Below are 71264 nucleotides of genomic sequence, written 5' to 3'. Positions count from 1 at the left end.
TCTCCAGACTGAACAGCCCCAACTCTTTCAATCTGTCCTCACAGGAGAGGTGCTCCAGCCCTCTGATCATCCTCATGGCCCATCTCTGGACATGTTCCAGCACCTCCAGATCCCTCTTGGAATAGGGGTTCCAGAATTGGAGGCAGTACTCCAGGTGGGGTCTCACCAGAGCTGAGTAGAGGGGGAGAATCACCTCCCTTGCCCTGCTGGCCACACTTCTCTTGCTGCAGCCCAGGCTCTGGTTGGCTTTCTGGGCTGCAAGTGCACACTGGGAGCTCCTGTTGAGCTTCTTGTCCACCAGCACCCCCAAGCCTCTCTCCTCTGGGCTGCTTTCCAGCCAGTCATTGCCCAGCCTGGATTTGTGCCTGGGGTTGCCTCGACCCAGCTGCAGGACCCTGCCCTTGGTCTTGTTGAACCTCATGAGGTTGGCTTGTGCCCACCTCTCCAGCCTGTCCAGGTCCCTCTGGATGGCCTCCCTTCCCTCCAGCCTGTCTGCTGCACCACACAGCTTGGTGTCATCAGCAAACTTGCTGAGGGTGCACTCAATGCCACTGTCCATGGCACCCACAAAGATGTTGAACAAGGCTGGTCCCAGGACTGATCCCTGAGGGACTCTGCTTGTCCCTGGCCTCCACTGGGACATGGACCATTGACAGCCACTCTGTGGGTGCAGCCATCAAGCCAGTTCATTATCCATCTAGTGGTCCACCCATCAAACCCATGTGTCACCAGCTTGGAGAGCAGGATGTGGTGTGGGACAGTGTTGAAGGCTTTGCTCAGGTCCAGGTAAATGACATCAGTTGCTGCCCCTCATCTATTAATGTCGTCACCTATTCATAGAAGGCCACCAGGTTTGTCAGGCAGGATTTGCCCCTGGTGAAGCCATGCTGACTGTTCCCAATCACCTCTTCACTATTATTCTGAGTCAGTAGTGCCTCCAGGAGGATTATGCTCCATGATCTTTCCGGGCACAGAGGTGAGACTGAGTGGCCTGTAGTTCCCTGGTTCCTCCTTCTTACCCTTTCTGAAAAGGGGGGTAATGTTTCCCCTTTTCCAGTCTGTGGGGACTGCCCCAGACTGCCAGGACCTTTGGAATATAATAGAGAGGGGTTTAGCAACCTCATCTGCCAGTTCTCTCAGTACCCTCGGGTCCCATGGACTTGAACACTTTCAGGTTCTTAAGGTGATCACCAACCTGATCTTCACTTACCATGGCCAGTTCTTCCTCCCTGTCCCTGCCATTGTCTTCCATAACCTCAGAAGTGTGGCTAGAGGCCCTTGCAGTGAAGACTGAGGTAAAGAAGTTATTGAGTACCTCAGCCTTTTCCACATCACTTGTGACCATTTCCCCAGTTTCCTTTCTGAGGGGGCCCACACCTACCCTAGTCATCTTCTTCCCATTCATATACCTGTAGAAGTTCTTAGTGTTCCCTTTAACCTCCCTGTCTGGATTCAATTCAAACTCTGCTTTGGCTTTCCTAACCAGGTCTCTTGCTGCTCGGGCAGCTTCCTTATATCCCCCCTGTTCTAGCTGTCCTTCCCTCCACTGCCTGTAGAGTTTCTTTTTAAGTAATAGTGTGTCCAGCAGCTCCTTGCTCATCCAGGCAGGCCTCCTAGCATTCTTTCCTGCTTTTCTCTGTGTTGGTATACATAGCTCCTGGACACAGAGGAGTCTTTGAATACTGACCAGCTGTCCTGGGTCCCTCTTCCCTCCAGGGCTTCATCCCACGACACTCTGGCTATCAGATCCCTGAAGTGATCAAAGTCTGCACACCTAAAGTCTAGGGTTGTAAGCTTAGAATACTTCCTCCTGATTGCCCTGAGGATCTTAAATTCAACTGCTTCATGGTCACTGCAGCCAAGGCTGTCTCTGAGCCTTACATTGGTTACCAGCCCTTCCCTGTTGGTGAGAACAAGGTCCAGCACAGCACCTTTTCTTGTTGGTTCCTCTACCATTTGGAGGAGGAAGTTGTCTTCTATGCAGTCCAGGAACATCCTGGATTGCTGGTGCCTTTCTGTGTTGTCCCTCCAGCAGATCTCAGAGTGGTTGAAATGACCCATGAGGACCAGGGCTTGTGACCTGGAAGCTGCTTCTATTTGCCTGTGGAGGGCCTCATCTGCTTGGTTCTGCTGGTCAGGTGGCCTGTAGGAGACCCCCACAGTAATATCTGCTTCCCCTGTCTTGCCTTTCATTTTAACCCATACACTCTCAACCAGCTCATCATCCCTCCCCAGGTGGAGCTCCACTGCTTCCAGCTGGTTATTGACATAGAGGGCAACAGCTCCTCCTCTCCTTCCCTGCCTATCCTTCCTAAAGAGCTTATACCCATCTATCCCCACATTCCAGTCATGGGAATCATCTCACCAAGTTTCAGTAATAGCCACTATGTCATGGCATCCCAGCAGCACAGTGGCCCTTAATTCATCCTGTTTGTTGCCCAAGCTGCATGCATTTGCACAGAGGCACTTCAGCTGGGCTGGCCCTGTTGTCTTCTTGTGCCAGTTCCCCTTGGTTTCCACAGAATGTCCTGGTGCATCATTCGTGGCTTGCCTCAGGGCGGCAAGTTGAGAGCCCTAACTAGCTCTCCATCCCTCTGCCTCTGCTGAGCTGCCCCTCTGTTTGTCACAGGCCAGCAGAAGACTTAATCCCTTCCCCCTTCACTTAATGGTCTCGCTGAGAACTGCAGCAGCCTGGCAGGGACAGGACAGGAAGACAGGGCTTTGTGGTGGGAAGTTCCCAACATCTATAGCTCCCCAGAACACTGTCTGCCTTCACCCTGGGGTGCCTAATGTCACCACCATCAGACACCTGTGGCTAAGCTCAGCTTTCAGCAAACTTACTGTAAGACACTTCATTAATATGTAAGGTGGCTTTTTATGAACACTTTACTGTCCTTTGGGGTCAGCAGAAAATCTTCCCCATCAAGGCAGATTGCTGTTGCTCTCTGTGGCATTGCCAAGCCCATACTGGCAGATTGCACCCAGGGCTGAGCCATCAATCCTCTGCTGAGGGCTGCTTCCTTCTCATCTCTTTGTTTACCAAATGTGGTGGAGCAAAATCCCACTAGAGAAAAGCACATCCCATTAGTGTCTGCAGGACATTCAAACTGTCCATTATGAAATTAAAACAGGAAAGAAAGAGACTGGAGTAGGAAAAACTCCTCTGCCTTATCACTTAATAGAGCCCATACATCTCCTGAGAACTTGCAAGAGTTCTTGGCTACCTTGTGATGTGCCACCTGATGAAATCCAAATCCATATGTTCATCTCTAGCTAGTTTTCCAGTTGATTTTCTCCTCATTTCCATGCCCTACAGAAAAGAGAATGGATGAGATTTGTTTGTTTGTCTATTTGTTGTGGGGTTTTGGGGTGTGTGTGCCTTTTTCTTCCAGGGAAACTATGATCAACAAGGCACTTCTACATGCCCTGCTTTGGGGTGGGACTGGTCTCCCCCAGCCTGCCTCCAAAACAGTCACAGTGAAAGCAGCAGCCTGTGATGTGGTGTGCTGCTCTGTGTGCTGTGCCAAGGCTTTAAATCATGAGCCATACTTACCAGGCACACTGGATAAGTTGTGCACAGCTGTTTTCCTGCATGCTTTTAGCTGGTGACGTGATTAATGCATAATAACGAAGGTGAGAAGCTGCACCCTGCTCTGAGAAATAGGGAGATACTTCTCTGTAGACAACAGGTTGGGATGAATCATCAGTACTGAGTGTGGTGGTTTTGGCCTTAACTGGGACTTAAGAGCTCAGATGGGGGCAAGGCTGAGAATCCCTCCCCTGCTCCCCCTCCTCTTTCCCAATAGAGAGGAAAAAGAAAGGAAAGAAGAAAATCCACCAAGAAATAATGTAGAGTTGGCTTAGAAGTAGAGAGGTAAAGAATTTTCTTTAAACAATATCTATATATGTAACAATAACAGGTAGGGTTCACAAGGGTAAGGAACAAGGATGGATGGGAGAAAAAAATAAGAATACAAAACCAGTGTCTTGAAGAGGTGTGAAGGCAGCAGAGAGAAGGATCAGGCCTGACCATGTGGCAGAGAGGCAGAGAGCCAGCAGCAGTCCTTGTCCAAGCAAAGGCTGGGGCCAAGAGACCTAATGGCTGCAATATCCTCTTTTTTATAGCCTTGCTGGGCAGGGAGGGGGAGTGGAACAGACTAATTTAGTTTCCCAGGGGTAAAAACCCTTGCAGGGAGGGCAATGCGCTCACAAGCCCTCTCCCCGTGCTTCCAGCATGGGCATTAACCCAAAACACTGAGCCTTGCCTGTTTCGCTAGCACCAACCCAGGACTGACTCAGGACCTTGTCTGTTGCGTGAGAGTGGAGGCTACAGGGACACAGGAGAGAAGCCCTGAGGAGGCAGGTTAGCTGGGCACCACACAGAGTGTCAGCTTGGCTAAGAAACTAAAGGAAAGGAGTCGAGTGCTGTGCACAGACCTAAGAAAGAATTGACTGGAGGTGTCTCTGGGGACCAGGGAGGGGAAGAACCAAAAGCAGCTAAAGCCCAGAAGGGTTTTTTAAACTTTGGTATTCTACTAGGGCATGCACCAAATCCTCTGGTGTCTGAATGCAGAGGAGACTGCAGAAAGGCAAAGGAGAACTGGAATATGCAACGCTAGCTACTGCTATTTATTTGGTGACGTGCCGCTCCTAGTTTCATCCATATCACATGTGCAGCATTTAATTTTGCACTGGTGAACAAAATATGGACTCTTATTTCACAAGCAGCTCTGGGTTTCTACTGATGGCCCTTTCAAGTTCATTGCAGCCATGACAAAAGGGGGCAAACCCTTTTGTGTGCAGCTTGACAGGGGAGAAGGTAGTGAGTTGTGGCAGGGACACAGCACACCACCATATCACAGCAACAAAACAGAATGAGTAATCTTTGGGCTTGCCTTCAGGCAGCTGTCTGGCTGATCTCACAGATCCCACTGCAACAAAATGTCGAGGTTTTAATACCATTGACAATTTCTTTATCTACAGAGGTAATAATGAAATTTTCTTTGCTAGTTAGTAAGAGGTGATTTTATCAGGGAGGGAAAAAAGGGCTCATTCTCACTTGAAGAGACAATATTGATTTACTTCCCCCCCCCCCCCCCCCCCCCGAATGTAAGAGCATCAAATAGAAGTGAGATGGATTTAGTTTCAACTACCACCTAAACAGATTTCATGATAGGGAACCATCCAAACACCTCAGGTGGATCCTGCCTTTTCAGCTCCTCCTGCTGCCATAAGCTAGCACAGCCCTATTCAGCTTGTGGCCTGCACAAATGCCTTCTAAGAAAGAGGAGAAGGAGCAGGGAAGTCATTCTGCCCCTGTACTCAGCACTGGTTAGGCCACACCTTGAGGACTGTGTCCAGTTCTGGGCTCCTCAGTTTAGCAAAGATGTTGAGTTGCTGGAAGGTGTCCAGAGAAGGGCAACAAAGCTGGGGAGGGGTCTGGAGCACAGCCCTGTGAGGAGAGGCTGAGGGAGCTGGGGTTGCTTAGCCTGGAGAAGAGGAGGCTCAGGGGAGACCTTATTGCTCTCTCCAACTCCCTGAAGGGAGGTTGTAGCCAGGTGGGGGTTGGTCTCTTCTCCCAGGCAACCAGCACCAGAACAAGAGGACACAGTCTCAAGCTGCACCAGGGGCGGTTTAGGCTGGATGTTAGGAAGAAGTTCTTCATAGAAAAGAGTGATTGGCCATTGGAATGTGCTGCCCAGGGAGGTGGTGGAGTCACCATCACTGGAGGTGTTTAAGAAGAGACTGGATGGGGTGCTTGGTGCCATGGTTTAGTTGATTAGATGGTGCTGGATGATAGGTTGGACTTGATGATCTCAAAGGTCTCTTCCAACCTGGTTAATTCTATTCTATTCTATTCTATTCTATTCTATTCTATTCTATTCTATTCTATTCTATTCTATTAAGTCTGTTGGAAGTTGGCATATTCTGTCATGTTTCTGAAGGGCTAAGGGGGAGGACTAAGCTGCCAAGTGGAGGATGATGCCTGTGCTTTAGACCTGCTTGGAAAAGATCATATTGAAGTCTGTAGATATGGTGATGCAGATTGTCCTTCCCTGTAAAAATGTAAATGCTGCTCCGTACCCATACAGATTTACAGGACAAGATACATACATACAATACTTTGAGCTCCAGAGAGAGACCTTGTTCTTTGAAAAGTACAGTTGTCATGAAACAGACTTTTTCCTGATACACCAGGACAAAGTTCAAGTGAGTATTGCAAGAGAGTGAAGCTGAAATGTTTGCCATTTGAATCTAGCCTTGCCAACCGTGGTATGGCTGAGGAAGGTGTGGAAGAACCAGTCCATATGGCTGGGTGGCTGGGTGGTTATCAAGAAGGTGCTTGATTATGCTGCTGCTCCAGCACTGCTCAGTTCAGATAACAGGATGTTTTGTCACTTTGGCCCCCAGGAGCAAGTAAGATGTACCTTGACACTGCACTGCTCAGGTCATCACTGAGAACATGGGGCATTTTCAAAGCAATGTAGCTGAACACAGCTATGCTATGAAGCAGATGTAGCACTGCACTGATGTATGTGATCTATTGCCATATATCCTCTTTCTTCTGGATCAGTAACATCTTGGGAAGGAAGAGGGGTTCACAGAAAAGGTGTTACCTAGGAGTCTGAGGAGTGCAAAGCAACAGGAGTTTGATGAGCAAATGACCTTGCACCCTCTTCAGATCTAGTAACACCAGCAGGAAATGTCCTCAGGTTCACTATAGCTGTCCCACTGTACCACCTCTCAGTTTGCAAGAGAGGTAGTTTCACACTGGCAAAGTTCCATCAGATGGTGATAATGTCCCTGCCCAGGGTTAGATTTCTTAGCTGGCAGGCTTAGCACTGCATGGGAAGTTCAATGAGGATTCACACATGTCCCATGTGGTGGTTTGGCCCTGGCCTAGGGGCCAAATGCCCACCAAAGTTGCTCTATCACTCCCCTTCTTAAATGGACAGGGGAGAGGGGAGAAATACAACAAAAGCCAGTAATAAGATGGAAGCAATTTAATAAGAAAAATAAACAAAACTGCATGGAAGCAAAAGCAGAAAGAGAGAGATGTTAGTCTCTACTTCCCATCAGCAGGACGATGGGTGGTCTCAGGCAGCAGGGCTCTCTAAAATTGGTGGATAGATGCCATGGACAAATCCCCCCACTCCCTTCTTTCACTTCATTATTATATCTGAGCTGATGTCATATGGCATGGAATACCCTTTGGCCAGTCTGGGTCAGCTGGCTCAGCCAGGTTCCCTCCCAAGATCTTTGCATCCTCTTGGGGTAGGGAAATGTTGGAAAGACACATTCTGGATACTTATTCAACAGCAGCCAAAACGCTGCTGTGTTATCATCTACTGCTGCAAAACACAGCACCAGAAAGATGTTTTGAGGAGAATTAGCTCCAGCTCAGCCAAACCAAATACATACCATGTGCTGCTTTTCCTCTGTAACCACACAGGTCTGCAGATCTGGCTAAGGACTGCTATTTCCATTCAGATTCCATGTTTCCTGTGAAGCATCCCTGCCAGAGCCATTCTGTAAGGGCTTCTCTGGTCCTATTCATTTCTCTCTCATTTTTCATCACTGTGAGCTGAACATTGACACTATTTTGGTGAGAAGAGGAGGTGCATCACTAGTCCTCTGTGACTCCTCAAGTGCCATCTTTGGTGCATGGTAATAGTTTGGCTGCTTTGCTTTCTGCAGAATGGAGAGACTACTTTTAATGTGGTTTGCTTCCAAAAGCGGAAGAAAGAAAAAGAAAGAGAGAAAGAGAGAAAGAAAGAGAGAAAGAGAGAAAGAAAGGAAGAAAGAAAGGAAGAAAGAAAGAAAGGAAGAAAGGAAGAAAGAAAGAAAGGAAGAAAGAAGGGAGGGAAGGAAGGAAGGAAGGAAGGAAGGAAGGAAGGAAGGAAGGAAGGAAGGAAGGAAGGAAGGAAGGAAGGAAGGAAGGAAGGAAGGAAGGAAGGAAGGAAGGAAGGAAGGAAGGAAGGAAGGAAGGAAGGAAGGAAGGAAGGAAGGTTAGTTTTCTATGCATGAGCTAGCACTGTTTTCTACAGCATCTTTTGAGATGCCAGGAAATCTGTGAGAAGAAAAACATTCCTTTTAGCTTGTGTATTAAATATGCTCAGAAAATTAAACATTTAGGAAGTCAAAAAGTAGGGTTTCTACATTTTACATTGAAATATGAGTGCAACAGCTTACTCCACAGTAAAATGTGGGCAATGGAACAGATTAAAAGAATCATCTTTCAGAGATACCTTGCAATGATGACGTGATTCTCTGCAAGGAAAAATGGTTTTAGTGTTCCTTTTAAAAAGATCAAACACAAAGTAGTGCATTCTGTATCATTTTCTCTTTAATGTGATTGAACAGGGGAGATGTTTTTAGTTAAGAAAAACATATCCATCTTAAGAGTCTTGGTTAAAGGGGCTCTTAAATAGTTTACTTGCCTGGCTATATTCCATCCTAAAGCCCTGCAGATGAAGATATCTTTCATGTTGAATTTAAATCCTTATTATCCCTTTGAACTCTGCCAGTCCACTTATTTGAAATATTATTCTTCCCTTCCAGCCTGTGGAGTCAACTCACCGAGAGATTTTTGGTAACGTCACTCTCTGGGGAGCACCACTGGCTTGTTTGAACCTTGCAGAAGCAGCTAGGGGTAGGATTTCAAAGATCATTTCAGTGCCAGCCGTACAGCAGGAACCTGTGGCATCCATGTGGATGCTTCATATAGAATCATAGAATTGTTAGGGTTGGAAGGGACCTCAAGGGGGCAGGGACACCTCACACTACAGCAGGTTGCTCACAGCCACATCCAGACCAGCTTCCACCACCTCCCTGGGCAACCTGTGCCAGTGTCTCACCACCCTCATGGGGAAGAACTTCTTCCTAACATCCAATCTGAATCTACCCATTTCTTGGTTTTTTCCATTCCCCCCAGCCCTATCATTCCCTGACACCCTACAAAGTCCCTCCCCAGCTTTCTTGTAGGCCCCCTTCAGATACTGGAAGGCCACAATAAGGTCTCCTTGGAGCCTCCTCTTCTCCAGACCGAACAGCCCTACTCCCTCAGTTTGTTCTCACTCATGGCAGGCTGTCAAATGGGACAGGTGCTTTGGGAAAAAATCCTGTGTGATGGTGTCATTAGAAGCTGAGTCACCATGTGAGGGCAGGGAGCCCAGTGGTGGGGCTGGGGTGACTGCTGGCAACCTTAGCTTCAACATGAACTGATCTTCAGAAAAGAGCTTGTCTGAAGCAGAAGTTCCTTGTGTTTTGAGAATTTCCTGTGAAGTGGGAATGAAAAGCAAAAATTTCCCATGGAAAAAAAAACAAACAAGTAAACAAAGTATCCAAACCTGGTTGTCTGTTGCTGATAAATTCTTTAGATAACAACAAACAAGCAAAAAAAAAAAAGAATATAATATCAACAGTATGATGTCATGAGCTTAAAAAATAAATGGTGTAACCAAACAAGAACTCTGGCTCCCTAAAGAAAATAAGAAAACCACAACCTTTTTCTTGCATTTCACTTAGGAAACATCACCAGTGTTGATACTTTGCTGCAAATGAGACTTCCAATGAGCTTTGGGGTATGTTGGGGGCTTTTTTGCTTAGTGTTGTTTTAGCAAATGGGAATGCTTCTGAAAATACTTCAAATATCATAGTATCACAGTATCAGTCAGGGTTGGAAGGGACCACAAGGATCATCCTGTTTCAACCCCCCTGCCATGGGCAGGGACACCCCACACTAGAACAGGTGAGCCAGAGCCTCATCCAGCCTGGGCTTAAACACCTCCAGGGATGGGGCCTCAACTACCTCCCTGGACAACCCCTTCCAGGGCTTCACCACTCTCATGGGGAAGAACTTCCTCCTCACATCCAGATGCTAAGACATTTCATGAGAAAAAGCATTGTTTACTATGGACAGAGAAAGCTGTCCTGCTTCACAAGCACCAGTGTTGCACAACATTAACTCTGTCCTTGAGGGGCCAGCTACGTGGAGCTGGGACTACAGCAGCCTCCAGCCCCTGCCTGACAGTTACCTTTTCATCTGGAGCCTGCACAATTAAAGCATGGCACTTCCTCAGACAGCTGCACAGCACTATCCACCTGGGAAGTCTCTGGTCAGCATTTGGCCAGGGTACAGAGGGCTAAGGGAGTGAGCAAACTAATCTCTCTTGGAGGTGTCCAGAAGAAAAGCCATATGGCAGATTTAAGTGTCTACATCAGGCAGCAAATGCCAGCTTAGCTGCTTTATCTATGTTTGGGTTCAGGGTTCGTTCACACCTAGTTGTACATAGAAAAAGGACCTTGCCTCAGCATGGCTTCACCTTGGTAATGCTGCTGGGTGCCAGCACAGTGACATTGCAGCTACCTGTGAAAAGCAGTGAGAAAGGGCGAGGCTTGACAGGATGCTTGGTTCCGTGGTTTAGTTGATTAGGTGGTGTTGGATGATAGATTGGACACGATGATCTTGAAGGTCTCTTCCAACCTGGTTTATTCTATTCTATTCTATTCTATTCTATTCTATTCTATTCTATAGCCTCAGCTTAGTGGTTTTTTGCTCTCTGCTGCTACATTTTACAGGTGTTGACATATGTTAATATTTTACAATGGCAGGGAGAGGGCTCTGTGCATATGTGGGAGAACCAGCTGTCAGAACAGGGGAGTTAAGATTTCTCTCCAAGTATCAGACTGATGCCTGGAAATCTTCCCCATCTTGCTTTCCCAGCATTGATGAGCACTGCTTTCAGTAAATGTTTAAAGACTGTTTTTCTGTCTCAGATTGGCATAGCAACAGCAGCAGAACAAAACTCAAAAGCACCGACTTGATGACATACTGAAATGGTTTCAGAATTCATAACACACTCCCATTTATTTGAAACGTAAGGGAGAGGTTGGTGCATAGCATAGACCTTAGGCTGTTGCACAGCACACGCTGTGGCAGGTTTAGGCCATGCCTTTAATAAAAGGGACAGTTACTGGAACACTCTGGCTGAATGTTTTGGTGTGAAAAGGAAAACAAAAGGTAGTTCTACATGAATTTCATTGGTAGGTCAGTGAGAACGCAACTTCAAATTCTAGTTTTAGTTCGGTTTGTGTCTCAGTCAGTCTGTCTGTTTCAGTCTGCCTGAGCAGCTGCTGTCTTTCTGTGCTTGGCTGACCTTGGACTAATGAGACAAGAAGCTAATTCTTTTCCTTCCCTTAGCATATGCTCTGAACTAACAGAATTTCCCTAATAATTCCTTTCTCTCTCTCTAACCCTTTTTGGGGAAAAAAGGGAGGAAGGGGGGAAATGGGGGTTTGGGGGGAACCCTCCTCCAGCAAGGAGGGTTGTTTTTCTGTGTTACATTCTTTGCTGCATACCTTTGTATATACCATAAATAGTGTCTATTGTGTATATATTCATCACATTCCATTCCGCTTGCAAATACAGCCCTGCCGGTTTTGCTTCTCCGACTGACTGAGCCGTGCTTTTGGGGCAGGGGGTGGGCAGAACTGGACTTCCCTCACCACCACAACACACCTGGTCAACACTACAATCTTTTTAGTTAGCAGAAACAAGAGATACAGCTGCAGTTAGAGATCTTCTCTCAGGGAAGCAAATTCCCCTCTAACAAGCCTTAAACACGGTGTTCTTATCCCTAAGCTGGCATCATTGTTTCTAAATCTTGGCCCTTACACAATTTTGTTGTTGTTGCTGTTCAGTAACAGTGCTCTGCAAAACATTCATGTATTCCAGTATTCTGAATTCTAGTATTCTATTAGCTCTGTATATTCTAGTAGCTCTGAATAAACAAACCACAGAATCAAAGCATTGTTAGGGTTGGAAGGGACCTCAAGGATCATCTAGTTCCAACCCACCATGCTGAACCTTGTCTTCACTGGCACTGAGAGAAGGAAACCTGACTTCACTAATTTAAACACTATTAACAACCTAAGTAAATTACTATTTTTTTTATTGGTTTAGAAACATTTCAGAATAACCAAAGAAAGTTGTTTGCTGTTGTATCACTCACAGATGTGTGGGATCTTTCCTACGTTACAGAAATTTGTTTTCAAGACACATGGAATCATTTCAGTTCGGGGAAAAACCTTCAAGATCGTCGAGTCCAACCATAAATGTAGTACTGACAAGTCCACCACCATACCATGTCCCTCAGAACCACACCTACATATCTGTTAAGTATCTCCAGGGATAGTGACTCCACCACTGGCCTAGGCAGGTCAGCACTGGTTAGGTCACACCTTGAGGACTGTGTCCAGTTCTGGGCCCCTCAGTTTAGGAAAGATGTTGAGTTGCTGGAAGGTGTCCAGAGAAGAGCAACAAAGCTGGGGAGGGGTTTGGAGCACAGCCCTGTGAGGAGAGGCTGAGGGAGCTGGGGCTGCTTAGCCTGCAGAAGAGGAGGCTCAGGGCAGACCTTCTTGCTCTCTCCAACTCCCTGAAGGGAGGTTGTAGCCAGGTGGGGGCTGGTCTCTTCTCCCAGGCAACCAGCACCAGAACAAGAGGACACAGTCTCAAGATGTTCCAGGGGAGGTTTAGGCTGGATGTTAGGTAGAAGTTCTTCACAGAAAGAGAGATTGGCCATTGGAATGTGGTGCCCCGGGAGGTGGTGGAGTCACCATCACTGGAAGTGTTTAGGAAGAGACTGGATGGGGTGCTTGGTGCCATGGTTTAGTTGATTAGATGGTGCTGGATGATAGGATGGCCTTGATCTCTGGTTAATTCTATTCTATTCTATTCTGTTCTACTCCTATTCTATTCTATTCTATTCTATTCTATTCTATTCTATTCTATTCTATTCTATTCCATTCCATTCCATTCCATTCCATTCTATTATATTCCAATACTTCTTTTGGTGGAGAAATTTTTCCCAATAACCAATCTAAGCCTCCCCAATGCAATTTGACACCAATTCCTCTTGTTTCTATTGCCTGGTACTTGTGAGAAGAGACTGACACCCACCACACTACTCTTAGGTAGTTGCAGAGAGCAACAAGGTCTCCCCTCAGCCTCCTCTTCTCCAAACTAAACAACCCCAGCTCCCTCAGCAACTCCTTGTTCTCTAAACCCTTCACCAGCTTCACTGCCCTTCCCTGGACATGCTCCAGCACCACAATATCTTTCTTGCAGTGAGGGGCCCAGAACTGAACACAGTATTCAAGATGTGGCCCCACCAGAGCCAAGTACAAGGGAATAATCACTTCCCTAGTCCTGCTGGCCATACTATTTCTGATTTATGCTTACTTCATCCTCTCATCCAAGGTTCAGAGACTCCTATGCACCCTGTGGATATTAATGAGGCCTGCAAGTGAGGCTTTTGAAAGGCTCAATGCTTTTCCAACAGTGTATCTCTTTGGTACCAAAAGCCTTCAGTGTAACCAATTTCTTTTAAACACAAACAAGATTATTTTAAGGTCAGTGAAGCCACACACACACCTGACTTTCTCTGCCATCCAAGTGAGTACAGGTAATGAAAATGGATGTGCTTTTAGATAATGACATGCAAAGAGGGAAGCTTGAATCCAAAGCTGAGATTTGAACTACAAATTCCTTTCAGTGCTGTGTAATGCACCCAGCTGCCCCCAAAGCTGCACCTTGTTACTGCTTAAACACAGAGAAGTCTGACTTGCTCAGCCCATTCCTCTAATGGCTGATGGCTCTCACAAATGAGTTTGTTTGATGACCATGGGAGGCAAGGGTGCTACTCCCACACTATCCTTGTGAGCAAGCTCAGGAAGTGTGGGATAGACGAACAGACAGTGAGATGGATTAGGAGCTGGATACAAAATAAAGTTCAGAGAGTGGTGGGTATTGGTGCCAAGTCCAGCTGGAGAGCTGTTACCAGTGGAATCTCCCAGGGATCAGTGCTGGGTACAGTCCTGTTCAACATCTTCATCAATGACAATGATGAGGGGACAGAGTGTCTGCTCAGCAAGTCTGCTGATGATACCAAGCGGGGAGGCTTGGCTGATACAGCTGAAGGCTGTGCCCAGTTTCTCGCCTTACCGACTAGGCAGGCGTGCATTTTCGGTCCAGATGATTGCACTGCAGCAGGGATGAGCCTGTCCCGGGAACGAGCCTGTCCCGGGAACGAGCCTGTCCCGGGAACGAGCCTGTCCCGGGGACGAGCCTGTCCCGGGAACAAGCCTGTCCCGGGGATGAGCCTGTCCCGGGAACGAGCCTGTCCCGGGGATGAGCCTGTCCCGGGGATGAGCCTGTCCCGGGGACGAGCCTGTCCTGGGGATGAGCCTGTCCCGGGAACGAGCCTGTCCCGGGAACGAGCCTGTCCCGGGGACGAGCCTGTCCCGGGAACGAGCCTGTCCTGGGGATGAGCCTGTCCCGGGGATGAGCCTGTCCCGGGGATGAGCCTGTCCCGGGGACGAGCCTGTCCTGGGGATGAGCCTGTCCCGGGAACGAGCCTGTCCCGGGAACGAGCCTGTCCCGGGGACGAGCCTGTCCCGGGAACGAGCCTGTCCCGGGAACGAGCCTGTCCTGGGGATGAGCCTGTCCCGGGAACGAGCCTGTCCCGGGGACGAGCCTGTCCCGGGAACGAGCCTGTCCTGAGGATGAGCCTGTCCCGGGAACGAGCCTGTCCCGGGAACGAGCCTGTCCCGGGGACGAGCCTGTCCCGGGAACGAGCCTGTCCTGGGGATAAGCCTGTCCCGGGAACGAGCCTGTCCCGGGGACGAGCCTGTCCCGGGAACGAGCCTGTCCCGGGAACGAGCCTGTCCTGAGGATGAGCCTGTCCCGGGAACGAGCCTGTCCCGGGAACGAGCCTGTCCTGGGGATGAGCCTGTCCCGGGAACGAGCCTGTCCCGGGGATGAGCCTGTCCCGGGAACGAGCCTGTCCCGGGGATGAGCCTGTCCTGGGGATGAGCCTGTCCTGGGGACGAGCCTGTCCCGGGAACGAGCCTGTCCCGGGGATGAGCCTGTCCCGGGAACGAGCCTGTCCCGGGGATGAGCCTGTCCCGGGGATGAGCCTGTCCCGGGGATGAGCCTGTCCTGGGGATGAGCCTGTCCTGGGGACGAGCCTGTCCCGGGGATGAGCCTGTCCTGGGGACGAGCCTGTCCTGGGGACGAGCCTGTCCCGGGAACGAGCCTGTCCCGGGGACGAGCCTGTCCCGGGGATGAGCCTGTCCTGGGGACGAGCCTGTCCCGGGGATGAGCCTGTCCCGGGAACGAGCCTGTCCCGGGGATGAGCCTGTCCCGGGGATGAGCCTGTCCTGGGGACGAGCCTGTCCTGGGGACGAGCCTGTCCCGGGAACGAGCCTGTCCCGGGGATGAGCCTGTCCCGGGGATGAGCCTGTCCTGGGGACGAGCCTGTCCCGGGGATGAGCCTGTCCCGGGAACGAGCCTGTCCCGGGGATGAGCCTGTCCTGGGGATGAGCCTGTCCCGGGGATGAGCCTGTCCCGGGGATGAGCCTGTCCTGGGGACGAGCCTGTCCCGGGGATGAGCCTGTCCCGGGAACGAGCCTGTCCCGGGAATGAGCCTGTCCCGGGGATGAGCCTGTCCCGGGGATGAGCCTGTCCTGAGGATGAGCCTGTCCCGGGAACGAGCCTGTCCCGGGAACGAGCCTGTCCCGGGAACGAGCCTGTCCCGGGGATGAGCCTGTCCTGAGGATGAGCCTGTCCCGGGAACGAGCCTGTCCCGGGAATGAGCCTGTCCCGGGAACGAGCCTGTCCTGAGGATGAGCCTGTCCCGGGGATGAGCCTGTCCCGGGAACGAGCCTGTCCCGGGAATGAGCCTGTCCCGGGGATGAGCCTGTCCCGGGGATGAGCCTGTCCTGAGGATGAGCCTGTCCCGGGAACGAGCCTGTCCAGGGAACGAGCCTGTCCCGGGAACGAGCCTGTCCCGGGGATGAGCCTGTCCTGTGGATGAGCCTGTCCCGGGAACGAGCCTGTCCCGGGAATGAGCCTGTCCCGGGAACGAGCCTGTCCTGAGGATGAGCCTGTCCCGGGGATGAGCCTGTCCCGGGAACGAGCCTGTCCCGGGGATGAGCCTGTCCCGGGAACGAGCCTGTCCGGGGGATGAGCCTGTCCCGGGAACGAGCCTGTCCCGGGGATGAGCCTGTCCCGGGAACGAGCCTGTCCCGGGAATGAGCCTGTCCTGAGGATGAGCCTGTCCCGGGAACGAGCCTGTCCCGGGAACGAGCCTGTCCCGGGGATGAGCCTGTCCCGGGAACGAGCCTGTCCCGGGGTTGAGCCTGTCCCGGGGATGAGCCTGTCCTGGGGACGAGCCTGTCCCGGGGATGAGCCTGTCCCGGGAACGAGCCTGTCCCGGGGATGAGCCTGTCCTGGGGATGAGCCTGTCCCGGGGATGAGCCTGTCCCGGGGATGAGCCTGTCCTGGGGACGAGCCTGTCCCGGGGATGAGCCTGTCCCGGGAACGAGCCTGTCCCGGGAATGAGCCTGTCCCGGGGATGAGCCTGTCCCGGGGATGAGCCTGTCCCGGGAACGAGCCTGTCCCGGGGATGAGCCTGTCCTGAGGATGAGCCTGTCCCGGGAACGAGCCTGTCCTGGGGATGAGCCTGTCCCGGGGATGAGCCTGTCCCGGGAACGAGCCTGTCCCGGGGATGAGCCTGTCCCGGGAACGAGCCTGTCCTGGGGATGAGCCTGTCCCGGGAACGAGCCTGTCCCGGGGATGAGCCTGTCCCGGGAACGAGCCTGTCCCGGGAATGAGCCTGTCCTGAGGATGAGCCTGTCCCGGGAACGAGCCTGTCCCGGGGATGAGCCTGTCCCGGGAACGAGCCTGTCCTGAGGATGAGCCTGTCCCGGGGATGAGCCTGTCCCGGGAACGAGCCTGTCCCGGGGATGAGCCTGTCCCGGGAACGAGCCTGTCCGGGGGATGAGCCTGTCCCGGGAACGAGCCTGTCCCGGGGATGAGCCTGTCCCGGGAACGAGCCTGTCCCGGGAATGAGCCTGTCCTGAGGATGAGCCTGTCCCGGGAACGAGCCTGTCCCGGGAACGAGCCTGTCCCGGGGATGAGCCTGTCCCGGGAACGAGCCTGTCCCGGGGTTGAGCCTGTCCCGGGGATGAGCCTGTCCTGGGGATGAGCCTGTCCCGGGGATGAGCCTGTCCCGGGAACGAGCCTGTCCCGGGAACGAGCCTGTCCTGAGGATGAGCCTGTCCCGGGAACGAGCCTGTCCCGGGGATGAGCCTGTCCTGGGGATGAGCCTGTCCCGGGAACGAGCCTGTCCCGGGGATGAGCCTGTCCCGGGGATGAGCCTGTCCTGGGGATGAGCCTGTCCCGGGAACGAGCCTGTCCCGGGGATGAGCCTGTCCCGGAAACGAGCCTGTCCCGGGGATGAGCCTGTCCCGGAAACGAGCCTGTCCTGGGGATGAGCCTGTCCCGGGAACGAGCCTGTCCCGGGGATGAGCCTGTCCCGGGAACGAGCCTGTCCCGGGGATGAGCCTGTCCTGGGGATGAGCCTGTCCTGGGGACGAGCCTGTCCCGGGGATGAGCCTGTCCTGGGGACGAGCCTGTCCTGGGGACGAGCCTGTCCCGGGAACGAGCCTGTCCCGGGGATGAGCCTGTCCCGGGGATGAGCCTGTCCTGGGGACGAGCCTGTCCCGGGGATGAGCCTGTCCTGGGGACGAGCCTGTCCCGGGGATGAGCCTGTCCCGGGAACGAGCCTGTCCCGGGGATGAGCCTGTCCTGGGGATGAGCCTGTCCCGGGGATGAGCCTGTCCCGGGAACGAGCCTGTCCCGGGGATGAGCCTGTCCCGGGGATGAGCCTGTCCTGGGGACGAGCCTGTCCCGGGGATGAGCCTGTCCCGGGAACGAGCCTGTCCCGGGAATGAGCCTGTCCCGGGGATGAGCCTGTCCCGGGGATGAGCCTGTCCCGGGAACGAGCCTGTCCCGGGGATGAGCCTGTCCTGAGGATGAGCCTGTCCCGGGAACGAGCCTGTCCTGGGGATGAGCCTGTCCCGGGGATGAGCCTGTCCCGGGAACGAGCCTGTCCCGGGGATGAGCCTGTCCCGGGAACGAGCCTGTCCTGGGGATGAGCCTGTCCCGGGAACGAGCCTGTCCCGGGGATGAGCCTGTCCCGGGAACGAGCCTGTCCCGGGAATGAGCCTGTCCTGAGGATGAGCCTGTCCCGGGAACGAGCCTGTCCCGGGAACGAGCCTGTCCCGGGGATGAGCCTGTCCCGGGAACGAGCCTGTCCTGAGGATGAGCCTGTCCCGGGGATGAGCCTGTCCCGGGAACGAGCCTGTCCCGGGGATGAGCCTGTCCCGGGAACGAGCCTGTCCTGGGGATGAGCCTGTCCCGGGAACGAGCCTGTCCCGGGAACGAGCCTGTCCCGGGAACGAGCCTGTCCCGGGGATGAGCCTGTCCCGGGAACGAGCCTGTCCCGGGAATGAGCCTGTCCTGAGGATGAGCCTGTCCCGGGAACGAGCCTGTCCCGGGAACGAGCCTGTCCCGGGGATGAGCCTGTCCCGGGAACGAGCCTGTCCCGGGGTTGAGCCTGTCCCGGGGATGAGCCTGTCCTGGGGATGAGCCTGTCCCGGGAACGAGCCTGTCCCGGGAACGAGCCTGTCCTGAGGATGAGCCTGTCCCGGGAAGGAGCCTGTCCCGGGGATGAGCCTGTCCTGGGGATGAGCCTGTCCCGGGAACGAGCCTGTCCCGGGGATGAGCCTGTCCCGGGGATGAGCCTGTCCTGGGGATGAGCCTGTCCCGGGAACGAGCCTGTCCCGGAAACGAGCCTGTCCTGGGGATGAGCCTGTCCCGGGGATGAGCCTGTCCCGGGGATGAGCCTGTCCTGGGGATGAGCCTGTCCCGGGGATGAGCCTGTCCTGGGGATGAGCCTGTCCTGGGGATGAGCCTGTCCCGGGGATGAGCCTGTCCCGGAAACGAGCCTGTCCCGGAAACGAGCCTGTCCTGGGGACGAGCCTGTCCCGGGAACGAGCCTGTCCCGGGGATGAGCCTGTCCTGGGGATGAGCCTATCCCGGGAACGAGCCTCTCCCGGGAACGAGCCTGTCCCGGGGATGAGCCTGTCCCGGGGATGAGCCTGTCTTGGGGACGAGCCTGTCCCGGGAACGAGCCTGTCCTGGGGATGAGCCTGTCCCGGGGATGAGCCTGTCCCGGAAACGAGCCTGTCCCGGGGATGAGCCTGTCCCGGGGATGAGCCTGTCCCGGGAACGAGCCTGTCCCGGGGATGAGCCTGTCCCGGGGATGAGCCTGTCCTGGGGATGAGCCTGTCCCGGGGATGAGCCTGTCCCGGGAACGAGCCTGTCCCGGGGATGAGCCTGTCCTGGGGATGAGCCTGTCCCGGGGATGAGCCTGTCCCGGGAACGAGCCTGTCCCGGGGATGAGCCTGTCCCGGGGATGAGCCTGTCCCGGGAACGAGCCTGTCCTGGGGATGCTGGCGCTGTGCGGCGGTGCTGCGGTGCCCCCTCGCGGCTGGCAGCCGCTACTGCCAAAGCCGCCGTTCCGGAGGGAACGCCTCCATGGCCCCGGGCGGGGGAATTTTGTGCGAGCCAGGGCATGCCAGGCGGGAGACATCCAGTGCCCGGAGGTCTGGGGGCTGCCTGGGACTCAAGTGTCCTAGGGAGAGAGAGAAAACTCCCTAATACAGAAATATTCCCCTGGGCTGTTAAGAGGCAAACCATGCCTCTACTTCCAGACATCGGTGATAAATGAGCCTAGCAGGGAGGTGCCTTGCTTGACCTTACAGACAAAGATTCTGCTAGGAGACGTGGTGGTTGGAGGACAGCTTGGCCTTAATGACCATGAAAAGATTCATAGATTCATAGATTCATAGAATACCAGGTTGGAAGGGACCTCAAAGATCATCTATTCCAATCTCTCAGGGTAATATAGTTTAAATGAGATGGCCCAGCACCCTGTCAAGCTGGAGCCTTGAAACTCTTAATGCAGGAGAATCCACTACGTCTCTTGGGAGTTTATTCCAATTGCTCATAGTTTGAATGGTGACATTTTCGTCATCCAGTCCAAATCCCCCTCGCAGCAACTTGTACCCATTACCCCTGTCTTTACTATGTGACTCTTTGTAAAAAGGGAGTCTCCCTCCTCATGATATACTTGTACATGGCTATGAGGTCTTCCCTAAGCCTTCTCTTCTCAAGGCTGAACAAACCCAGTTCTCTCAGCCTTCCTTCATATGACAGGTCTTCCACTCTGATCATTCTTGTGGCCCTCCTCTGAGCCCTTTTCAGCCTCTCCACATCTTTCTTGTATAGTGGGGACCAAAACTGTTCACAGTACTCAAGGTGTGCCCAGACCAGTGCTGAGCAGAGGTGGGAGAATGACATCTTTATTCCTGCTTGTGATGTCCTTGTTAATGCAACTCAGCATCCTGTTGGTTTTCTTTGCCACTGTAGCACACTATTCACTCATGTTGAGCCTTTTGTCCACCAAGGTCCTTCTCCACAGTGCTGTTCTCAAGACAGGTAGCTCCCAGTCTGAGCTGAATGCCTGGATTTTGTGTTCCCAGGTGCAAGACTACACCTGGCCTCATTAAACTTCACACAGTTCCTTCTTGGTCACTCAAGCAGCTTGTCAAGATCTTCCTGTAGGGTGGCTCTCCCTTCTCAGGTGTCAACTTCCCTCCTTATTTTTGTGTCATCAGCAAACTTCATCAAGGTGCTCTTAATTCCAATATCTAACTCAATAATGAAGATATTAGACACAGTGGGCCCAATATTGATCCCTGGAAGATGCCACTAGTGACACGTTGCCAGTCTGAGAAAGAGCTATTTATTACCACCCTCTGGGTACAGCCTGGTAGCCAGTTCCCTGCCCACTACACAGACCACTTGTCTAGGTCAGAGCTTGTCAGTTTCTCAAGGAGGAGGCTGTGTGAGACCATGTTGTAAGCCTTGGAGACATCCAGATGGACAATGTCTACCACTTGCCCAGCACCAACTGTCATAGCAGGCAATCAGGTTTCTCAAGTATGGAGAATCCCCGTTGGCTTTTCCCTATCACCTTCAGTTTACTTGCATTAGTCCCCAGGAGGATTTGCTCTGTAACTTTCCCAGTGATTGATGTTAGGCTAATGGGTCTGTAATTACCTGGGTCCTCCTTGGAACTTGTTTTGTAGATAGGGGTGATATTATTAGCCTTCCTTCAGTCTTCAGGCACATCTCCTGGCCTCCATGAGTTCTCATATATTATGAAGAGCAGCCTCGCAACTACATTGGCCAGTTCCTTTAACACCCTTGGATGGATGGTGTCTGGGCCCACCAATTTGTACAGGTCAAGCTCTTGTAGTATACACCAACTCTTCCTTCACTGAAGGCAGGTCTATGTCCTTATCAGTCTGGATTTTTGCTCCCATGATCTGGGGCCAAGCAGTGCTGGTAAAGATGGAGGTGAAGAAGGTGGTGAAGACCTCTGCCTTTTCAACATTATTGGTGGCTAGATCACCTCTCCTGTTTAATAGTGGGCCAATGCTCTCCTTCTGTTTCTGCTTGGGTTTAACATAACTGAAGAAGCCTTTCTTGAAGTTTTGGACATCTCTGGCCAATTTTAATTCAAACTGAGCCGTTGTTTTCCTAACTACATCTCTGCACACCCTGCCAAAGCCCCTGCAATTTCCAACACTTTTCCCTCTTTTGTATGTTTCCTTTTTGGTTCTGAGCAGACCCCAAACCTTGCAGTTAAGCCAAGGGGGTGTCTTACTCTGCCTGCTTCCTTTGATTTTGGAGGGGATAGAGTTCTCAATTCTTGATCATGTGAGGAAGCAAGGGAAGCAAAACCACTACCATGGACTCAATGTCTTTCTTGTAGTGAGGGCCCCAAAGCTCAGCTGCAGAGGAGCAAGACAGAAAGAGCTTCTCTGATGATTTCTCCTGCCCGCTTATGTTTACCTAGAAGGGTATTATTGCTGTTGTTGTTGATATTATTACTACTACTACTCCTCCTCTGACTCAGAGGTGTCTGAGTTTGGGCTGGGGACAACCTGTTTTATATGGCTGTTTTCCAACAGGCAAACTCAGAGAACTTTCACCATAATTCCTCATATGGAATCTCACGAGGGAACAGACTTTGCTCCCTTTATTTCCTTCCTTAGTTCTGAGTTCTCAGCTAATTAGGATGAAATTACATTGTCACACATGGAATTAATTGAATTCTGCCAGTATTGCTTAAACTCCTTAAAACATTCCTACCCAAACAAGCTTTTTGGTAACACAAGCTGAATTTTTCAATTCTCCAGGCCAATCTTTGAACAGTAAGTAAATTATATTTGTGCAGTGGGAGGCCTTGGTGCAATGCCTTCTATTGCAAGTTCTAATAAAAGACTGCCCTGTTTCAGCTCATTATAACGCTATAAATAACCCCTTTGTAACAAGGACTTTAAAAAGTGTGTGAAGCTCTGCTCCAAAACCTCCTGGTGTACACAGTACCTCCCAGCACTGCCTTCATGCTGGCGTAGCAAAGAGTGGTAGATAGATTTAAAAATGCAATCTCTGGATAGAAGACACAAGCTGCCTCATGTAAACCAAGGCAAAAATAGCTCACAGTTTTACTATACCTTGGGAAGGGTTCACGGTGTTTATTGAAGCACAACTCACACTGACTAAGACTGACAGACTTAGTCTTTAGGTTTTTGTATGTTATGCTTGTGGAAAACAGCATGGAAACATTGCTTTTTTCCTACATTACATTAATTTTGCAGAAAGAGCACTGTTGTGAGCAGTATGGGCTGCAGAGGCACGATTGCCCTTGGAGTAAGACCTTCGAGTAATATATAACTCATAGGCAGCAGAGAAAAGATTTACTGGTAGAAGGCAAAACATCATCTAATGGTCTAATGCAGTTTTTATTTGGATGATACCATATTTAGAGTTTACATATTTTGTCCTTTCCCTGAAAGATCTGAAGTGGTTTCACGCCTCCAAGAGGCTCACTCATCTCTGTGTTGTAGCTTTCAGAAATAGCACATAACCTTTTCCCACATAACCATCACTTAGTTTTCACTTCTCTCACAGGAAACATTCATAATGGACTGGCATCTGAGATTGTTTTCTTTGTCAGTCAGTTTTTTACATTGTGAAAAAGCTCTGCTTGCAAGAAATTCCTAGCTTATTTCCCCCTGTTTCTGAGTCAAAGTAGCTCACACAGCAAGCACACTTCTGTAGAGTGTTACAGGTAGTTAACTGGAGAACAGAATGAATGATTCTCTACGAAATTAGGGTGATTTCCCAGTTTCTGAAGTATGTATTGTTGTTTAATAAAGGAAAGCCCAGGATAAACTACTGCTAGCTACATTTAGCATATTGAACAAGGCTGTGCTAAAAGAGAAAACTGTATATTGATTACAAATGCTGGTTCAGGTTATTGCAGAGTTGTTGTAAGAAAACTGTTGGCTCAGGAATTGTTTTGTTAGTCAGCACTGGTGCATACCTACTGAGTGTTCAATATACGCTGATTTGATGGAAATAACCAGGAGCACTAAACCTCAAGGAGCAGTTCTTGAAGCATGGATATGCTGAGGAAGTAGTGGGGAACAGGCAGGGCAGTATGAACTTACCATAGAATCAATAAGGTTGGAAAAGACCTCAAAGATCATCAAGCCCAACCTGTCACCCAACACCTCATGACTACTAAACCATAGCTTCAAGTGACACATCCAATCCCTTTTTGAACACCTCCAGGGACAGTGACTCCACCACCTCCCTGGGCAGCACATTCCAATGGCTAACAACTCTCTCTGTGTAGAACTTTCTCTTCACCTCGAGCCTAAACTTCTCCTGGCACAGTTTGAGACTGTGTCCTCTTGTTCTGGTGCTGGTTGCCTGGGAGAAGAGACCAACCCCTTCCTGGCTACAACCTTCCTTCAGGTAGTCGTAGAGAGCAATAAGGTCTCCCCTGAGCCTCCTCATCTCCAGGCTAAACAATCCCAGCTCCCCTAGCCTCTCCTTGTAGGGCTTGTGTTTGAGGCTTCTCCCCAGCCTCATTGCCCTTCTCTGGACACGTTCAAGTGTCTCAATGTCCTTCTTAAATGGAGGGGCCCGGGACTGGACACAGATTTGTCTTTTTGGGGTGAACTGTGAATAGCAATAACATATAAAGAGCCAAGTAAGGAAGCTGAGGAATGTAGTACCCACAACCAAGTAACAGAACCTGCAAGTGACAGCAGTGTTTGAAGATACTCCTGCCAGGAAATAGTAAATATAAAATACATTGAAATACACATTTTATTACAGCATCTTATAAGAGGACTGTCAAACAGAGAAAATCTGCCAGATCATGCACAGAAACAAAAGAAGCTGGATCAGGCAGGATCCAGCCACAGCAGTGGAGGAGAACTTGTCTGACATCGGTGACGCCAAAAGAGTGGGCACAAAGGTTGCTGTATTAGCAGTTCAGTTGCCTAACAGTCTGCCAGCATCACTAGCCTTTCCCCAATCCTCTGTTCAGTAGTTAGGCCATACTCTTGGTATAACTGCTCAGGTTTTACCCTCTTCCCCCCCAGTATGGGAGCTGCAACCACTCCCAAATGATGCAGTGTGACCCTGACACAAGATTTAATTTTTCTTCTCAAGTGTCTGTTACGTAAACTACGACTTGTTCCCAAATCTTTAATTTATAGTCCACATGCCCCAAAAAGAAGGATCCTCCAGGGGAAAAGTGTACTTTGTGTGACAGAGCCAAGAGAGAAGGCAAGATGAAGGCTCAAGGGATAGCTGGGGATAATCCCAGCCTCCGGTCCTGGGAAGACACTGTTAGACTGAGCACTAGCACCAGAACATTGTCCAAGCTAGGACAATTCATCATGCAAGGAGCTTGCTGGATTCCCCTGAAGCAGGAGGTGATGCAGCAAGATGTGGTAGAAATGACCACACTGCTAATTCACTAAAAACAAGAGAATTCCTGCTGTAGGAGGATGGCCATGCCTTTCAATCCACATTTCACAAAGGGCATGTCTCTTTCCTGTCTAAAAGAAGTGTTACTAGCACAGGCACGTTGCAAAACACAGCATTCAGGAAGTTTAGGTGTTCGAGGATTTAGATGTTGCTCAGGCAACTGCAGTTGGGACTCCTTCTGCTAATGCTTTTCGTTGGTGACAGCTCTAGTTACTCGATCAGCACAACTGCTGGGCGGTGCTGTTGCAGCCTAGACCTTCCTGTCTGCCGAAAACTGAAGGTACTCGTTAGTACTCCACCGGCCCCAGCTGCTTCCTGTAAGCAATCCATTTCTGTGATAGGGACAACCTTTTAAACAAACACTAAGGAAAAAAAAATATGTCTGCAGCATTTAAATTTTTAAAGGAGGAGGGAGACACATGCAATGGAGTCAGTCTCTCAGCTGTGTCTTCACCTTTGAAAATCGGTGCTGCTCCACTATAATCACAGATAGTTACCTTAGCTGTCAGACTTTAAATGATAGGTGTCATGTACGTGCAAACAATGCATGATAAATACTCTACATGTTTACTATAATTGTGAGCTAAAGCCTGTTCATAGGGAGGAGAAAACAGCATGCAGCTGACAGCTGCTCCCTTGCTGAGCAAGTGCTTATTCACAGGCATCACAACCCTCAGCTTGCTATTTGTAAGTGGAGACAGGGGGCCTTCCTCAGAGCTGATTATTGCCAGAAAAAATGAGCTGCAACCTTGTTTTCCTGTAAGTCTGATTTATAAGAGGTGGTCTGTTGCCAATTGTTTGTTTTCTACTGGCCTGACAAAGTTTGCCAAGCTCAGGGAGGAGGGAAGAAGGGACTCGTTATTTTGCACTCCAGCTCAGTGTTGCTCTTCCATAGGTTTTTCTGCATACTACTAAGGAACGCACTGAATTTGCATGTGATTGAAACTGCTTTTGGAACTTGTTTTTCACTTCTGTGTGGGGGTTCCTCTATTTGCAGCGAGAGGTAGCAGGCTGCTCCACTGGGGTGAACTGCGGAGATGTGAATTAATATAGAATCATAGAATCAGTAAGGTTGGAAAAGACCTCAGAGATCATTGAGTCCAACCTGTCACCACAGACCTCATGACTAAACCATGGCACCAAGTGCCACATCCAATCCTTTTCTGAACACCTTCGGGGAGGGTGACTCCACCACCTCCCTGGGCAGCACATTCCAATGGCTAACAACTCTCTCTGTGAAGAACTTTCTCCTCACCTCGAGCCTAAACTTCCCCTGGCACAGTTTGAGACTGTGTCCTCTTCTTGTGGTGCTGATTGTCTGGGAGAAGAGACCAACCCCCTCCTGGCTACAACCTCCCTTCAGGGAGTTGCAGAGAGCAAGAAGGTCTCCCCTGAGCCTCCTCTTCTGCAGGCTAAACAATCCCAGCTCTCTCAGCCTCTCCTCACAGGGCTGTGCTCGAGGCCTCTCCCCAGCCTCATTGCCCTTCTCTGGACACCTTCAAGTCTCTCAATGTCCTTCTTAAATTAAGAGGCCCAGAAGTGGACACAGTACTCAAGGTGTGGCCTAACCAGTGCAGAGTACAGCACAGAAGGACTTCCCTGCTCCTGCTGGCCACACTGTTCCTGATGCAGGCCAGGATGCCATTTGCCTTCTTGCCCACCTGGGCACACTGCTGGCTCATGTTCAGCCAGCTGTCAACCAGTACCCCCATGTCCCTTTCTGTTTGGCTGCTCTCAGCCACTCTGACCCCAGCCTGTAGCTCTGCATGGGGTTGTTGTGGCCAAAGTGCAGCACCCGGCGCTTGGATTTGTTGAATGCCATCCTGTTGGACTCGTCCCATCTGTCCAGCCTGTCAAGGTCCCTCTGGAGAGTCCTTCCACCCTCTGACAGATCAACATCTGCTCCCAACTTGGTGTCATCTGCAAATTTACTGATGACTGACTCAATCCCCTCATCCAGATCATCAATGCATATATTGAACAGGATGGGGCCCAGAACTCATCCCTGGGGCACACCACTAGTGACTGGCCTCCAGCTGGATGTGGCACCATTCACCACCACTCTCTGGGCTCAGCCCTCCAGCTAGTTCCTAACCCAGCACAGAGCTGAGCACACTCTGGTATTACAAGCAACTGCTCTGCCCAAGGGAATGAACTTAACCCCGAGGCAGCCCAGGACTCAAGTAGTCTCAGTGCCACAACAGAAAGCAACTCAGTTCAGCCACTGATAATAAAAAAGAAAATATTTAAATTGATGGTTATTTCATTTTTCCACTGACTGCTGCATCTTCTCTCTCCTTCCCACCCCCTCGTTGTTTTCCTGAATTTTCTTGCAGACCCTCAGAGAAGTGCAACAAAGCATAATAACATAAAATACAAATTAAACTTGTAACCAGAAGACGGCAATCCAAACCCAAGAAAACAAAACAAAACAAAACCACCTGGGCAAACAGGAAGGACAAAAGGTCATTGTTCATCCATCGACCCACAGATACCACAGCAGCGAGAATGCAAATGTATCCTTAACACCCATCTGCAAATCCAGCGGGAATTAAAAGTGCCCAAGAAAACCACGAGGCCACAAACTGGGCTTGCTTTCAGTTCTGCCAGGGTTTCAGCATAGTTATCACTGTGGTTACGGTGCATGAAAGACGAAGCAGAAACATGCAATCAGGCAGTGACTGCTCATTAGCACGGTGTTTTACCTGAAACAAAGTTTAAGTCCCACTGTGCCTTCAGTCCCATCTCAGAAGTCATTTAAAATAAAAATTCGTAAGAAAAGTTCGCCCGGCAGTCACCGAGCAGGATTCATCACGTCCTCTCGAAGCACATACGAAGAGGTTTCGGCGATCGAGGCCAAGGGCAGGCTCGTGAACCTCCCGAGAGCTGCGCACCAGCCTGCGGGAGGAGGTGTCCCCGCCGTGGGGTGGGCTGCGGAGCGCTGCGGGCGTGGGTGCTGGGCTGGGGAGGGGCATGGGAATCTGGCGAGCCAGCGCCGTGCGGCCCTGCGGCGGTGGTCGAGGCTAGTGCTCACAGGACTTCGCTGTGAGGCACTCGGGGGTAACCCACGCACACACCGCCCCGACACCTCCTCGTCCCCAAACTCGCCCACCCCCCCAGTCCCTCCGGCACCGCCCGTTCCCGGGGCCGGCGTTTCCCCCGGCGCCTCCCCTGCTCCGCCGGCCGCGCAGGTGGCGCGCTTCGGCGCCGCCTCCCCGCGCCGCCGCCGCCGCTGCCATGGCGGTGCGGAGCTGCAGCGCTTGGCGGCGGCTGCTGCTGCTCCTGCTCCTGGCCGGCTCCGCCGCCAGTCCGGCGGAGGAGGGCGGCGGGCGGCGGGAGGCGGGCGGCGGGGAGCACGGCGAGGAGGCGGCGCAGCCTCACCACGACTCCTCGTACGGCACCTTCGCAAGCGAGTTCTACGACCTGCGCTACCTCTCCGAGGAGGGTGCGGCGGTCAGGGGCAGGCGGCGGGGCCAGGCGGGGCGCGGTGGCCAGCGGGGCGAGCCCAGCGCGGGCGAGGAAGGGCGGCTAGTGCGGTGGCGAGCGGGCGGGCGGGCGGGAGCGCGGCGGCGTTGTTCAGCACGAAGGCCAGCGCCCGCCGCCATCTTCCGCCCGCCGCCTCCCGAGCGGCCTCCAGCCCGGCTGCTCGAGGGCTAAGACTACGACCGGGACCGGAAGGCAGCACGGGGAGTCCTGCTCGACCGCCAGGCCCTCTGGCGTCTCGCTCCCCGCCAGGCTGCAGCGAAACCCTGTGCCTGGGAATCCCTCCTAGGTCGGGGGCGGGTGGTAGAGCCGGTGGCCGGGGGACTACAGCAGAAACCCGGGAGGGGGGGGCCGGGGGTCGCTCCCAGCCGGCTTTGAGAGCCCGGCGAACGGTCGCTCTCCTTCCGAGGTGCAGACCCCCTCTTGAGACGCTTTCCGGGCTGCTAACTTAAAACGAGCCCTTGATTGTGTGGGTTTCGAGTGTGATGTTCTGAGTGAAAAAAACACAGCGGTCCTGGGCTTGGGGGTGTCGTGGCTTTTTGCTTACTTTTAATTTGCAAATGGCAAAATGTTAAAACCTCCAAATTTGTGGCTAGGCTGCACTGAAAACCGGTTCTTTGATGCATTTGGGGGTGGGGTGGGGGTGGGGGAAGAAAAAAGAAGTGAGAAGATAGGATAGGATGTCCTGTGGTCAGTCCTTCAGTAGTGCTTTGGTGTACACAGGCTGCTGTGAAATTTTGCCAGCTATCTATGCTGGATAATTTACCCAGGTCCTTGGTAGTGTTAATGGAGGCTGCAACCTGCCGTTTGCATCAATCCTGTCTCCATGGGCATTGTCAGGAATCTGGGAAAGCACATCAGGGCTCTCAAAAGTGTAAAACTCTGTAGGATAAACATTTGTTTGCAGTTGTTGTAACTAACTGCCGTGTTTATTTCCTATTCAGTGAAGCACTTTAAGAGGACAACACTTTCACAGCTAGTGCTTTGGTTTTTGGTTGGCTAAGTAAAAGATCCTGTTAAAATACCTGTGCCCACGCTACAGACACAAACTTCTCTAATCCAAGACAGATCTCTTTGCAAATGTTCTCACTTTGTTTTTGACCTACTGTTATACAGCAGACAGGGCACTGATTGGAATCATAACTCTTAGTGTCCAGCTCTTCTGGGCCTGAACACGTTACTGTGGGTCAGAACTGCAGGCACTTCCCTGGTTTGATACTCTTGTCCTTTTTATTGCAATGCATGTTTTACTTTATTTTTTTAATGGAGGATGTAAGTTCCTCCTGGCATCCGTTCCTACAGCTATGAATCTGGTGCCCTGCGTTTTTTCTTAGTACGTGTATGGCTGAGGAGTCAGATTTAGCTCCCTTACAGAGCTCCTGAGAGGACTAAGACTGCACAAAGAGGTAGCTGAATGTAGATCCCCAATTGTCAGTTGACTGCAGTACTCTGTGTTCTGCTGCCTTAAGTTAACTTTTGCCTTTGATGTAGCGGAGTCACACTCCGGTGTCCTTCCTTCATGGTGGATGTAGAAAACTTGAGAATTTTTTTTTTCAGTTATCAGTGTTGCTTTGGTGCCTGGATCCAGGACCATCTGAACAAGGGATTGTGTATGTGACAACAGAGTTGCTCGTCTGAGCAGCTCAGTCAGCAGCAGACAAAGTCAAAGCTATTGAAAGGTTTTCTCTTCAGTATTACTAAATGATTAATGACTAATGATTAATTGTGATTATACAGGTTACCCTTTCCCTACTGCTCCTCCTGTGGATCCATTTGCAAAAATCAGAGTGGATGACTGTGGGAAAACCAAGGGATGCTTCAGGTCAGTCTGAGACACCCTTATGTTTGCAGATACCTTCATGTTTGCAAATGTTGACTGAGTGCATTGAAGAGTTTGGTAAATGTTCCATTCATTTTAATAAATGGTTATTACTTGAGATTAGACTTCATAGTTATTGATTATATTATATGAGAAAGTAGGGGGGTTTAAGGATCTACATAGTAACCTGCATCAGAAGTAGTGTGGCCAGTAGGAACAGGGAAGTCACTGTGCCCCTGTACTCAGCACTGGTTAGGCCACACCTTGAGTCCTGTGTCCAGTTCTGGGCCCCTCAATTTAAGAAGGACATTGAGACTCTTGAGCGAGTCCAGAGAAGGACAACAAGGCTGGGGAGAGGCCTCGAGCACAAGCCCTATGAGGAGAGGCTGAGGGAGCTGGGATTGTTTAGGCTGAAGAAGAGGAGGCTCAGAGGAGACCTTCTTGCTCTCTACAACTACCTGAAGGGAGGTTGTAGCCAGGAGGGGGTTGGTCTCTTCTCCCAGAAAATCAGCCCCAGAAGAAGAGGACACAGTCTCAAGCTGTGCCAGGGATGGTTTAGGCTCGAGGTGAGGAGAAAGTTCTTCAGAGAGTCTTGCCATTGGAATATGGTGCCCAGGGAGGTGGTGGAGTCACCATCCCTGGAGGTGTTCAGGAGGGTATTGGATGTGGCACTTGGTGCCATGGTTCAGTTAGTCATGAGGTCTGTGGTGACAGGCTGAACTTGATGATCTTTGAGGTCTTTTCCAACCTTACTGATTCTATGGTTCTATGATTATGGACCTACAGTTGTTTCACATTTCTTGTATTCTTATGAAGCACTTACAAAAACAGGGCTAGGAAGATCAAGGGACTAAAACTGTGTGCAACTGACTGCGTGTCCTGCTGTTTAAATGCTACATAGTCTTAACGCTAAACGAGTATTAATGGCAAACCCTTAATTGATGGTAGTGTATGTATAGCACAATATAATAAGTTTTGCTGTCATCATACCAAAATGAATTCTTGTTTGGTTGTTTTTTTCTGGCAGAAATGTAATTGCATGTCAGAGCAGGACATTGCAAGGAAAAGTTACTGTGTCCAGTTCTGGGCCGCTCAATGTAGGAAAGATGTTGAGTTGCTGGAAGGTATCCAGAGATGGGCAACAAAGCTGGGGAGGGGTTTGGAGCACAGCCCTGTGTGGAGACGCTGAGGGAGCTGGGGTTGCTTAGCCTGCAGAAGAGAACACTCAGGGGAGACCTTATTGCTGTCAACAACTCCCTGAAGGGAGGTTGTAGCCAGGAGGGGGTTGGTCTCTTCTCCCAGGCAACCAGCACTAGAACAAGAGGACACAGTCTAAAGCTGAGCCAGAGGAAGTTTAGGCTTGAGGTGAGGAGAAAGTTCTTCCCTGAGAGAGTTGTTAGCCATTGGAATGTGCTGCCCAGTGGGGTGGTGGAGTCCTATCCCTGGAGGTATTTAGGAAGAGCCTGGATGGGGTGCTTGGTGCCATGGTTTAGTTGATTAGGTGGTGTTGGACTTGATGATCTCAAAGGTCTTTTCAAACCTGGTTAATTCTATTCTATTCTATTCTATTCTATTCTATTCTATTCTATTCTATTCTATTCTATTCTATTCTATTCTATTCAGGTATGGTAAACCTGGATGCAATGCAGAGACTTGTGACTACTTTCTGAGTTACCGTAGAATAGGAGCCGATGTTGAATTTGAGTTGAGTGCTGATACTGAGGGCTGGGTGGCAGTTGGATTTTCCTCAGACAAGAAAATGGTAAGACATCTACAATTTTTCATGTTGAAGGCATGTGTACTTTTATATGGTGGTATATCCCAAAATCATGGAGTGGCTTAGGTTGGAAGGGACCTTAGAGATCCTCTACTCCAAACCCATATAAAGGGTTTATATTTGATCTGTCAGAGCATATATGGAAAAACTGACTTGCTGAAAACAAAGCACCACAGGAGCAGAAGCCAGTCCCACTGCCTCCCAGAAAAATGATTATCCTTCCTAACATGTCTTTTTGCTTCTTCTCTGAGAACTACAATATTGTTTCGCTCCACCTCTGAATGTCTGAATGTTATCAGCTTTTTACCTCTTTATTAGAAAAGCCTGCAGGGATAAGCCAATTCACATGGAAACATCCTGCTGCATTTTACTTGGACAAGAGAAAATAACATCAGGAACTAAACAGTAAATAATGTACTGTTTGACAGCTGGCTGAACATGAGCCAGCAGTGTGCCCAGGTGGCCAAGAAGGCCAATGGCATCCTGGCCTGCATCAAGAATAGTGTGGCCAGCAGGAGCAGGGAAGTCATTGTGCCCCTGTACTCAGCACTGGTTAGGCCACACCTTGAGTCCTGTGTCCAGTTCTGGGACCCTCAATTTAAGAAGGACATTGAGACTCCTGAATGTGTCCAGAGAAGGACAACGAGGCTGGGGAGAGGCCTCGAGCACAGCCCTGTGAGGAGAGCCTGAGGGAGCTGGGGTTCTTTAGCCTGGAGAAGAAGAGGCTCACGGGAGACCTTCTTGCTCTCTACAACTACCTGAAGGGAGGTTGTAGCCAGGAGGGGGTTGGTCTCTTCTCCCAGAAAATCAGCCCCAGAACAAGAGGACACAGTCTCAAGCTGTGCCAGGGGAAGTTTAAGCTTGAGACGAGGAGAAGGTTCTACACAGAGAGTTGTTAGCCATTGGAATGTGCTGCCCAGGGAGGTGGTGGAGTCACCCTCCCCGGAGGTGTTCAAAAAAGGATTGGATGTGGCACTTGATGCCATGGTCTAGTAGTCATGATGTGTTTGGTGACAGGTTGGACTTGATGATCTTTGAGGTCTTTTCCAACCTTAATGATTCTATGATTCTATAAGCTAAGCTAAGCTAATCATGCATTGTATTGTTAGATTAATTAGATTATCAGCTAATAATTGTGATTATGACATGTTACATTGAATTCTTATCTCTATCTCAACCCTGAGTTTTGTGTATTACTTTTCCCCTCACCTTTGTGCTGGGGGAGCAGTCAGGTTAGCCCTTGCACTAAACCATTACAGTCGGTGCTTTCCACTCATTACTATGTATGTATTAATGTGACACTGTAAATAAACACAATAAAGAAGATCTCTTTTGTGTCCTGAAGAGCAGCTCATGTCACTAGAAATGATGTATGTTTTTAATGTTGTGAGGAAGAATTTTACAGCCAAATTTTGGAAAGAGTTTAGATGCCTGGAAATGCAGCTGCTCAAGGGGATTTTCAAAACATTTCAGCACCATTCAAGATTGGGACCCATGCTGTCAGTTGTAGCTGATCACTGGTTTGTAACTCTGCTATACCTGTTGTAGATCCCAGGGTCCCATTGCCTGCGTCTCATCAGCCCCTTAGAAAGCAGGCATTACCTTTCATCCCCTTCCCACCAAGCAGCACGTTACGACTCAGCTTCTGGGAAGAAGAATTAAGTAAGTGTAAAATGGAAAGAGTTTGCTTCCAAGTTTTCTGCATAGATGATTCAATGACCATCAATCAGCTGCGTTAAAACAGCTAGTTATCTGTCTTCCTCTTCTGTTCCTCTGCTGACTTCATCCTTTTTCATAACTTCCAGGGTGTTTTGGTGTCCTGGGATGTGCAGGATCAAATGGTAAAAATGTCTGTGGGTCAAAACATCTTTACTCTGAGAAGTACACTGTGTTTTGGAGGCCCTAATGAAAATTATGTGGCCTGGATAGCTACAGAAGTTTGGGGGGGGGGGGAACTTTTTTGTGTTCTCAATAGATGATTTTTTTAAGCCCTGTGACCTGTTTCTTTGTCTCAAATGACATTATGCTTTTCCATTTGCAGGCTTTTATTACACAGGCAGGATTTTGTGTTGTCATTCCACTGAGATTCAGAATGCCTTTTTCCTTCTGATTTTGGTTTTCCTCTTGGTTTTTTTTTCTTCTCTCTGCAAAAAACATCTTCATTTTTGCCTCTCTATAGTGAATGACAGATACCTGCTCAGATGTATAGAATGAAACTATGAGATAGTACTCCTGGAATGAATGCTAATCCCCGAGTCTTACAGTGCTTTACCACTTCATCAGTGACCTGCTCTAGCAACTAGTTTAACAATTGCCTCACAGTTCCTTCTGTCTGTTGTTTCTTTGCTTGATGGTAATGCTTGTTGGCTGTTTCTGCTATGTGAAGGAGCACATATTGATGATATTTTTTCATGTATCTTACGGTGTTCTGTGTTCTGTTACTGCAGGCTGAACATTATTTTTTCATTTTCTCTTAAGAGACATAAGAAGTGATGTTCTCTTAACTGAACATGAGAAGAGATTAGAAAAGACAGACTGTAACTCATGCTATTATTTTTCCATATTTAGTAGATTTAGCTCCAATATTTACTGAAGTATTTTGAGTTTCTATCCATTACTTGATGCAGTGGGGTTTGGTCACATCAGTGATTTGAAATGGCCAGTTTTTATGAAGCAGGATCCCAGAACCTCACTAATCAATTAAATAGATGATAACAGAGTGACACCATGTCTTAAAAATGTTATGCATGTTAGGTAAAATACCTCATAGAAAGATATCCAAAAGAGAGTTTGGAGATAGTAAGGGTAAGTAAATGCTACTGTCCACTTTGTTCTTTTCAGTCTGATTGAAGACACATCACAGAATATCACAGAATCAGCCCGGTTGGAAGAGACCTCCAAGATCATCAAGTCCAAATGATCACCCAACCCTAACTAATCAGCTAGACCATGACACTGAGTTCCCCATCCAGTCTTATCTTAAACACCTCCAGGGATGTTGACTCCAGCACCTCCCTGGGCAGCACATTCCAATGGCCAATCTCTGTGACAACCTGTTTTCTAAGATTAAGCCTAAACTTCTCCTTGCACAGCTTGAGACTGTGTCTGTCCTCTTATTCTGTCACTGGGTGCCTGGGAGAAGAGACCAACCCTCACCTGGCTACAACCTCCCTTCAGGGAGTTGTAGAGAGCAAGAAGGTCTCCCCTGAGACTCTTACAGTCTAAGCAACCCCAGCTCCCTCAGCCCTTCACAGTATCACAGTATAACTAAGATTGGAAGAGACCCCAAGGGTCATCGAGTCCAACCTGTCTCGACAGACCTCATGACTAGACCATGGCACCAAGTGCCACGTCCAATCTCCTCTTGAACACCTCCAGGGACGGTGACTCCACCACCTCCCTGGGCAGACCATTCCAATGACAAACGACTCGCTCAGTGAAGAACTTTCTCCTCACTTCAAGTCTAAACCTCCCCTGGCACAGCTTGAGACTGTGTCCCCTAAACACACTGTGTCTCTGAACACATTGAAGCAACTCAACATCTCTGAATTGAAGGGCCCAGAACCGGCCACAGTCCTCAAGGTGTGGCCTAACCAGTGCTGAGTACAGGGTTAGTTACTGTGTACATGATTAGGAAAGAAGTATTTCTGCAAGAAATCTAGAAAAAGTGAGTGAGAGCCCCCTGTCTTGACTGTTTTGCATTAAAATTATATACATAGATGAGGAAACGCTCTGTGACACTTTTGCTTTCCTTCTACTGATGTATTTTTTTGCCCTGTAGGGAGGAGATGATGTCATGGCTTGTGTTCATGATGACAATGGGAGAGTTCGAATACAGCACTTCTACAACGTGGGTCAGTGGGCTAAAGAGATCCAGAGGAATCCTGCTAGAGATGAAGAAGGGGTTTTTGAAAACAATCGTGTGACCTGTCGATTCAAGCGCCCCGTGTATGTGCCCCGAGAGGAAACCATTGTAGATCTCCACTTGAGTTGGTACTACCTGTTTGCTTGGGGTCCAGCAATTCAGGGTAAGTTGAATTGCTCTGTTGCTGACAAGATCTGAGGTGCCCGAATCGATAAATGTATTTGAATGGCATTTAATTGCATTATCGTTACTGCATTTTTAAAAGTTAACTAGAATTCTGGTAGCATGAGGCTTACTGCCTCCAGTTCTGGAGCCCCTATTACAAGAGGGATCTGGACCTGCTGGAACATGTCCAGAGAAGGGCCAGGAGATTGATCAGAGGGCTGGAGCACCTCTCCTGTGAGGACAGACTGAAAGAGTCTGGAGAAGAGAAGGCTCTGAGGTGACCTAATTGTGGCCTTCCAGTATCTGAAGGGGGCCTACAAGAAGGCTGGGGAGGCACTTCTCAGGATCTCAGGTAGTGATAGGACTAGGGGGAATGGAATGAAGCTGGAGGTGGGGAGATTCAGGCTGGAGGTGAGGAGGAAGTTCTTCCCCATGAGAGTGGTGAAGCCCTGGAATGGGTTGTCCAGGGAGGTGGTTGAGGCGCCCTCCCTGGAGGTGTTTAAGCCCAGGCTGGATGAGGCTCTGGCCAGCCTGATCTAGTGTGAGGTGTCCCTGCCCATAGCAGGGGCGTTGGAACTAGATGATCCTTGTGGTCCCTTCCAACCCTGACTGATACTATGATACTATGATTAAAAGCAGATAAAAAGGAAGACAAGATCGTTAGTGAGTTGGCTATTAACAGTTATTACGCCAACTCCTCTGAGCCAAATTGAGAAGAACTTTGTAGCTACAAGTTCTAAATTCCCTTGAAGGATATTTATTGTTTACTTGATTCTCATTTGTTGCATTCAGGAGTTTAATGCCTGAAAGCAGAGAAATGACCCTGCTCACTGACAATAGAATAGAATAGAATAGAATAGAATAGAATTAGAATAGAATAAGAATAGAATAGAATAGAATAGAATAGAATAGAATAGAATAGAATAGAATAGAATTAACCAGGTTGGAAGAGACCTTTGAGATCATGGAGTCCAACCTATCACCCAACACCAGCTAATCAACTAAACCATGGCACCAAGCACCCCATCCAATCTCTTCCTAAACACCTCCAGTGATGGTGACTCCACCACCTCCCTGGGCAGCACATTCCAATGGCCAATCTCTCTTTCTATGAAGAACTTCTTCCTAGCATCCAGCCTAAATATTGCATGCTCCTGTGGGTTTGAAAGTTATTTGACTGTCTACCTGTTTGGTAGAGTTATGAAAAAAACAAAATATGCCCCTGACATTGTTTGTTTCTGCCCTTATCTGTTAAAGGTTCTATAACTCGTCATGATATAGACTCACCACCTGTATCAGAGCATGTTGTCAGTATTTACAAGTATGAAGATATTTTCATGCCATCAGCTGCCTATCAGACCTTCTCTTCTCCATTCTGCTTGCTCCTCATTGTCGCACTGACCTTCTATTTATTGATGGGAACTCCATGAGCCATGGAAGATGGCAGGAATCTGTCAGTGGAAGTTTCTCAGGATGGACTCTTGTGTGGATGGACGATGCATTTTTCTACTGGAATTTATATCACACCACCATCTTCATCTAGCTGCTTTTGAATATAATTAGCCTCTCAGGAGAAGGAAGTAACCATCTCCTCTGAGTGGCAGAGTAGTGGGAAATCATTTGAGAATAATCAGTGAACACATAGGAGAATATTTTCCGTGTTGTGACCACTTGTATAAAGACAAGGAGACTTTTGTAAAGTCGGTGTGCGTGCGTGCATGTGAGTGTGTGTGTGTGTGTGTTTGAGAGGAGAGTGAGATCTATGTGTGCTTAGGCAAAGTTAGTGATGGACATCTTATCAAAGTTGCCTTTGAAATTGCTCCCACAATGCAAATTTGGAAAACATTACAGTGCTGTTTGGTGCTTCTGGAGCAGACAGCACACCTCCAAGTGCAGTTTCTGAACTTAAGATCTGGATACTGACACAGTAGGGTAAAACCTGTCCTTCATTAATGGACAGTGCTCCGGGTTGGATTGTATGTTTATCAAGCTTTGCTTGCTCTGGTACTTTCCAAACCTAAACTTGCATATATGGGAAAAAACAGATGTAAAGCTACATAATAGACAAGTTCCCAACAAGCCATAGGATGTCCTCCAAATAGATTTAATCTTTTGGTTTTTTCCTCTATGAAAAAAAACCAACAATAATTTTGCTGATGTGTAAATACATTTTTAAGCAGTTGTGTAGTAGTGTGAAATAATCTGTTTTTCTGTGCTTTATGTTCGAGTATCCTGTCCATGTTGAAGATTAGTATGGACAGCTGATGTTAGCTGACAAAGAAATGGAACCATAATGGAGATTGTTTGCAAGGAAAGATAAGGATTAATAAGAAAGCAGTATCTTGAGTTTCATCAGACCATTTCTAAAATGCAGCTACTATGGGAAAAGGTGAGCTGAAGGGGAAATAATTGGATTTTTCAATCACCTGTACATACTGCAAATGCTAAATATGACAGGAATGGGAAGTGTCAAAATATACTGACGAGCCACTGAGTATTGGGGAAAACTCTGAGTTCTTGTGGAGAATTTTTGTTCTTCACATAGTAGGAAGCATGTGCCACATTATCTACGTGTAGCAGTCAGATGTGCTTAGATAAGGTTGTTCATTCACATTCCAACTTGCATTAAAATTATTTAGGCAGAGGTAAAGTTTAAACTGTGTCAAAGTTCTGTCTAATGTGGCGTGCTTAAGGACTTTGCAGCATAGGATCTGCTGAAGTACGTGGTGGACCTCCTTTCTGTTATAATTGTCTACAGAGTGTCAAAAAATGGGGTAGCTTTGCTGAGCTTGCATCATTATTCACAGACTGAAGTTTGTAGACTTCTTTTTTTTTTTTTTTTTTAAGCTCAGCATTCTTCAAACCTACACTTTATGAATTGGGTTCACAGTATCACCAAGGTTGGAAGAGACCTCAAAGATCATCAGGTCCAACCTGATTGAAAAGCAGTGTATTGCCAGCACAAGCAATTGCATTTTAAAAGAAAGATTAGTCAGCAATACACATTTTCCTTGATGTTTCTAAGGATTTGCTCACTTAAAATTACTGGACTTGAGTTCAGGAGGGGAATGAGAGCTCCAGAATAAAGTGAACTTTTAAAGTGCATATAAATTGCTTTATTTAGTATAAATGACTCCTCTGGAGTCGCACAGCCTACTCATCATCGGATAGACTATGTAGTGGAGACCACTTCGCAAGAAAGGTCTGCTGTGGTTCACAATGGCTGTAAAATTTAGCCTGAACATTGGCTGAAGCCTGGACAGTTAAGTTTTATGTTCAGCAACTTGGTGAAGCAATGAAATTATTAGGGCAAATTCTTTCTCCTTTGTGCTAATTTGTAGGCAGGTAAGGTAGTGCAGTTGGTTCTCAGAGATCACAGCTGTTTAAAGGAGCTTCAGGGCTGCTTCGGTTTATGCCTTGTATTTACTGTTTTAGTCTCAGGCATTGACCTGATGATCCACTAAAGGGCTAATCTAATAGTTGAAAGGTACTGAAGTAAGATAGAAACCCATTTTGTCTCCTCTTTTTGTTTCTTTAATACAGTGATGGATTTAGGTTAGCCTGGCTCGACTGAAGTGCAGGGTTAAAGATTACAATCATAACACCAAGGTAAAAGCGCAAGTTTCTACTTAACAGATGCCAACACAAACTAGAGGGAAGCCCCAGACATTTCCTAGTCCAAGGGTTTTTAGTTTCTTAGGGTGACTACTAGCAAGCAGCTCTTAAAGAGCCCATTTCCCAAGTGGTTTTATTTTGAGAATCACATGCTGTCGGGTGCCATGACACACAAGTGTAGAGTTTAGAACACACATGCTTTGTGTACCTTATCCTTTGAAAATTTAACCCTGATTATTAATTAGAAAGATAGGACTGGCAAAGACCACTGTCCTTGAATATGTTTTTGCCATGTAGAACAAAATTCAGTTGTGACTACTGCTCATTCTGTTAATCAGAGAGAGTGATTGCCCATTGGAATGGGCTGCCTGAGGAGGTGGTGGGGTCGCTGTCACTGGGGGTGTTCAGGGCGAGGCTTGACAGGATGCTTGGTTGCATGGTTTACTTGATTGGGTAGTGTTGGATGATAGGTTGGACATGATGATCTTGAAGGTCTCTTCCATCCTGGTCTGGTCTATTCTATTCTATTCTATTCTATTCTATTCTATTCTATTCTATTCTATTCGCTGCTCACTCTGATGATCTGTATCTGGAGTGTTTTACACTTAAAGTCTGTTAGTTAGAAATCAGTTCCTTGTATTTATGATAGTGCCTAGCACAAAGGGACCTTTCCTTCTTGTATCTGTAGTGTCTGACTGGTACCCTGCTACAAATAATAAGTTAGGCCTGAAATGACATGGAATTAATAGGTAGGATAGGAAAAGAGGACCAGAAAAATAAGTGGAGAGGACAGATTTTGGAAAGCTGGGCTTTTTGGGGTTTTTTTGCCTAAATCAAATCTTTTTTTTTGATGTATAGGTGAGATACCTCCCTCCCCTCTTTAAAAACCAAACCAAAAAGCCTGTCTGATTTTACAATGTCATTGGATGCAGGAGATGCTTTCTTCAAAAATCTATTATTATAAGGGAAATGCTATGGTTTTGAAAGAAAACATTGATGAGAAAAGTTTGAAATCTCTTTGTGGCCTTCTTGGTTTTGCAGTACTTGGATAACAATAAAATAAACACTTGTGGTCTGCCTAATCTGAGGAAACCCTTAGACTGAGTTAAAAGCTGTCAAAGCTCGTTTTGACTCTTCCAGTTTTCAACACAGGGAACAGGGAAGGACTGGAGTGTGGTGCACATCAGTAAAACCAGGCAGCAGTTTTGAAGCTTGAATGGGGTACCATATCCTGGATCTTAATCAAGGAGAAGAGCCCTGCAACTGCTTCTGTGTGCTCAATGTCTAGTGCAAAACTGAAATAACAAACAGCAGGTCCCATCCTACATCATCCCTTCCCCTTCCCCTTCCCCTTCCCCTTCCCCTTCCCCTTCCCTTTCCCCTTCCCCTTCCCCTTCCCCTTCCCCTTCCCCTTCCCCTTCCCCTTCCCCTTCCCCTTCCCCTTCCCCTTCCCCTTCCCCTTCCCCTATCCCCCTTTACGTCTTTTACCAAACTCTGGATGGTGTTCTTACTGTGAGTGTTAATGTCTAGTCTTCTTCTGAAAAGTACTGTGTTCCTTGTCACTAGCCCATGTCCTGCCGCTGTTTCCACAGTTGCCTTATGCTATTGAATAGCATAGCATAGCATAGCATAGCATAGCATAGCATAGAATAGACCAGACCAGGTTGGAAGAGACCTTGGAGACCATCATGTCCAACCCATCATCCAACACTATCTAATCATCTAAACCATGGCACCAAGCACCCCATCCAGTCTCTTCCTAAACAGCTCCAGTGATGGCGACTCCACCACCTCCCTGGGCAGCCCATTCCAACAGGCAATGAGAAGCCTTAGCCCAGCTATGAAGAGAGGTCAGTCAGTAAGGAGGACTGATGCACAGCTATCTTCATGCTTATCCAGGCCACAATTAGAAAGCTGTGTGATTGATAACAGTCCAGTCATCTGCAAGTAAATGAGTGTTACAAGTTTAATGGAAGACACAGGTGTCCCTGGGTTGTTTTGTGTTCACTTTCCCATCCATCCAATGCATCAAACTAGATTAAGAACTGGAAGTTGGCACCATGCTGTACTTATATACAAACTTAATAGCTTCCATCAGCATTTAAATTGCATTTTGACTCCTTGATTTCTTACACTGATGTGTAGTTTTTTTCATTTTGTTTAATATTCCCAAATAGTTCCCACCCCCACCCCCCAAAAAAGAGTAGTGGGTAACATCTTTAGGAGAAGGAAACATCTTTCATGCAAAAGATTTGATATCACTCATTTTTAGTTACATCTGTTGTGAGAGTGCTAGTATTCTGCATGAAGTACAACCTTGTATAAAGCCTTAGATGTATTACAAAAGTGGGAGCATTTAAATAATGCACATTAAACACTTAAATATCGTTCTGGTGCGTCATAGAGCTGTACGTGTGCACAACCTGCCTGCGCCGGCATCCTCTTCCAACTGTGACTCCACAGTTGTAATGAAAAAGTGAAGCAGTCTGCTTGAAAGCTACACAGGCATTTCACCAATGCCTGCTCAGAGAGTGTGGGACAGAAGAATGGGGAGACTGGTAGTGAGGCTGAATAACAAGGAAGGGGTAATGGATTTGGCATACCTCCTATTTTTGCGTGAGTGTAGATGTGGCAGAGCGTGTCTGGCACTTCTAATTAAAAGCAAGTATTACTTGATGTGAAGAGAAGGACCAGAGTCTGATTTTAATGACAATGTAGCGTTTGTGCAGGTCCTAGGTATGTAAGGGCTGATTTGGGCACAAGGTCAGACTGTGCTGCAAAGTGTGTACTCCCATCCAACTCCCAAGATAGGAGCTAGAGGCTAGGGTCTTGCTTTTGGAGGTGTGAAAACGTGCCCAGATCCTGTAGGCAGCAGTGGCAGTCGGTTGCTATGGGAAGGACCTGCTCGCTGGCCATTTTACACACTACTCACTTGCAGCAGCTTGAGTGTCCCAAGACAGGGACTTGATGTCTTTTCTAACACCTTTATTGTACATTGCCTAGTTCCTCTAATTGTAATTTCAGTGTCAGTATTTGTCTAGCAGTGTGTAAAGGCCTAGTGCAGCTCCCTCACAGCCTGCCCAGCACAGCTAGGGATTGAATTGGGAGATTTCAAAGAAAATCCCCATTTCCTGGCTACAAAAATTAATATTTTTTTTAACATCTGCCAACTTTCCACAGCTTTTCTTTTTCTTTTTTTTCTTTTTTTCATATCTAATTACTTCTGTGCTATTTATATGTCAACATATATAAATTCTTGCAGATACAGAGGAAGAGCTACACGAACCTTCCTTTTCTGACCGTGTTTTATTAGTATGAAGTAATCACTTTGGTAACTTCCATTATTTTGCTCTGTTTTAAGAGTGGATTGGGTGAAATTATGTGTGCTTGAACTTGATTATTTGACTTGGGTTAAGATAGTGAGGCAAAAATTGTGGAGGAAGATGCAGCTTGTGGAGTTGATAGGTGTGAAAAAGCAGACTTAAAAGACATTACTTGCCTTGAAAATCTGTGATTTAGCCTGGCAATAGCAACAAATCTGATGCAAGGAAAGAAGCTGATTTCCCCTCCCCCCCGCCTTTTTCAATTGCTAAGTAGTTTGAATTGCACTTCTAGACTCACAGGATACCTTGGGTTGGAAGGGACCCATAAGGATCATAGAATTCTAGAATGCACTGGTTTGGAAAGGGCCTTTAAAGGTCACCTAGTCCAACTCCCGTGCCTGTGTCCCCTCAGGGACATCTGCATCATCAAGTCCTGTTCCTCACAGGCCAGCCTAAAACTGTGCTATATGACTACAAGTATCCAGACACTCTGTGAACTCCTGACAGGCTTGCTGCTGTAACTGCTTCCCTGGAGAGCCTGTTCCCAGTGACTGACCACCTTTTCCCTGATGCTTGTTCACAGTCATTCACAACTTGCTTTTGCCCCTGTTATGTATTTCTTCCCTAAGCAGGAATGCTCTTTCAAACCAGTGTGAGGTTGGAATATGTACAGATATTCACAGTCCACATTTTAGACCAGCTGCTGCTCCATATAGGCTCATTTGCTTTGTCAGAGGCATTGGACTCGATGGTCTTCAGAGGCCCCTTCCAATCCTTACCATTCTCAGATTCTATGATTTTGATCCCTGACCATGGCAGGGGGGGTTGGAACTAGATGATCCTTGAGGTTCCTAACAATTCTATGATTCTATGATCTGCAAGTAGAGGCTATCTAGGAAAGTGCTTGAAAGGTGAAATTCCTATGGCGTTCTGAAACATTACAAAATACTTAACAAAGGTGCTGTGCTCTTTAGAGACTGCAGTGTTACCTGGTGGCAGTTCTTTTCTGAGCTGTTTCTAAATGATACTTTCTCAAATTCATGTTTACATTTTAAAAGACCAAATTGGGTTTTTCAAAAGTGCCAAGCAGCTGCAAATCTTCTAGGCCTCCAATGCCTGCTCAGGGCAAGTGGTAATGCGATGTATTGCCTAATTTCGGTTCACGTCTCTCTCTTAACCTTAATGTCTTTCCGTTCATTTTATGAGATGACTAAAGGAAAAATTCAGTGAGTTTGTGTGTCAAGGAATCCAGATACTCTTGCTAACTTTTCACAACAGTGATCTGCAGGCTTTAGAGTAATGGAAAATATTCTTGTAGGAATCAATATTTAGTCAGTGTAATATTGCTAATGGTATTTCTGACTAGTTGATTTTCCTGGGGGGAGGCAGAATGGTCTAGAAGAATATATAGAAACTCATGATACCTACTAGAGTTATCTACTAGAGTATGATGCTTGCTGGGTTTATACACTAACCTTCTGTCACCATCAGTACAAAAATTTGACTCTTGTCAGTCTCTTGACAGTATTACTTTCATTTTTTTCCAAACAAGATGAAACAAGGATAAGTCAGTAAGTAAAGAAAATATTGTAACATAGACTATTAGGATAATAGCAAAGGAAACACAGATGCCATATTTAAATCTAGGAAGGCAAAAAAATCTTATTTTTTAAGCCCAAAATGGAATCACAGAATCAGCCAGGTTGGAAAAGACCTCAGAGATCAGCAAGTCCAACCTATCACCCGACACCTCATGACTACTAAACCATGGCACCAAGTGCCACGTCCAATCCTTTTCTGAACACCTCCAGGGATGGTGACTCTACCACCTCCCTGGGCAGCACATTCCAATGGCCACTTACTCTTCCTGTGAAGAACTTTGCCTTCACCTTGAGCCTAAACTTCCCCTCTGAAACACTGATCTAAAGTAATGATTTCTTTTTCAGTTTTTCAGTGCTGGTGATATGAAAGCAGCGATAAACATTGAAATAGAAAAAAAATACCACAGTGGATGTTTCTCTAAATCTGGAAGTAACATTCAAGTCTTGACACAAAGATGAAATTCCAAACTTACTAAACCATTAGAAAAATTACATCATGGGACCCTGGTATTTGTGTGTGATGTCCCCAGCCTTTATTTAGGCAGATGGGTTTTTTGTTAGCATATCTGAAGCATCATGAGTTCAGTTTAGGTTAAAAGAAATGCCTGGTATGCCTTGGTATTTCTGACAAATATACCCTGAGGTCTGGTTTGCTTTAACCTCTTTGCAAGTGAATAGCCTGTCACAACTTTGTTAACTCCTGCCATTTGTTTTGTATTACATGCAGTGTAATGGTTGTCTTCTCTACCTTTTGACTTTGTTCAGCATTCTCAAGACTAATACATAGATAAAACCTACAAATAAGCAGCTTGTAACTATAGTATTAAGTAGTCTGCATTCTTTATGCTAGGCTCTATGCCAATGCCCAGCACCCATGTGAAGTCGATGTGCATTTGGCTGGACAGGACCTCAGAACTCGGGTTTTGTAGTTGAGAAGTAATCATCAAGCCTCTTGGTATTTATGCAGCAGTATTTTCAGCAAAATAACATTGAATGAATGCATAATGAAATTCTGGTGACCTATGGGACTACTTTACATTCAGTGCATGTGCTCAAATATTAGTGGGTATCTGTTTTATACTAAATGTTGGTGTTCGAGTGAGCTCTGTTAGCTATTTGACAATGACAGACTTATGAACCTGTAACAATAAATGCCTTTTTAGTCTAAGGAAATGTGTGATTTGTCACTTATAAAAGGGGGGGAAAAAAGGTCTCTGAAGAAGTCTCTGCTGCTGCACTGTGTTAACAAGTCTTTTCCTGTGCCATGGACTTGAATTTATTAGCAAGGAATTCCATTCAAGTCAGTATGGCTGGTCACCGGAGCAAATTAACAGATGGGAGACCTCATTTTTGTCCTCTTGTCACCATCAGAATCACAGTGAAGACATAACTAAAACTAACCATGTGTGTTTTCATAAAATATTAAACAGTTGTCACTTAACTGTAAGAAAGTTGAGTGTGGAGATTCCTGTGGTGACTTCTATGCTGTGTTTGTGTAACCTAGTCGATGCAACCATAATCAAGTTGCCAGTATTACAAACATGGATGTTCTTCCTCTGCTGTCATTGCTGCAGTATTTCTTGTCCAGAGCAGTGCTGGGAGCAGTCAGAAGAGGCTTTTTCAGAAAAAAGAAGGTTGTATTGGACTCCATGAACTCCAGAGGTCCCTTCCAACCCCTAACATCCTGTGATCCAATTATACTAGAGGCTGACAATAGAGAAGAAGAAATCACAGAAGCACAGGATCACCAAGGTTGGAAGAGACCTCAAAGATCATCCTGGTACTCAGCAAGCAAAAGCAGATGTATACTTGTCTCAGACATGCTTGCTTCAGTTTCTGAGATCTCTCAGGTTTCAGCAGATATTTTAGCCCCTTGCTAGTGGACTGAGAAGAAAAGTTAACTCAAGGCACCAGGAAATGTATTTATTTTATACAGTTGCAGGCTGCAAGGAAGGCTGAATCTCATGTATGTCAGCTACTTTGTGCACTTGCCAAGTGATCATGATCAATAGAGGCCTTAAATGTGCTAAACAGAGTCTTGAATTACGTTTGTCTTGTGCTACATAACACTGGATGGATTGGTAAGGCATTTTGTGACAAACCCTGATGAGGCCAAAACAATTCTTCTGCTACATACATCTCTGTATCTAACTTTTGTTCTATGCAAACAGCTACCACGTGGGCTAACCCTGCAAGACGGTGTTCAGGGTTTGGTTCATCTCAGTGTCTTACTGGTGCTGTGTTTTGTATGCTGGTCCAACAAGTGAACATCTTTATGCTGGTGCTGTTTGTTGCAGCCAAGTGTCCTGCTGGGATATGTGCCTTCTCAACACTAAGCAGCCCCAGGCCTCTCAGTCTTTCTTCATAGGAGAGATATTCCACATCTCTTAAACATCCTCACAGCTTGCCATTGGATTCTCTCCAGTAGATCCCTGTCTCTCTTGAAGTGGGGAGCCCAAAACTGAATACAGTATTCCAGGTGTGGTCTTACTAGGGCTGAGGCAGCTGGGGTTGCTTGGCCTTGAGGAGAGGAGGCTCAGGGGAGACCTTATTGCTGTCTACAACTACCTGAAGGGTGGTTGTAGCCAGGTGGGGGTTGGTCTCTTCTCACAGGCACCCAGCACCAGAACAGGAGGACACAGTCCCAAGCTGTGACAGGGATGAGGAGAAAGTTTTTCACAGAAAGAGTAATGGACCATTGGAGTGTGCTGCCCAGGGAGGTGGTGGAGTCACTGTCCCTGGAGGTGATCGAAAAAGGATTGGACATGGCACTTGCAGCCATGGTTTAGTTAGGCATGAGATGTTGTGTAATGAGTTGGACTTGGTGATCTCTGAGGTCTTTTCCAACCTTATTGATTCCATGATTCCAAGGGGAGGAGAACCTCCCTAGACCTGCTGGACACTTTTCCTGATGCACCCTCTTGGCGACAAGGGCACATTGCTGTCCCATTACTATCTTCTTTCCCAGTCCTCAGGCACTGCTCCCATTCTCCATGATTTCTCAAAAATTATGGAGAGTGGCTGAGCAACAACATCTGCCAGCTCCCTCAGCACTCATGGATGCACCCCATCAGGCACCATTGAATTGTGCATTTTCAGCTTAACCAAGAGATCTCTAAACCCAATCCCCACTGACCAGTGGAGACTCTTCCTCCATCCAGTTTTGCTCCCTTACTTCCAGTGTCTTGGAGGCTGGTCTGAGCAGTGAAGACTGAGGCAAAGGCAGCATTCAGCAATTCTGCCATCATCTGTCACCATGTCTCCCCAGGAGGTCCTAGCAGCACCTCTTCAGAGAGGTGTGGGTCTTATGTGCTTGCAAGATCTGTCAGGTCCTGCTGAAGCTGTGCACTGGGACCTGCAACCCCATGCAGTGCTACAGGCTGGGGTCAGAATGGCTGGAGAGTGACCAGGCAGAGAGGGACCTGGGGGTGCTGGTCGATGGTAGGCTGAACATGAGCCTGCAGTGTGCCCAGGGGCCAAGAAGGCCAATGGCATCCTGGCCTGCATCAGGAACAGTGTGGCCAGCAGGAGCAGAGAAGTCATTCTGCCCCTGTACTCAGCACTGGTTAGGCCACACCTTGAGTCCTGTGTCCAGTTCTGGATCCTCGGTTTAGGAAGGATGTTGACTTGCTGGAAGGTGTCCAGAGAAGGGCAACAAAGTTGGTGAGGGGTTTGGAACACAAGCCCTATGAGGAGAGACTGAGGGAGCTGGGGTTGCTTAGCCTGGAGAAGAGGAGGCTCAGGGGAGACCTTATTGCTCTCTACAACTCCCTGAAGGGAGGTTGTAGACAGGTGGAGATCAGTCTCTTCTCCCAGACAACCCGTACCAGAACAAGAGGACACAAGTTGTGCCAGCGGAGGTTTAGGCTGGAGGTTAGGAAGAAATTCTACACAGAGAGTGATTGCCCATTGGAATGGGCTGCTCGGGGAGGTGGTGGAGTCATCATCATTGGAAGTGTTCAGGAGGAAACTTGATAGGGTGCTTGGTGCCATGGTTTGGTTGATTAGGTGGTGTTGGATGATAGGTTGGAGACGATGATCTTGAAGGTCTCTTCCAACCTGGTTTATTCTATTCTATGCTATACTATGCTATGCTATCTAAACAGGCTCGATAGGGATGTGCAGACACTCCATGGGGCTCTACAGAAGTTCTATAGGGGCTCCATAGGCCTCTATAGAGGCTCCCAAGGGCTCTACAGGTGTGCCATAGGCCTCTGGGGAGGCTCCATAGGCCTCTATAGAGGCTCCCACTGGCTCAATAGGGGCTCCATAGGCTACTATAGAGGTTCCCAAGGTCTGTACAGTGGCTCCCATGGTCTATACCAAGGCTCCATAGGCCTCTAGAGAGGCAACCATGGTCTATACAGAGGCTCCATCAGCCTCTATAGAGGCTACCATGGTCGACAACAGTCAATATAGAGGTTCCATAGGCCTCCTTATAACTGCCTTGTTCTCTCTCTAACCCTCTTTGGGAAAAAAGGGAGGGTAGGGGGAAAGAAGGGGGTACAGGGGGAAATTCCCCTCTGTCTGGAGGCAGGGGTCTTGTTCCTGTATCTTTCTTTGCTGTATATTTCTGTGTATATATTGTAAATACTGTATATATTGTATACATATCCTGCATTTTCCCATTGCTTGTAAATAGAGCATTTCCTTTGCTTTTCCAGCTGAGTTAGCTGTGGGGTTTTTTATTCCTTCTGTGTGGGGGAGGGAAAGCTGGGCCTTCTCTCTCAACCCACCACATTCATCCAGAGCACATCCAGTTCAATAGGCCTCTAGAGAGGCTCCCACGGTCTATACAGAGGCTACATCGGCCTTTGTAGAGGCTACAATGGTTAATCTAGAGGCTCCATAGGCCTGTATAGAGGACAGGACAGGTTGGAAGAGACCTTCAAGATCATTGTATCCAACCTATCATCCAACACCACGGCTTCATAGGCCTCCATAGGGGCTCCACAGGCCTCTATAGAGGCTAACAGAGTCTATACAGAGGCTCCAATGGTGTATATGTAGTCTCCATCGGCCTCTCTAAGGGCTCCATCGGCCTCTCTAGGGGCTCCATCGGCCTGTTGTCTCGGTCCGGAGAGGGAAGGAGACTCAGCTCTTTTGAATATTCCCCTGTTGTGAAATGAGAGGCACAAACGAGGCCAAAATATCAACAGCTAGGCTATTGATTACATAAATAAAATGGAAATAAGAAGGGGAGAGGGAGAAGATAGAGAGGGAGAGAGAGAGAGTTAGCTCCAAGTGTTGTTAGGAAGTTAGTTTTGCTTACCTCAAGGCTGCTGGGAAGCGGTGTCTGTCCAAGGGCAGCATGCATGTGTGCCAGCAGGGAGACACCACCAGAGTTTGAGTCTAGGGTTGTAAAACTACATCCCACTCATCTCCCAGTGCCATTTGTCTAGAGTTATTGCTCTCTTGTTTGCCCTTTGACACCAGCTGTAGCTCCTAGCCTAAAGGCACAGCCTCAGCTATCACAGTTTCGCCTGGGGTTTTTTGTGTCTTTGTTTTTAATACACATGGAAACACCTCTGAAGAGAGCCCAGCTAAACTGCTTCCCATGCACAGGGGCAAGAGAAGCCCCTGCCTGGTCAGTGTTGCTAGCTCTCTTAAGGGCCAAAGGCCAGAGCTGCAACACCAACACCACCCCCCACCCAGGGCGGAGCTGCAATACCACTACCACGACCCCCCCCCTCCCCACCCCCCCCCCCCAAAGGGCAGAGCGGCAATACCACCCCCATGGCCCCCCCCAAAGGGCAGAGCGGCAATACCACCCCCGTGTCCCCGCCCCCAAAGGGCAGAGCAGCAGTACCACCCCCATGGCCCCCCCCACAAAGGGCAGAGCAGCAATACCACCCCCGTGCCCCCCCCCCAAAGGGCAGAGCAGCAATACCACCCCCATGGCCACCCCCCCCCAAAGGGCAGAGCAGCAATACCACCCCCATGGCCACCCCCCCCCAAAGGGCAGAGCAGCAATACCACCCCCATGCCCCCCCCCCCAAAGGGCAGAGCAGCAATACCACCCCCATGCCCCCCCCCCCAAAGGGCAGAGCAGCAATACCACCCCCATGCCCACCCCCCCCCAAAGGGCAGAGCAGCAATACCACCCCCATGCCCCCCCCCCCCCAAAGGGCAGAGCAGCAATACCACCCCCATGGCCCCCCCCCCAAAGGGCAGAGCAGCAATACCACCCCCATGCCCCCCCCCCCCAAAGGGCAGAGCAGCAATACCACCCCCATGGCCACCCCCCCAAAGGGCAGAGCGGCAATACCACCCCCGTGCCCTCTCCCCCAAAGGGCAGAGCAGCAATACCACCCCCATGCCCCCCCCCCCCAAAGGGCAGAGCAGCAATACCACCCCCATGGCCCCCCCCCCAAAGGGCAGAGCAGCAATACCACCCCCATGCCCCCCCCACAAAGGGCAGAGCAGCAATACCACCCCCATGGCCACCCCCCCAAAGGGCAGAGCAGCAATACCACCCCCGTGTCCCCCCCGCCAAAAGGCAGAGCAGCAATACCACCCCCGTGACCCCACCACCCACACACACAAAAGAAAATCTACTCTTTGCATATTAAAGAAACACACTGTAAAATTTATTGCAGGCTCGACCCGGCGCCTAGCCCGCCCGCCCGCCCGCCCCGGCTCGCCCCCGCCCGCCCCAGAATCCAAACGGTCCTGACATCATGACACCTGCCTCCAGCTCTAGGGACCCACCACCACCCACAAGCAGAGCCCAAAGAGAGTCCAAGAGCTGCTCTATGCAGACGCCAAAGTGCGGCAGAAGCATACACTTACCTGAGCCAGGCACAGCAGGCACCAACCCCACCAGCCAGGGCGCTGCCGCGGCAGCACATTTAAGGCCCCCCGCGCCGTGCGCGCGAACACAGCCGCGCTGCGGCGCATGCGCTGAATCCATAGCGACGGCCGGGACGCTACCACAGGTTCGCGAACACAGCCGGGCTACGGCGCATGCGCTGTATCCATAGCGACGCTCGAGTCACTCTCTCCGCCCTCCCCTTCTCCCCTAAGAATTTTCGAGCAGTTCAAGCATTCAGCGCAGTTAGGGCTACAGCCCTGAGCTCCCGGGGGGCGGCACACGCCGCGGCACGGCTGCACTGCCGGCCGTTACACACAGGCTACAGCCCTGAGCTCCCGCGGGGCGGCACACGCCGCGGCACGGCTGCACTGCCGGCCGTTACACACAGGCTGCAGCCCTGAGCTCCCGCGGGGAGGCACACGCCGCGGCACGGCTGCACTGCCGGCCATTACACACAGGGTACCAGCCCTGAGCTCCCGCGGGGCGGCACACGCCGCGGCACGGCTGCACTGCCGGCCGTTACACACAGGGTGCCAGCCCTGAGCTCCCACGGGGCGGCACACGCCGCGGCACGGCTGCACTGCCGGCCGTTACACACAGCCTGCAGCCCTGAGCTCCCGCGGGGCGGCACACGCCGCGGCACGGCTGCACTGCCGGCCGTTACACACAGGGTGCTTGCTCTGAGCTCCCGCTGGGAGATATACGCTGCGGCACGGTTGCAGTGCCGGCCATTGCACACCGGGTGGCACTACTGAGCTCCCGCGGGGAGGCACACGCCGCGGCACGGCAGCAGTGCCAGCCATTGCACACCGGGTGGCAGCACTGAGCTCCCGCGGGGCGGTATACGCCGCGGCACGGCTCCAGTGCCGGCCATTGCACACCGGGTGGCAGCACTGAGCTCCCGCGGGGCGGCACACGCCGCGGCACGGCTCCAGTGCCGGCCATTGCACACCGGGTGACACTACTGAGCTCCCGCGGGGCGGCACACGCCGCGGCACGGCTGCAGTGCCGGCCATTGCACACCGGGTGGCACTGCTGAGCTCCCGCGGGGCGGCACACGCCGCGGCACGGCTGCAGTGCCGGCCATTGCACACCGGGTGGCACTACTGAGCTCCCGCGGGGCGGCACACGCCGCGGCACGGCTGCACTGCCGGCCATTGCACACCGGGTGGCACTACTGAGCTCCCGCGGGGCGGTATACGCCGCGGCACGGCTGCAGTGCCGGCCATTGCACACCGGGTGGCAGCACCGAGCTCCCGCGGGGCGGCACACGCCGCGGCACGGCTGCAGTGCCGGCCATTGCACACCGGGTGGCAGCACCGAGCTCCCGCGGGGCGGCACACGCCGCGGCACGGCTGCAGTGCCGGCCATTGCACACCGGGTGGCACTGCTGAGCTCCCGCGGGGCGGTATACGCCGCGGCACGGCTGCAGTGCCGGCCATTGCACACCGGGTGGCAGCACTGAGCTCCCGCGGGGCGGCACACGCCGCGGCACGGCTGCAGTGCCGGCCATTGCACACCGGGTGGCAGCACTGAGCTCCCGCGGGGCGGCACACGCCGCGGCACGGCTGCACTGCCGGCCATTGCACACCGGGTGGCACTACTGAGCTCCCGCGGGGCGGCACACGCCGCGGCACGGCTGCAGTGCCGGCCATTGCACACCGGGTGGCAGCACTGAGCTCCCGCGGGGCGGCACACGCCGCGGCACGGCTGCAGTGCCGGCCATTGCACACCGGGTGGCAGCACTGAGCTCCCGCGGGGCGGCACACGCCGCGGCACGGCTGCAGTGCCGGCCATTGCACACCGGGTGGCAGCACTGAGCTCCCGCGGGGCGGCACACGCCGCGGCACGGCTGCAGTGCCGGCCATTGCACACCGGGTGGCAGCACTGAGCTCCCGCGGGGCGGCACACGCCGCGGCACGGCTGCAGTGCCGGCCATTGCACACCGGGTGGCACTACTGAGCTCCCGCGGGGCGGCACACGCCGCGGCACGGCTGCAGTGCCGGCCATTGCACACCGGGTGGCACTACTGAGCTCCCGCGGGGCGGCACACGCCGCGGCACGCCTGCAGTGCCGGCCATTGCACACCGGGTGGCAGCACTGAGCTCCCGGGGGGCGGCACACGCCGCGGCACGGCTGCAGTGCCGGCCATTGCACACCGGGTGGCAGCACTGAGCTCCCGCGGGGCGGCACACGCCGCGGCACGGCTGCAGTGCCGGCCATTGCACACCGGGTGGCAGCACTGAGCTCCCGGGGGGCGGCACACGCCGCGGCACGGCTGCAGTGCCGGCCATTGCACACCGGGTGGCAGCACTGAGCCCCTCCCTGGCCGTGGGCAGCAGCGGGGGGTCGTTTCCAAAGCTGTCTTACGCGGCACTCACTCCCATTCCTCCCTCTGCAGCTGCAAACCAGAGGCTTGGCTCCGCCTCGCCTCACCCCAGTACTTACCGTTTTAAAGATTCTGTGGTCCCCTCCGAGAATTTTCAGCACTTTAGGGGGGTGCCCCCAGCCCTCGCTCACCTGCTCCTCTGCTGCAGCAGCCCCCTGCCCCAGGTGGCAGAATCAGTCCACCCACAACCCCCCCCCCCCCCCCCTTTTGACTTGGAGAAAGATACACAAGAGACTCGGTAAGTTTCTTGCATGATGCTTCTATTTCGGCACCTGACACAGGCAGAATCATTTCACAAGACCTGTGTGCCTGCAGAGAGTTTGGAGCAAACTTCTATACAAAAGTTACCTGTCTGTCATGGCAGAGGGATGTCAATATTTCACAGAACAGTCCAGATGCTTCCTACCTCTTGTCCTGGTACTGGCCGCCTGGGAGAAGAGACCAACATCCGTGTGTCTACAACCTCCCCCAGAGCCCCCCAAATCATGGCCCCCTGCCCAACCCAGAACCCAGCTCTTCCTTTTTACCCTGCAACCATCCCATTCAGGCCCCTCCAGTAGCCCCCCCAAAACCCTGACACCCCCAGACAAAGCCCTCCCAAATGCTAGGCGCGCTTCTGCACAACCTCAAGCCATTTGTAGCCTGTATGGACCCTCCAAGAGACCCCCAGGCCCCCGAAATCCATACTCCCCCCCCCCCCCCGACCAGTTCCCAGCTCATCCTTTCAGGCCAGCTATGATCCACTTCAGGACCCCCTACTGCCCCCCCAAAACCCTGACAGCCCCAGACGATCCACTATGGAATTCTCAGGACCTTTCTGCACACCCTCAATCCCTTTTTAGCCTGCCTAGATCCCCCTAATCATCCCCAAGAGCCCCCCAAATCATTCCCCCCGCCCAGCCCAGAAGCCAGCTCGTCCCTTTTACCCTGCAACCATCCCATTCAGGCCCCTCCAGTAGCCCCCCCAAAACCCTGACACGCCTAGACAAAGCCCTTCCAAATGCTAGGGACCCTTCTGCACAACCTCAAGCCGTTTGTAGCCTGCCTGGACCCTCCCAGAGGCCCCCAGCCCCCAAAATCCATGCTCCCCCCCTCTCCGCCCAGTTCCCAGCTCATCCTTTCAGGCCAGCTATGATCCACTTCAGGACCCCCCAGTACCCCCCCAAAACCCTGACTCCCCCAGACGATCCCCTATGGAATTCTCAGGACCTTTCTGCATACCTCAAACCCTTTTTAGCCTGCCTGGATCCCCCCAATCATCCCCCAGAGCCCCCCAAATCATTGCCCACCACCCAACCCAGAATCCAGCTCATCCTTTTTACCCTGCAACCATCCAATTCAGGCCCCTCCAGTAGCCCCCCCAAAACCCTGACACCCCCAGACAAAGCCCTTCCAAATCCTAGGGACCCTTCTGCACAACCTAAAGCCGTTTGTAGCCTGCCTGGACTCCCCGAGAGACCCCCAGGCCCCCAAAATCCTTGCTCCCCGCCCCGCCTCCGACCAGTTCCCAGCTCATCCTTTCAGGCCGGCTATGATCCACTTCAGGACCCCCCATTGCCCCTACAAAACCCTGACACAACTATATGAACCCTTACAGAATTCTCAGTACCTTTCTGCACACCCTCAATCCCTTTTTAGCCTGCCTGGACCCCCCCTAATCATCCCCCAGAGGCCCCCAAATCATTGCCCCCCGCCCAACCAGAACCCAGCTCATCCCTTTTACCCTGCAACCATCCCATTCAGGCCCCTCCAGTAGCACCCCCAAATCCCTGACACCCCCAGACAAAGCCCTTTCAAATGCTAGAGCCCCTTCCAGACATCCTCAAACACTTTGGACCCAGACTGTACCCCGAAATCCCCCCCCCAGAGCCCCCCAAATCCATACCTGCCCCTCCTGCCTAGCTCCCTGCTCTGTCTTTTTGCCTCACTTCAGTACGATTCAGGCCCCCCCCCAGACTCCCCCCAAAACCCTGACACCCCCAGATGAAGCCCTATGGACTACTAAGGACATTTCCAGACCCCCTCAAACCCTTTTCACTCTGCCTAGATCCAACAATCCCATTCCAGTGCCCCCCAAATCTTCCCCCCCCGCCCATAGCCCAGTTCCCAGCCCAGCCTCTTTCCCCCTCCACCATCACATTCAGGCCTCCCCATGCCCCCCCCAAACCCTGACACCCACATACGACCCCCTCTGAAATCGTAGGGACCCTTCCTGACACCTACAAACCCTTTTCAACCTGCCTGGAGCCTTCCACTGCCTCCCAGAGCCCCCCAAATCCATGCCCCCTCCTCCTGCCCACTTTCCACCTCCTCCTTTTTACCCTGCAATGATACCATTCAGGCCCCTCCAGTAGCAACCCCCAAAACCCTGACACCCCCAGACAAAGCCCTCCCAAATGCTAGGGACCCTTCCAGATATTCTTAAACCCTTTGGACCCAGACAGGACTCCCAAATCCCCCGCAAAACCGCCCCAAATCATTGCCCCCCACCCAACCCAGAACCCAGCTCGTCCTTTTTACCCTGCAACGGTCCCATTCAGGCCTCTCCAGTAGCACCCCCAAACCCCTGACACCCCCAGACAAAGCCCTCCCAAATCCTAGGGACCCTTCTGCACAACCTCAAGCCATTTGTAGCCTGCCTGGACCCCCCCAGAGGCCCCCAGCCCCCAAAAGCCATGCTCGCCCCCCACCTCTTCGCCCGGTTCCCAGCTCATCCTTTCAGGCCAGCTATGATCCACTTCAGGATCCTCCAGTGCCCCCCCAAAACCCTGACAGCCCCAGATGATCACCTATGGAATTCTCAGGACCTTTCTGCACACCCTCAAACCCTTTTTAGCCTGCCTGGATCCCCCTAATCATCCCCCAGAGCCCCCCAAATCATTGCCCCCCACCCAGCCCAGAACCCAGCTCGTCCCTTTTACCCTGCAACCATCCCATTCAGGCCTCTCCAGTAGCCCCCCCAAAACCCTGACACCCCCAGACAAAGCCCTTCCAAATCCTAGGGACCCTTCTGCACAACCTAAAGCTGTTTGTAGCCTGCCTGGCTACAGAGGCCCCCAGCCCCCAAAATCCATGTTCCCCCCCCCTCTGACCAGTTCCCAGCTCATCCTTTCAGGCCAGCTATGATCCATTTCAGAATTATAAGAGCCTAAGCATTGTTAACAAGCAGTAGATTGGAACCGATGGGAGAGGGTTAGACAGACCAGTCCATGATGTGGAACCTGGAGATTATGTCTATGTCAGATCTCTTTCAGAGAACCCTCTGGAGCCCAAGTGGACTGGACCATACCAGGTGTTACTGGCATCCTTCACAGCCATCAAAATCAAGGAACAAGCTGCTTGGATTCACCACACCAGAGTCAAGAAGACCTCAGCGAGAGAATGGAAACTCGAATCCCAGGGGCCCCTGAGGCTCAAGTTGTATCGACAATTGTGATTTGTTTGTTGATTGATACTATTGAGGGATGGGAAGGAAATATGTACTGAAATGTTAGTCAAGAATTGGCTTTGCAAACTAATCTCTCTAACTGTTGGATATGCACTGAACTTCCTCGAGGCCAAATGAGGACCCCTTTATTTGGGGTAGCCTCAATGAATCGGCCTTGGGGGCCATCAGACTGGGTGACTACATCTGATAGCGACGTCCACAATTGTCAGCATGGGAAAGACAGCTCAGAAAGCCTGGGTCCAAAGTTTGACTCATTAATTGTAGATCCTTCATGAACCAAGCTGGGGGCAGGAGCTGATCTGCTGGAGGGTAGAGAGGCTCTGCAGAGGGACCTCGACAGGCTGGACAGATGGGCAGAGTCCAACGGCATGAGATTGAACACATCCAAGTGCCGGGTTCTGCACATTGGTCACAACAACCCCATGCAGAGCTACAGGCTGGGGTCAGAGTGGCTGGAGAGCAGTCAGGCAGAGAGGGACCTGGGGGTGCTGGTTGATGGTAGACTGAACATGAGCCTGCAGTGTGCCCAGGCAGCTAAGAGGGCCAATGGCATCCTGGCCTGCATCAGGAACAGTGTGGAGCAGGGAGGTCATTCTGCCCCTGTACACTGCACTAGTTAGGCTGCACCTCGAGTCCTGTGTCCAGTTCTGGGCCCCTCAGTTTAGGAAGGATGTTGACTTGCTGGAACATGTCCAGAGAAGGGCAACAAAGTTGGTGAGGAGTTTGGAACACAAGCCCTATGAGGAAAGGCTGAGGGAGCTGGGGTTGCTTAGCCTGGAGAAGAGGAGGCTCAGGGGAGACCTTATTGCTCTCTACAACTACCTGAAGGGAGGTTGTAGACAGGTGGAGGTTGGTCTCTTCTCCCAGGCAACCAGCACCAGAACAAGAGGATAGTCTCAAGCTGCACCAGGGGACGTTTAGGCTGGATGTTAGGAAGAAGTTCTACAGAGAGTGATTGCCCATTGGAATGTGCTGCCTGGGGACGTGGTGGAGTCACCATTATTTGAGGTGTTCAAGAGGAGACTTGATAGGGTGCTTAGTGCCATGGTTTAGTTGATTAGATGGGTTGGATGATAGGTTGGATGCGATGATCTTGAAGGTCTCTTCCAACCTGGTCTATTCTATTCTATTCTACTCTATTCTATTCTATTCTATTCTATTCACTTGCATTTGCTTCCAGCTGAGCTGGTCTGGCAAGTTTAATGTTGGGGGTGAAATTTCAACCCACCGCACGTGAGAGAGCGAGCTGCTGTGGCAAAGAGCTAGGCAGATGGAAATGCATTGTCTCTAGAACAAAATGCTGTTTGCCCTGAAGACAGGAATGCAGGAATGCATGTCCTTGCCGCAGTCCAGAACCCACTGACAGGTAGGGACTTTTGAAGTCATCCCCTAGAAATTCCCTTTGTGAAAACTGAGCAGCCCCGTGCCAGATAACCTATTCAAACTTAGCCAGTCAATCCAAAATGCTGTACAGTGCACAAACTGCACACACATTCCAAGGCAGTGGAACATCTTCCTTATGAGGAGAGACTGAGGCAGCTGGGGCTCTGTAGCTTGGAGAAGAAGGGACTAAGAAGTGACCCCATTCACAATAGAAAAATAGATAAAGGGTAAGTGCCCAGAGGCTGGAGCCAGGCTCTGCTGGGTGATGCCCAGTGACAGCACAAGGGCCAGTGGTGGAAGTTGAGGCATAGGAAGTTCCATGGAAACAGGAGGAAGAATTATTTCACTGTGAGGGTGACAGAACACTGGAACAGGCTGCCCAGGGGAGTTGTGGAGTCTCCCTCTCTGGAGACATTGAAAACCTACCTGGATGTGCTCCTGTGTGATCTGGTCTAGATGATCCTGCTCTGGCAGGGGGGTTGGACTGGATGATATCTCGAGGTCCCTTCCAGCCCCTGATAGTCTGTGATTCTCAGGCAGGCAGTTGCACATGTCAGAGGCTATCTGAAACATGTGAGTCTTGGGGCTTAGCTCTCACTCCCTCCAGGCCAGACTTACTGACATCATCTGCCTATTTTTGTCTCCTCCACCTCACCCTGGCCCCTGTAATAAGGGAGAGGAAGAGAAGGTAGTGGCAAAATAGGTTTGACTTGTTAGTGCCTCTTCCAAGACACAGATGAGAGAAGGGTGCCTCCATTGCTCCCCCTCCTCCCAAAGCTGCTTTTCCTAGCACAGCTGTGCTGTGACTGCTGTGACCAAGGTGATGACACCACATTGCAACTCCTCTGAACACTTCTCACATGGAGCTGGAAGATACATGCAGATGAAAACCACAAAAGGCCTCCCTAGTTTGGAAGCACCTTTGTGAAAAAAACCCACCAGATAAAAAGCTGATAAAGATCAGACAGTCACAAGCCTCACCTTGAGGTCTTTCCTGTCTGGGGCGGGAGGGTAGTTGCAACTGCCACACAAGTGCAAGTGCATAATTTTGAATCAATAATATTTTAAGCATGTTACTTCTTTGAAACATACTTCATGGATGTCTTTTATTAATATTTAGTCCTGACATTAGAAGAAAGGGAAAATGTGCTTTCTTTTAATATGCTTGGAATCTGTGATGGTAAGAATCTGACTCAAAATGTGACCTACCCAATAACATGGAGCCAAGACCATTATTTAAGTGGTCTTTGATGTATTTTGACTATAAAGAAAAGTAATTTGAATTCTGGGCTGTGTTGTCCTTAAAATTCAAGGAAATTCAAGCCTCAGGTTCATGAATAAATCTTTCTATTTTAGGTGGGTTCAGTCTTAGCTGGACTTTGCCTTGGTGGTTCTCAAGAAATAACCTCTCTCCTGCACTGGCGCTTTTTTCTGGGCTCTTAATGAATTAATCTGTGGTAATCATGGGCACAAGATCACGTTAATATCAAGGACATGACAGGATTTCATAAGAAGGAAATAGACAGTGAAAGTACTTGGAATACTGGTACTGAAGTTCCAGTCTTGGAGAAAAAAATATTCTGAAAGGGAAATTCTTCAGATAATTAAACTTTAGCTACTGGTCTTTCTGTGCTGGCACATGAATCTTTACCATTCAGGGAAAATTTGGGTTTAGTGTTTCTCCTGAATTTGAAACATCTGGTACATACTCCATCAACCTAGATGACTGTAAATGCAGTGATTGGTTCCATATCCTATTGTTCATCACATTCTTCCTCCTTGTGAATTTTCCAGAATTCATTGCTATCCAAAACCTCTCTTCCTTGTCTTTTAAGTCTCAAACACAACAAACCACCCGAACTAGAACCATCTTCTTTCAGAACAAAGACTAGTAACCTGAGGAAATACTGCTTCTGATTATGTATATTTGTCTTCCCAATTAGGCAGCAGGGTTCAAAAAGATTAAGTCTTTTGAACAGTTTCTTCATAATTGATGAGACTCAGGTGAGAAATAAAACAGTGGTGTGGTGGGTTAATGCTCATCCTGAAAAAAAACCAAAACAGGGTGGAGGGCTTGCAGGTGCTTTCCCCTCCCTGCAGGGCGTTTTCCCCCTGGGAAACTGAGTCTGTTCCACTCCCCCCACCCTGCCCAGCTAGGGTATAAAAAGCAGGGCATTGCAGTCATTAGGGCTCCTTTTGGCTCCTGCCTCTCCTGGATGAGAGCTGCTGTGGCTGCTGTCCTGCTCTTTGGCCACATGGCTGGGCCTGATCCTTCTTTCTGCTGCCTCTGTGCCTCTTCAGAGAGAGAGACTGTTTTTGTATTCTTGTTTTTTTTTGTTTTTTTTTCCTCCCCTTCCCATCCACCCTTGTTCCTTGCCCTTGTGAACCTTACCTGTTATTGTTATATATATTGTTTAAAGAAAACTCTTTACCTCTCTACTTCCAGGCTAACTTCAAATTATTGCTTGGTGGATTTGCTCCTTCCCTTACCTTTTTTTTCCCCTCTCTGTTGGGAGGGAGGAAGGGGGAACAGGGGAGAGATTCTCAGCCTTGCCCCCATCTGAGCTCTTAACTCCCAGTTAAGGCTCAAACCACTACAGGTGAAGATGCCTAAACTTCCCCCACTTTATTTCTATGTGAGTGAGAAAACAGTACTCTTTCCTTGTGCTTGGTCAGGATGGAGGTAATGTGATTACAGGTTTCTTCTTCTCAAGCACAGACAGTGTACCTCTTGAAGGAGGTCTCATAAGATTCAAAGAATATCTGCTGCATAAATTATTTGGACAAGTAGCAAAAATAGCTGATCAGTTGTTAAAATTGTTAAACCTTGGTTTTTATTATCCTGTCTTATCTTTAGAAGCAATATACCTTAGCAAAAGGGAGCTGAGTTTGGTTTTTCAACAGCATCCAAAAATTGTGTCTCTGCTAGGTTGGAGCACTGCTGGTTGATGATTCATATACTTCCCTTGTTACATTTTTCACTGATTATCTAATTTTCAAAAGTTTAGTGATACTAAATTAATTGAAGCTATTTATTGGTTGTTTGACATCTTTGGACTTTGTCAGGCCATAAGTAGGCATTCGTACTTGTTAATTATAATCTAAACACTCTCCCATTAAAAGCACTTATGCCAAATAGTTATATTGGGCTTGAATTTGCCAATATACTGACAAGTTGTTAATTAGAGAAGGAAATCTAGTAAAGTTCTGTCTGGGTCTTTTACCAAAGATCAGAAGAGGCACTTGGCCTTGTTAAACCTCATACAACTGACTTTGGCCCATTGATCCAACTTGTCCAGACCCCTTTACAGAGTCCTATTACCCTCAAGATCAACACTCCCACCCAATTTAGCATCATCTGCAAATCTACTGAGAGTGCACTGAGTTTCCTTGTCCAGATCCTTGATAAAGATACTAAAGAGAACTGGGGAACACCAGTAGAGACCAGTTGTCAACTGGGCCTGGCCATCCAGTCTGTTCTTAACCTAGGAAAGTGTCCACCCTTTCAAGCCATGAGCAACCAGTTTCTCCAGGAGAAATGCCTTGGGGCACAGTGTGAAAGACTTTAGTAAAGTCCAGATAACATCCACAGCCTTTCTCTCATCTACTAAGTAGGTCACCTTGCTCTGGAAGGAGATCAGGTTCTTTAAGCAGGGTCTACCCTTCATGAACCCATGCTGACTGGGCATGATCACCTGGTTGCCCTGCACATGCTGCTTAATAGCACTCCAGATGATCTGCTCCAAGACTTTCCCTGGTACTGATGTTAGACTGGCAGGTCTGTAGTTCCCTGGGTCCTCCTTCCAGCCCTTCTTGTAGACACAAGATCACTTCTGCCAATCTTGGGCCCGATGGGACCTCCACAGTTAGTCCAAACTGCTGGTAAGTGATGGAAAGTGCCTTGTTGAGCACTTCAGCCAGCTCCCTCAGTACTCTTGGCTTTATGCCACCTGATCCATAGACTTGTGTGTGTGCAAGTGGTGCAGCAGTGCTGTGTACTGAGAGACCAATTAAGTATGGCCTTGAAGCTAGGCCTGAACATCCTCCCCTCAGCTTGAAAGGTAAACAGTACTGGGAAAGGGCAGAGGTGTGAACAACAAAGCTTTCCTCGGCCTGGGAAAGAGGATGGGAGTGCAGGGAGGAAAAGGTGTTTAAGCCATGATGTGTGTTCAGTAGAGGTAACAGCTGTTGGCATAAAGCTCTGAGGTGTCTCTGTGTATTTTCTCTGCGCTGGCCCAGCACCCAACACCTCAGGTCACTAGTCATCTCCTGGATTATGGGGGCTTCAGTCTGCTGCCCACCCCTATCTTCCAGTTCAGAGGACTGGATATCCAGCAAACAACTGGTCTTACTACTAAAGACTGCAGCAAGGAAGCTATTGAATACCTCAGCCTTTTCCTCATCCTTGACCACTATGTTCTCCCTTGAACCCAACAAAGGATAGAGACTCTCCTTAGTTCTCCTTTTGTTGCTACTGTATTTGTAGAAGGATATCCTGCTCTCTTTAAGAGCTGAAGCCAAATTAATTTCCAGTTGGGTTCTGCAAATTTTCTCCTTTCATAGACTCACAACAACCTCGTAGTTGGCCTGACTCATCTTCCAATGACCATACACTCTCCTTTTCTTCCTAAGCTTCCTAATGATCATCTAGTCCAGCCTCCCTGACAGAGCAGGATTACCTATACCAGTGTGAACTGGAATGCATCCAGGTAGGTTTTGAATATCTCCAGAGAGGGAGACTCTGCAGCTCCCCTCAGCAGCCTGCTCCAGTGTCCATCACCCTCAACAGTGAAAAGTTTTTTCCTCATGTTTCCATGGAACTTCCTATGCCTCAGATTCCACCATTGCCCCTTGTGCTGTCATTGGACATCACCCATCAGAGCCTGGCTTCATCCTCTTAGTACTTACCCTTTACATATTTTTAAACATGAATGAGGTTACACCTTAGTTTCTCTAAGCTAAAGAGCCCTCAGTTCCCTCAGTCTCTCCTCATAAGGAAGCTGTTCCATGCCCTTAATCATTTTTGTGGCTCTGTCCTGGACTATTTCAAGCAGTTCCCTGTCCTTCTTAAATGGAGAGGCCCATTTTTATTGATGCACAGTGGCTTCCTCTTGTTTCCCATGCTGCAGGCATTAGTGTAGATGCACTTCAGTTTTTCTAAAGTTCTTGAAACTTTTGTGGATGAAGAATTCCTAATTCCTACCTGTCTGTTCTCAGGTGCTCCTAAGGTTGCTAGTTTATCAGTGGCCCTTGCGTCTTTCCTGCCACTTGGGTCTCCATTCCCTGCCTCCACCAATATGGCAGACCAAGAGACCTCATGAGCACACCATCCTTCAAATATTGGTGTGCTGCCCTCAGGTTTATTTCTAGCAAGCCTGGTTTCGTGCTCTACCCATTTCCACTCCAGTTTAAAGCTCAGACAATTGTAACTGTCTGCATTGTACCTGCTTTACAAAGGCAGCTGTGAAAGTGGGGCAGTTGTGTGGGGAGACACATGCCTGTGGTGCCTTTTGAACCAGACAGGAACCTGCTGCCATTATCCACTATTTTCTGAGTCACTGCATCTCGTCAAGCAATGAGAGCACAGGGAGCAATCCCTAATATGAGCTCTGTTCACCTCTTGGGTTTCACTCATGGTGGCCAGGGTATGGCCTGAAGAATCTCTTTCTTAGAATCCCTGATGGTTCTTAACCTATGTATCATCTCTTGGAGATGTGTCACTAAGTGGAGAAACAACTCAATCTGATTCCACTGCTCCCATCCAACACTGGTGTAAGCATGGGGCACCTGGCAGCCTGATACCCAGCTGGCAGGGTGTTTTCACCAGAGCTCTGAAGGAGAAGTGGCTCAGGAATGCCATGGCCTTCTGCCAGGTTGACACCATTACTCCCTGGTCCAGCTGAGCAAGCTTTAGCACCTTCCTTGCATAGTCTCCTGTGTGCATTGGTGCACTGCACCCGCCACACATGCCCTGTGAGTTTCCTCAGTGACTGGTGACCAGCCTAAGGATCAATTTAAGGTAAGAAATCAAAATGAACCTTGGGAAGGAGGATAAAGGGGTGGGCAAAATGCCCTCAGGAGAAGCACAGCCCTTATTTTCAACTATTAAACTACTTTCCTTACAGCTACGGGCAGTGGCTTTACACTTTTTTTTCTTTCTTTTTAATTTAACAACCAGATTGGAAAAGACCTCAGAGATTGTCACTTAATGCTGAATATTTTCTCCATAATGTCATTTTCCTTTTCTGTGTGATATTTAATAGGCTTTGAGCTCACTTGCCGTTTTGGAGCATTGTTATAAATATTATAGTTATGAATGAGCAGCAGAGATATTAATAACAATTATTGATTTATTAAGGTGCAAACTATGCCAAAAATTATCTACAGTTAATATTTACAGCTACAGGCATTTCCAGGTAGTCAGTTGCAAGAACCATCTCTACAGAATGTGTGTACGTGTCCCAGTGGAGGCCAGGGACAAGCGCAGTCCCTCAGGGATCAGTCCTGGGACCAGGCTTGTTCAATATCTTTGTGGGTGCCGTGGACAGTGGCATTGAGAGCACCCTCAGGAGGCTTGCTGATGACACCAAGCTGTGTGGTGCAGCAGACATGCTGGAGGGAAGGGATGCCATCCGGAGGGACCTTGACAGTCCGGAGAGGTGGACACAAGCCAGCCTCAGGAGGTTCAACAAGACCAAGTGCAGGGTCCTGCACTTTACAGAATCTTTTACTGGGAAATATTTGGGCTAATCACAAATCAGGACTTTTTTTTTCTGGAATCTTTCCTAGGTACTGTGTTTGTAATCCAGAAATTACGCCACGGAGGCGCCGTAATAAGCAAATCCGAATGGCACCAACCACGTGGAACTCTGTGCTGCGTGGTTGCTGTCTTACCAGAGCACAAGTTCCTGGTGCCTGCCGGGGAAAAATTTTGGAGGCTTTTTCAGTTTAGACCGTGGGACATGTTGCTTGAGAAGGAGCTTCCCGCTTGGGGGAAAGTCTTGCCGCTGAGGGTTTGCAGAGCTCTTTGCAGGGAAAGGGCTCCTCAGCAAGGGGGGCAGCGGGGGAAACTCCGTCAGCAGCTGGCGGTGTTGAGCTAGAGCGGCTGCCGGCTGGATGAAGCCATGTCCCTGCTGGCGGGGCTGTAGCAGTCTGGGGGGAGCGGCGCGCACCGGCTGCCGCGGCTTTCTTGCTCGGCGGTGAGCCGGGCACCGGCTGGCTCGGTTTGGGGGATGCAGGCCGGGCAGCCTGCAGGCACTACGGCATCTCCTGTAGCCAGGCAATGGTTAGCACCGGCTGGGCGCGCACCCACCGCCACAGCAGTGCACTCGGGCAAGCGGCTGCTTTGAGGTCCGAAGAGAGGCACTCTGGATCCGGATTGGATCGCGGGCAGAGCAGACTTTCTGGTCACATGGGGAGCGTGGAGTGAAAACACGGCACAAGCACGAGCCCTTGTTTGCCAAAACAACCTCAATTTGACATTTGCCAACGTCAATATTAGACCAATAGCAAAACCTGTACACAGAATAATCATAGAATCAGAGAATTGTTAGGGTTGGAAGGGACCTCAAGGATCATCTAGTTCCACCCCCTTGCCATGGGCAGGGACACCTCAAACTAGGGCAGGTTGCTCAGAGCCACATCCAGCCTGGCCGTAAAAACCTCCAAGGATGAGGCTTCCACCACCTCTCTGGGCAACCTGTGCCAGTGTCTCACCATCCTTATGGGGAAGAACTTCTTCCTAACATCCAATCTGAATCTACCCACTTCTAGTTTTGCTCCATCCCTCCCAGTCCTATCACTAGCTGACACCCTAAATGTCCCTCCCCAGCTTTCTTATTGCCCCCTTCAGATACTGGAAGGCCACCATAAGGTCTCCTTGGAGCATGATTAAAGTAAAAGCAGGCCAGAGATTTACCCAGTAAGCCCTGTATATCTGTCCTGTCCTTCAATTTGTGAAGTTGTTTTGTTGTTTCTCTTCTGAATGCTCAAGTCAGGTAATGCAGCTACTAGAGATGTGAGAGTCTTCAAAAGGCAGTTGTCTTCAGTGACCTCGGGGATCTCTTTGGAATATAGTCTGCCAGAGTTACCCTCTGTTACCATAATGTTTCAAAAATGTTTATGAGCTTAAAAGAAACTTGAGCTTTGTAGATTGGAATATATTTTCCCAAGTATTACTGCTAAATTGATTGTTGGAAATATGCAGATACAGTAGCTGTCTTAGACCTAGGCTTCATCAGATACCATCTATATAAATGACTCTGTTTACAATTAGAGATCTCAGATGGAGTGACACCACATCTGCATCAAGACTAATGGTAGGGTGCTTGAATGTTGTAAAATAGGGCAATGAATATGCATTCCAGTTCTGAAATCAATTCATTGCAGCCACGTTTGTGCCTCTTCTACATTTAGGTTTGGCACATATCTCAATGACTGTTTTTGATGTCTGGGAAGCAGATTTTAAAATTGCCCACATATTTATTTATAGAAACTGCCTTATAAATGGGTCTCTTTGAATGTGCATGCCAGGAATGTCTTTGTGGGCATTCACTTGCTCAGCATACTGAAGAGTACTTCAGTGAGGTCTTAAAATGCATTGCCTCAACCCTACCTGTGAAAAGAAACACTGAATTTTGGAGACAAATGGTCTCGGAAGTATTAAACGGTATTAAATGGTAAAGAACTGCATACCAAAACCCTGTGTCACTGCAGCAGCATAAACCTATGACATATCCCTCCTGGACTCTGTGCAGGTCTGATCTAGTGATATAAAGAAGCAAATTGTACAAGAGAAATACAGGGAAAATGACCCAGTGAAGTTATCTCTAAAAGGCTGAAGACAACAGAAGTCCTTTCCTCCATTATGGAATTTATTATTTTAGAGCCTATAGGAAGTAAAAGTTGATGTGGATTCAAGGAAAGTTTGTCAGCCCATGGCTTGGATGGGAGCACACTGCGATGGGTTAGGAACTGGCTGGAGGTCCGAGCCCAGGGAGTGGTGGTGAATGGTGCCACAGCCAGCTGGCAGCCAGTCACTAGTGGTGTGCCCCAGGGATCAGTACTGGGCCCCATGCTCTTTAACATCTTTATTGATGATCTGGATGAGGGCGTTGAGTCCATCATCAGTAAATTTGCTGATGACACCAAGCTGGGGGCAGGAGTTGATCTGCTGGAGGGTAGAGAGGCTTTGCAGAGGGACCTCGACAGGCTGGGCAGATGGGCAGAGTCCAACGGCATGAGATTTCACACATCCAAGTGCCGGGTTCTGCACATTGGCCACAGCAACCCCATGCAGAGCTACAGGCTGGGGTCAGAGTGGCTGGAGAGCAGTCAGGCAGAGAGGGACCTGGGGGTGCTGGTTGATGGTAGACTGAACATGAGCCTGCAGTGTGCCCAGGCAGCTAAGAGGGCCAATGGCATCCTGGCCTGCATCAGGAACAGTGTGGCCAGCAGGAGCAGGGAGGTCATTCTGCCCCTGTACAGTGCACTGGTTAGGCTGCACCTCGAGTCCTGTGTCCAGTTCTGGGCCCCTCAGTTTAGGAAGGATGTTGACTTGCTGGAGCGTGTCCAGAGAAGGGCAACAAGGTTGGAGAGGGGCTTGGAACATAAGCCCTGTGAGGAGAGGCTGAGGGAGCTGGAGCTGCTTAGCCTGGAGAAGAGGAGACTCAGGGGTGACCTTATTGCTCTCTACCACTACCTGAAGGGAGGTTGTAGACAGACGGATGTTGGTCTCTTCTCCCAGGTGGCCAGTACCAGCACAAGAGGACACAGTCTCAGGCTGCGCCAGGGGAGGTTCAGGCTAGATGTTAGGAAAAAGTTCTATACAGAGAGAGTGATTGCACATTGGAATGGGCTGCCTGGGGAGGTGGTGGAGTCACCATCATTGAAGGTGTTCAGGAGAAGACTTGATGGGGTGCTTGGTGCCATGGGTTAGTTGTTTGGGTGGTGGTGGATTGGTTGATGGGTTGGACGCGATGATCTTGAAGGTCTCTTCCAACCTGGTTTATTCTATGTATTCTATTCTAATTCACACATGATGAGAAACTAATAAATGGTAGATCCAGAGGCAGCTACCAAGTATATTTACACTTGCCCTTTTCTCATTTTCTCCTTTCCTTTACAATTTCTCTCCCCTAAACTCTAAAAACCTGTGCACTCTAGGTCATATTTTAAATTCTGGTCAAGAGCAATATCTATCGACTATATGACTCTAAGTGTTACTTAAGCCAAAGTCTTTAAACAGGCATAGATTGCTCAGCTACAAATGTGCTAATGAGTTGGTAGCACTAGAGTGTGCTAGCGTACATCTGCTTTTCAAGCATACGTTCACATGTAGGTACACATATGTGCACTCCACCATTATTAACTGGCACTCTCAAAACATCTCCATCAGTTTGGATATCCTCTAGGTATCTGTGACAAGCCTCTGCAGTTTCTCTGTCCTGTCAGTGAAATTACCAGGAGGCACTGTAGCTGGTTTACATCCATTTAACTGCAATGGCAGAGTTACAGTTACACAGGATTTGCTTAAATGTGATCAAAATAAACCAGCTTCATTTAAGTGAAAAAAGAACATTAGTATTTAACAGCTATTTGCAGGGAAATTGCATCTTTCTATCAAAATGAAACCATCACATTTTGTGAAAGAATCCAACTCAGGTATCTGGAATAAAAGAATAATGTCCGATGTTATGTGTTTAATGAACAGTATAGAACAGAATAGAATTAGCCAGGTTGGAAAACACCTTTGAGATCATCGAGTCCAGCCTATCACCCAACACCATCTAATCAACTAAACCATGGCACCAAGTGCTTCATCTGGGCTCTTCCTAAACACCTCCAGGAATGGTGACTCCACCACCTTCCTGGGCAGCACATTCCAATGGCCAGTCTCTCTGGGAATAATTTCTTCCTAACATCCAGCCCAAACCTCCCCTGGCACAGCTTGAGACTATGTCCTCTTGTTCTGTTGCTGGTTGCCTGGGAGAAGAGACCAACCCCCACCTGGCTACAACCTCCCAAAAGCCAGAAGGTCTTCCCTGAGCCTCCTCTTTTCCAGGCTAAGCAACCCCAGCTCCCTCAGCCTCTCCTCATAGGGCTGTGCTCAAGGCCTCTCCTCAGCCTTGTTGCCCTTCTCTGGACACGTTCAAGTGTCTCGATGTCCTTCTTAAACTGAGGGGCCCAGAACTGGACACAGTACTCAAGGTGTGGCCTAACCAATGCAGAGTACAGGGGCACAATGACCTCCCTGCTCCTGCTGGCCACACTATTCTTGATACAGGATGCCGTTGGCCTTCTTGGCCACCTGGGCACACTGCTGGCTCATGTTTAGGCAGCTGTCAATCAGCATCCCCAGGTCCCTCTCTGTTTGGCAGCTCTCCAGCCACTCTGACCCCAGCCTGTAGCTCTGCATGGGGTTGCCGTGGCCAAAGTGCAGCACCTGGCACTTGGACTTGTTGAATGCCATGCCATTGGACTCTGCCCATCTGCCCAGTTGGTCAAGGTCCCTCTGCAGAGCCTTTCCACCCTCTAACTGACCAACATTTGCTCCTAATTTGGTGTCATCTGCAAATTTGCTGATGACTGACTCAATCCCCTCATCCAGATCATCAGTGAAGATGTTCAAGAGCATGGGGCCCAGCACTGATACCTGGGGGACACCACTGGTGACTGGCCTCCAGCTGGATGTGGCACCATTCACCACCACTCTCTGGGCTCGGCCCTCCAGCCAGTTCCTAACCCAGCACAGAGTGTTGCTGTCCAAGCCACAAGCTGACAGCTTAGACAGCAGTTTGCTGTGGGGGATGGTGTCAAAGGCCTTGCTGAAGTCCAGGTAGACTACATCCACAGGCCTCCCCACATCCACTAGGTGGGTCACCTGATCGTAGAAGGAGATCAGGTTGGAGAGGCAGGACCTGCCCTTCCTAAATCCATGTTGGCTGGACCTGAGCCCTTGGCCATCCCTCAGGTGTGCAGTTATTGCCGCCAGGATAATCTGCTCCATCGCTTTCCCTGGCACTGAGGTCAGGCTGACTGGCTTGGAGTTTCCAAGTTCCTCCATCCGACATTTCTTGTGGATGGGGACCAGTTTCCAGTCATCTGGGACCTCTCGAGTGAGCCAGGACTGGAGGAAAATGATGGAAAGTGGCTTGGCCATCTCATCTGCTAGCTCTCTCAGCACCCTAGAATGGATCCCATCCAGTCCCATGGTCTTGTGAGTGTCCAAGTTGCTCAGCAGGTCCTGAAAGGTGGTGGTGTCACCACCCCTGGAGGTGTTCCAGAGGGGATTGGATGTGGCACTTGGTGCCATGGTCTAGTCATGAGGTCTGTGGTGACAGGTTGGACTCGATGATCTTTGAGGTCTCATCCAACCTTGGTGATACTGCGGTACTGTGATACATATCTACTGATCTACCAACAAAATTCATTTAGAATTATCTTTGTTTTCCTTTTCACACCAAAACATTCAGCTAGAGTATTCTCTTGCTGTCTTTTCTTAAACACACAGCCTAAAACTGTCACAGCAAACCTGAGAGTGGACCAGTGTCAATGTCATGAGGTTCACCAAGACGAAGGGCAAGGTCCTGCATTTGGGTTGGGGCAATCCCCAGTATCAATACTGTCTGTAGAATAAAGGGATTCAGAGAAGCCCTGAGGAAAAGGACTTGGGGAGACTGGTGGATGAAAAGCTTGACATGATCTGGCACACCATAAGTCCAATTCCATCCTGCACTGCATCAAAAGAAG

General features: G+C 49.6%; 1 protein-coding gene across 1 annotated transcript; it reads left to right on the top strand.

Annotated features, from left to right (window-relative positions):
- Nucleotides 1-28045: 28045 nt before the first annotated feature.
- On the top strand, nucleotides 28046-38073 carry FRRS1L (ferric chelate reductase 1 like). Its single transcript, XM_054164397.1, has 5 exons — nucleotides 28046-28277; nucleotides 30053-30137; nucleotides 31758-31896; nucleotides 35693-35939; nucleotides 37199-38073. Exons 1-5 carry the CDS (start codon nucleotides 28070-28072, stop codon nucleotides 37369-37371), a joined length of 852 nt encoding a protein of 283 aa, XP_054020372.1. The 5' UTR covers nucleotides 28046-28069; the 3' UTR covers nucleotides 37372-38073.
- The last annotated feature ends 33191 nt before the right edge of the window (nucleotides 38074-71264 follow it).

This window comes from Dryobates pubescens, chromosome 9 (genome assembly GCF_014839835.1).
Source record: "Dryobates pubescens isolate bDryPub1 chromosome 9, bDryPub1.pri, whole genome shotgun sequence".
In the NCBI taxonomy this organism is placed as follows: Eukaryota; Metazoa; Chordata; class Aves; order Piciformes; family Picidae; genus Dryobates; species Dryobates pubescens.
The sequence above is the reverse complement of the archived record's forward strand: the minus strand, read 5'-3'. Positions and strand labels throughout refer to the sequence as shown.

What these genes read in the sequence shown, in the direction of transcription:
- FRRS1L (XM_054164397.1), top strand. Translation starts at nt 28,070, where the DNA reads ATGGCGGTGCGGAGCTGCAGCGCTTGGCGGCGGCTGCTGCTGCTCCTG. An exon ending in TTTCCTCAGACAAGAAAATG is followed by an intron (nt 31,897 to 35,692) that starts GTAAGACATCTA and finishes TTTGCCCTGTAG; the next exon opens with GGAGGAGATGATGTCATGGC. An exon ending in TTGGGGTCCAGCAATTCAGG is followed by an intron (nt 35,940 to 37,198) that starts GTAAGTTGAATT and finishes TATCTGTTAAAG; the next exon opens with GTTCTATAACTCGTCATGAT.